General features: G+C 38.1%; 2 protein-coding genes across 2 annotated transcripts; one reads left to right on the top strand and one right to left on the bottom strand.

Moving 5' to 3' along the window:
* Positions 1–18,015: 18,015 nt before the first annotated feature.
* CHMP2B (charged multivesicular body protein 2B) lies at positions 18,016–44,374 on the top strand. Its single transcript, XM_046648177.1, has 6 exons — positions 18,016–18,437; positions 31,248–31,339; positions 36,063–36,257; positions 39,726–39,828; positions 42,375–42,481; positions 42,673–44,374. Exons 1-6 carry the CDS (start codon positions 18,404–18,406, stop codon positions 42,781–42,783), a joined length of 642 nt encoding a protein of 213 aa, XP_046504133.1. The 5' UTR covers positions 18,016–18,403; the 3' UTR covers positions 42,784–44,374.
* A 4,201-nt stretch (positions 44,375–48,575) lies between these two features.
* On the bottom strand, positions 48,576–63,461 carry POU1F1 (POU class 1 homeobox 1). The gene is made up of 6 exons (XM_046647965.1): positions 63,320–63,461; positions 60,393–60,542; positions 52,728–52,952; positions 50,463–50,627; positions 49,647–49,707; positions 48,576–48,786 (listed from the first exon to the last, which is right to left on the bottom strand). The coding sequence occupies exons 1-6, from the start codon at positions 63,459–63,461 to the stop codon at positions 48,576–48,578; spliced, it is 954 nt and encodes a 317-aa protein (XP_046503921.1).
* Positions 63,462–72,089: the final 8,628 nt, after the last annotated feature.

Genomic DNA, 72,089 nt, shown 5'->3' with positions numbered 1-72,089 from the left:
TCCATACTGTTTTCCATAGTGGCTGCACCAATTTACAATCCCACCAACAGTGTACAAGGGTCCTCTTTTCTCCTCATCCTCTATAACACTGTTATTTCTTGTCTTTTTGATAGGTGAGTTAGCTTTGAATAAAATATGTAATTACAAGTTAGCTGATTATATACAGATTTTAGTTTTCAGGCAGTTTCTATATTCTTTTTCTTTTTTCCCTGTTTTTTCCTCCCCAAATCCCCCCAGTACATAGTTGTATATTTTAGTTGTGGGTCCTTCTAGTTGTGGCATGGGGGATGCCACCTCAACATGGCTTAATGAGCGGTGCCATGTCTGTGCCCAGGATCTGAATCCTGGGCTGCCGAAGTGGAGTGTGCGGACTTAACCACTTGGCCACAGGGCCGGCCCCAGCTATATTCTTGATTAAGACAAGAAAAGTGAACCAGGTGCAACTGAGAAATCCCTTGCCTTATAACCCAGAACTTTATCTAAAATAGTAATAGGAAGTATGGATACTTGTTTGTTTGTTTATTTTACTCAGGTCATATTCGTTTATAACACTGTGTAATTTCAGGTGTACATTATTATATATCACTTTCTGTATAGATTGCATCTTGCTCACCCCCAATAGTCTAATTTTTATCTGTCACCATACATATGTGCCCCCTTACCCCTTTCACACTCTCCCCCCACCTCCTTACCACTCTAATCCACTTCTGCCCATAACCTCATCCCCAACAATCCTATGGAAATACGTTTTCTAGAGTCACAAGTGACCTGGCAGTTGTCAAATCCAATGAACTATTTTAAAAGCTTTATCCTGTTTGAGTATTCACATTTGATGCTGTTAGATGCTCTTGCCATTTGAAATACTTTTCTTATCTGATATTTACAATGTCTGCCTCTCAGTTCTCTCTGCTATTTCTTTATGGTGTCCTTTATCGACGCCTTGTTCTTAGTGAGTTCTTAAATGCTGAGTGTCATCAGAGATCCATCCTGAATTCAATTTTCTTCACTTTCTTGCTTCTTAGAGTTCACTTCAGCAAGGCTGATGACTCTAACTCCACGTCTTCCCTGACGTCTGAACTATATTTCCGATTGTGTACTGGAGGGCTTCCCACAGATGTCGCATATACATATCACACAGAATATGTCTACAGTGGAACTCACTGGTGTTCCCCTCAAATAATCCTCCTCCTGCAAACTTTGTCTTAATTGTCTCCATTCACTAGTCTCCAATTCTAATTTTGGTCAGATCATATCTCAATCGAAATACTCACTGTTTATCTAGTGGCTTGGCAGGCCAGTTTATCCACCACAAAATTATCTTCCCAAAAATCAACTTTTGGCTCCACAACATGAATATACTTAAGATTACTGAGTTGTACACTTAGAAAATAGTTAAAATGGTAAATTTTATGTCATGAATGTTGTACTACAATAAAAAGAAATTTAAAAGTTTAATGCATCAAATTCTGGGAAAAACTCTTTAGTGATTCTCATTACTACAATCTCCTCACCATCACAAACAAGATATGTTAAAATCCGGTTCCAATTTACCTCCGTCATTTCCTCTGCTACGATGTGTTTCTGTCACCCTGATCTTCACGCTAGTTGTTGAATATTCTAGGACCTTCACCACTACTGCCCCTTTGCATTTGCTGTTCCCTCTGCTCAAAATATGCTCTTTTCTTTGTCTAATGAACTCTTATTCATGATTTACTCTCTAATCTCTCTTCTGTTAAGTTTTCTCAAAATCTCCCAGGCAGAGCTAGTCACTTCCTCATAGGCACTCCAGGAATAGCGGTTGTGTATATACCTTCACTATAGAGCTGATCACCTTATATTATAATTATTTATTTCTATTTTTCTCCCTTGCTGAACCGTGAACACATTAATCACAAGACTATGCCTCGTTATCCTTATCCTCTTTATCCCTGACTTTTAATGGAATTTCTAGAACAAAGTTGCTACTTATTACGGCTTGCACGAATGGATGAACGAGAGCGCATAGACAGAGAAGGGGCGAATAACATCATGAAAGCTCCTGTGACAGCACTTTATTTAATCTAAGATGCCATCAACTCACAAAAGTACCATTTTTGTGTGTGTGCAATTGAGAAGACAAAAATGCTGCCAATTAAACTATGACATAATGCTTTCCTAAAACTTACATATTTTTTTTTTGTGAGGAAGATTGTCCGTGAGTTAACATCTGTAGTGATCTTCCTCTATTTTATGTGGGATGCCTCCGCAGCACGGCTTGACGAGCAGTGCTAAGTCTGGGCCTGGGGTCCAAACACGCGAACCTGGGCCATCAAAGCTGAGCACGGGAACTTAACCACTACACCATGGGGCTGGCCCTCTTAAAACTTAAATTTTTTAAAATTTTATATTTATTCAAAGAGCTCTTTTAGATGTATTTAGTTGTGTAGAAGTTTTTAAATGTACTTTTAGCATATATACAAAGGAAAATATTAGCAGACTGTACCACTTTGGGCAGGTTACGTAACTGTTCTAAGTCTTAATTTCAATTGTTTATGGAATTCCTAAAATATATTCACTTTCAGAGCCCACTCTTTTGAATCTCTTTTTGACACATTCATCGGTGATCATGTTTTCATACCAATTACCATCCTCTATGCTGCTAAGTATGTTGTTGATGCACAGTTATTTCTTACATCATCACTGTTTATGTTTTTCATCTGGACTCTTGACTCCCATTCAGCAGTTTCTGATATCTGACACTTTATCAGTCTTACTAGCAGGTGTCAACAGATAGTTTCCTTTCAACAGGGACTCATGCCCTTGTTCAAACGGTGCTTAAATGATTCGTTGATTTAAAAATCATGAGGATGCAGTTGTCCACTCACACTGGCAGCAACAACAACTAAGTCGTTAGGGTTTTTGGTAAGCTTATTTTTAAACTAGTCCAGAGCATGACCACTAACTAACTAAAATCAAGAAGGAAAATATTGACGCTTGTGAAGGAAGGCTCCTAGGTGTTGCTTTCAGAAAACATGTATCCAGTTTATCACTTCAGCCATTCCTCCACCGTCTATGTACACACAGGCACGTGTACCCATGCCCGTACGTACAAATACAGAGTAACATTTTTGAGGCTATATTGTTCAGAAATATTTTGAAGTTAAAATTCAATATAGAGGAAACATTTGGCCACTGGCAGTTACGCATAGCTCATGGTGAGACATCGCCTTTCTGCATCCCTTCTCATGATCTTCCTCCTTGCAGCGCTTTGGTATTGACGGTATAATTTTGTGGCATGTCAAAGAGCTCCAGTATTCATCAGCTGATCCTATTTGACTAAACCTATATTTATTCATTTTTCTTCAACTGAATCACGTGTTGCTGGAAGTGAAAGTGCTACTCTTCAAGGAGCAGGAAGTTTCTGACCAATTGATGTCAAACTCCTTAAAGATTATCCTGTGCTACAATTGAATTGGTCACACCAATTTCTCATTGGTTTGAAAGTTCATTCATCTATTCTGAGGTATATGGCAACTTTCCTTTTCTTCAGTTGTATTACTTGGTGTGTGATAGCCAATCTTTCTACAAACATCTCAGTAAAACATATAAGTATATCTTATATTCTTAGACCTCATTAAGCTTTTAGTTGCTCTTTTCAAGAAATTATAGAATTGTGTTTATTCCCCCACTGATGAATATGTGCTTCATTAATATCAAATTCATGCCCCACTGCTCTGTTTCCATGCCTTTCTGAGTACAAAATAACTTCCTGTTTCAATGCTGAATAACAGAGTAATCTTTTTGATGACATTTTCAGCAATGCATGTAACTCAATTTAAGTGACAATATGAATAGCCATGACCGAGTTCCCATAAGTGCTGGAAATAGCAGTTACGTCAAGACTGAACAAGCAGTGATCTTAAGTTGCCATCAACTATTAAATGTTGGGAAAAAAATGTGCCTTATCAACAACAAAATATTGTTGATTCCTAGGGAATTCAGCACAGTGACCGCTACAAAACTTCTCTATTTTTTGTCCATTCACAATCCCACCCATTTACTTCGTTCCCAATAGTGACTTCACTTCCTAAATTACTCAGAGAATCAAGGTAAGTAATAAATAAGTTATTTGTGTGCTTGCTTGTCCACTTTTCCACAAAGCTCATCCAACCCCTTTTCCTTTGCTTAAATCTCAGAGGCAAAGACACTCCTTTTCCTTTCTAAGCATAAACTCTCTTTTGCCCTTTGACCTATGTCTTCTGCTCGGCTCTTAAGTACCCCAGGTGATTGTGATGTAGGTAGTCTTCAGACCAGTTTGATAAATAATGGTGCCACCATCTTTCATCTCCAATTCTCCACTAGGAGCTCTCAGGTTGTTATAAATGTACTCACGGGGGAATGTAAGTTTCCCCGTTCCTTTTGGCACGCCACGCCCTTCCTTTAAGGTAGTCTATACTAATAGAGAAATGTTTACCTTTTAGATATTACATGCAAAAGAAGCCAGGTGCTCTAAACTCTTCCAAACTGAGGATGAGATGAACCCCAAAACAAAAATATTAGTTGCCTTGACTGCAAGTTATGCTATTGACCTTGGTCCTTTGAGGGTGAGGAGAATGAGAAGGGTGAAAAAGAGAAAAGTGATGATGTACTTGGGGGCATCCATTCAAGGCTGATAGAGCATGGACCGCAGGGAGCCCCGTACAGAACATGAAGACCATTCTCACCTTTTTTTTAAGCATGTTTGAGTTCACTAGTTAAAACTTTCCCTGGGCCTACACACGCACCACCAGATCTCGTGAGGTTATGTTTCAAGTATCTCGAAAATAAACTACTTCCATTTAACTCTCAATATTTTCAGTATATTCTATACTTGCTGACTCTACTTTTCTCACCATCACTTGCTCTTTACCTCAAACTATTTTTTTTTTTTAAAGATTTTATTTTTTCCTTTTTCTCCCCAAAGCCCCCCCGGTACATAGTTGTATATTCTTCGTTGTGGGTCCTTCTAGCTGTGGCATGTGGGACGCCGCCCCAGCGTGGCTTGATGAGCAGTGCCATGTCCGCGCCCAGGATCCGAACCAACGAAACACTGGGCCGCCTGCAGCGGAGCGCGCGAACTTAACCACTCGGCCACGGGGCCAGCCCCTACCTCAAACTATTTTGAGCTTCTGCCCCTACACTAATGAAAATGCATTTCTGAAGGTCACCAGTGACAATCACAAAATAAAATGGCCTTTCTCTCTGCCCCATAATTCTCATCCACCGTGCATGATTTTAACAATTTTGATTACCCATCCTTGAAATTCTCTTTCCTCTGACTTTCCAAATGCTAAACCAGGGCTCTTCAACTTATTTATATGTATTGTTTATTTCATTTTTCTTGTTAGAAGCTCAAATTTCACAAAAGGAAGAAGACACAAAAGTTTGCTGGGTATTTTACCTGTGTCGTGTTAGTAAATGTCAATGCCTGGAGCAAAAACGCATTCCTTCAGCGCCTAACAGTTGCCCTACTCCCTGCTCCTCAGAAAAAGTATAGTGTTCAATCCTCCAATTAAAGGTTTAATTTAATATTAAATACTGCGTGGACTTAGAGCGAGAATCTGCCATTAGCTGACCCCTCAGGTAAGAGACACAGAAAAAATTCAGGGAGCCAGCCCTGACGGTCTAGCCTTAAAAGGTGAGTGCTCTCACCGCTTCAGCGGCCGGGCTCGCTTCCCGGGTGGGGCACCACACCACCCGTCTGTCAGTCGCTGTGCTGTGGCGGCTCACATAGAAGAACTAGAAGGCCTTACAGCTAGAGTGTACAGCTACGCACTGGGGCTTTGGGGAGGGAAAAGAAAAAAAGAGGAAGATTGGCAACAGATGTCAACTCAGGGTAATTCTTCCCCTGCAAACAAAACCAAAACACTGTAGGGTAAGGATGGCTTTTCTCCTTTGCTGTCCCTCACAGACTTTGGAATACAATTCTGAAGTCCAAATCATGCCTGTTTTGCAGATAAAATTAAGTCACATGAAAATTGTTTTTATCAGATTAAATGTGTTTCTCAGTTTTATGAGAAAGTTCAGTCCATTTGCTTTGTGTCTCTTAACCATTTGTTTTCCTTACTGTCTGAGCCCCAAGGATGGTTGTACGTTCGGTTACTTTTTATTGTCTGTTCTTTACAACACACCTGTGAGTTAGCAAAATATGATTGCTCGTGCTGTACAGATGGTGGGATGAAGGTAGAATGCCGTCTAAAAGCTGGAGAGCAGGGTCTGAAACAGAATTTATGGTTCCCCGAACCGCATGTGGAGCAGTGTTTCCTGCGCTATCCCTGCCCTTCCTTAATGTTGGTGAACAAAAGGCTGCGTATAATCGCAATCTTTCGTCAAAATGCCAATGACTTCTTCTGAATGGATTTGGTTCTTTCACTTAATGGAAATCTATAGTGTATTAAAACATAGATGACGGTTATCAGGAGTACCCAGGCATCTTACCTGGTATAGATGTTTCATTTTTCTAAGCTTGGTCATAAACATAGTGTCAATTCATTTTCATACCATCTTAGTTTTTTTTTTTTAATTTGTTATTTGCCTTCTGTAAAAAGTTTGTCAGAAACGTAAATTTTAGCTGATTTTGGAAAACATTATCTTCTGTGATATGCGCAAGTTTAATTCCTTCCTCGTTCAGGGTATGCTTATTAAAACAAGTAGTAACCTCTGGTGGGAAAAATGTGTTGTTGAAAACATCATGGAGCTAAGCATTTAACCCTATGTGCCAGGTTTGGAAAACTGCCAGCTTAGTCCCTGAGGGAAAATCACATTTTGTGCCAAGAAATATAAAAATTCAGATTAAACTTATTTTATTACTGGAACGTAAAGAAAGGAAGGACAGAGAGAGAAAAGTAATTTGGACTGATGCACTTTTGTTCTTACTTATAAAGCAGCTATACACCAATAAAAAGGGTTTTTTTCCCTCTAAAACTAAGTACAGGAACAAAAGATATTAGCCTAACCTAGTACATATTTTTCCCATTCCTTTTCTTCTAGGCCAATTTTGAAATAACTGTATTAGCTGAACATATGGGATAATATCACAATTGATTTTCCATAAGCAGAAATCAAAGTAAACCTTTGCTATATTTGTCATCTAGATAATATCCAAATGAAGATTTCTTAAAGGGTCTTCAAAGTTTAGCTCAGCATCCGTTTCACTCAGACTTGTTTCTGTCAGTTAATGAAGCGCACAGGCTGGCCTGGTTCATGTGCTTCCCATCTGTCATCGATGCAGCAGTGATGAAGCCCAAAATGAAACTGCATTCTTCATTTAATTCCTGCAGCTTGATATTAGGCAGGTAATCAAGCACGACTCCCGAGGCCTTGTGTTTCAGATGAGGAAACTAAGGTCAAGTGACTTGCCCTGGGTCACACAGCAAGACATCGTGAGAACAGGGAAAAGGTGCAGTAGCCTTGGCTCTCTCAGCCGTTAGCAAGACCGCTGAACCATACTGCCTTCTCAGGTAATTGCCTCCTCTGATATCAAGTGGGTCACATTTTATTACCTCTTTTTGCCTTTTTAAACAGAATCCTGGTTTTTCCTCTCTCTCTTTCTTTCTTCTTCTTTTAAACAGGCATTTAGAAACGCTGTTCTCCTCTTAGCGTTTCTGGTAATTATCTTCAAGGAAACCAGAATACAAATTTAAAATACTCATTAACATGCTGATTAGAAATTTCTCTCAAAGACTCAAAAGGATGGAAGAGACCCCCAGAGATCATCTGATCCAGCCCTTGACTTCAGGCGTGTTTCACCTAAACAGTTTCCAGCAGATGGAAAACTATATTTACGACCCCCAAGGAGAGAGTCCCCCACCTCCCTTGGTAGCTCAACTCTGTGCTTAGACCTGCTTTACTATGTAAAGGGTTCTGGGCAAAATGTAGAAAAAGAAACTGCCCTCCCTTGTCATGTCAGGCATTGCTAAAATGACTAAGATTAACCATAATTTATATCTGTATTCATATAACTTACCTGACCAATATTTCTGATTCTATTTTGGAAAAATCTTCCTTACCATGAGGCACTGTTTTGACATAAAACCTGTTGTAATTTATTTTTCAGTTGAAAAACATACCTTAGAAGATACTGAATCTTTGCAATTTTAATTTAATTAAAATGTCTTCCCTTTTTATTTTTACGCTTTTTGCTTCTGCACTGCAGAATGTGTCCCATAGAATACAGTGCTTTCTCTCAATCCCTACCCCACCACCCCAACCAGGATCAGCTCAGGCTGGGTTTGAGGGAACTCTGAGAATTAAGAGCTGTTTCTGATGGCTTAGAAAGTCAGTGATGCTCTGGGTGCATGTGTACATCCTGACTTGTTCATGGCAATTGCTTTCATCACTTTCTAATTTCCTGAGCTAATTGTGGACAGGGCTTCAAGAAATCCTGTCGCCATAATCCCAATCCCAATCCCATTTTGGCGCCATCCCTTTCAGAGACTGATCTCAGCACTGCCCATTTATGCTTCTGACCTAAAATAATCTTCTTTCCTCATTAAAATCAAAATTTATTTATAAAAATATTGAGTCTTCTACTGAATCTCCATATTGAATGGCAGAAATCACTTGTTGAAAGAAAAATTTCCTTGCTCAAATGTACCTAAAAGAAGGAGAAGTTAGCCCAAAGGGCTGGCCTCTCATATTTACACAACCAACCTCAATAAATGATGTGAGCTACATCATGGGCGCTGAAGGTGGAGGGAACACCCGGCCTTCCTTCATGAGCCAAAACGTTTACATGTGTCAACAACCACTGCAGAGTTCTCTACTGCCTTCTAGATATTTTCTCTTCTTCTTTAACCTCTGTTTCTTTATTAAGACAGATCTAGAGGACTTGTCAAGCTTTGGCTTGAGAGTTGGGTCATCTGGGTTCCTAGTTTAAGACCTTTCACTGACCGACAGTGAGGTTCAGCAGTTCTTCATTATGGGTCCCGATATACCTATTTGTAAAACGAAAAGCTTGTAATAGATGAACTATAAGATCTTTTTCACCCTTTTTTTTTTATTTTATTTTTTTTGAGGAAGATTAGCCCTGAGCTGACATCCATACCCATCCTTCTCTACTTTATATGTGGGACGCCTGCCACAGCATGGCTTGCCAAGCAGTGCATAGGTCTGCACCCGGGATCCGAACCGGCAAACCCCAGGCCATCGAAGCGGAATGTGTGAATTTAACCGCTATGCCACCGGGCCAGCCCCTAGTTTGTCTTTCTTGACAATACAATTGAGTGGTATTATTCAAATATGCATTTTTGAAATGCATTTAAATTATAAGCTAAATGTTGATTGAATATTGTTGACTTAATATAACAAATACTTATGGGGCCCTTATGTGCCAGATATACGTGGAAGATAAAAGAAAAAGGCTGTCAGTTATTTAAACATTTAGCTATATTGATGGCCAATACTAGGAATGCAGCTTGAGTCCAAATTAAATATCAGTTCAATATAATTTTGATTAAATACTAATGCACTATATTCATAGGGCAGAATTTGGAACAAAATATTAAACCAAGTCTGTTTCAATAAAAAATTCCATGTCAGGATTTGTCCATGTATCATTTACTCTCTTTCCTAGAAATCTGTTAGGGCTGATGTGAGAAAGCTTCAAGAATCCTCCTGCCAAATGAAGGCTAGATAGGTGAACATTCTGAACACATCTAACCACAGTGGACAACGGAAGCGAAGAACAGCATAGTCATGACAGTAAGGGCAATAGTATTTTTTATAACCATAACATATATGTTAGGTACCATAGGGAAAACAATCTAAGACAGGAGTAGCCCAAAGAATGTTAGGCAGAGCCAATGCAATACTTTATTTAAAAACTTAGTTTCACCTGTGATAAGCAGAATGCTATTCCTCAAAGATATCCGCATCCCAATGCCTGGAGCCTGTGATTATGTTATGTCACAGGACAAAGAGGAATTAAGATTACAGATGGAATTAAGGTTGCTAATCAGTTGATTTCAAAATAAGGAGGTAATCTTGGAATATCTGGATGGGCCCAATGTAATCACAAGTGACCTTAAATGTGGAAGAAGGGCAGAAGAACCAGAGACAAAGACAGATGTGAAGATGCTACACTACTGGCTTTCAAGATGGAGGAAGGGGCAAGGGGCCAAAGAATTCAGGCAGCCTCTAGAAACTGGAAAGGTGGGAAGCACATTCTCCCTTCAGCTTGCAGAGGAACACAGCCCTGATGGAACCTAGTCCAATGAGACTCTGTTAGAGTTCTGGCCTCCATAACTGTAAAAGGATGCATTTGCGTTGTTTTAAGGCACTAAGTTTGTGCTAGTTTGTTACAGCAGCAATAGGAAACTCATAGAGCATCCTCTGGTCGTAAAACCAGGGGCAAACATCCAAGAATGAGATCGGGAGAAAACTCTTCTGAGTAGGCTCCCTTATAATCAATATCCTGTGCCAAGTAATCTCAGAATTGTTCTTGAGACTCTCCATGTCTCCAAAGGCAGCAGCTGTTGTCATTAAAAACAGTTTTAACCTGTAAAGTCTATTCTGACATGACAAATATACTTGCTATTCTGAACTACAAATTTAACCCTCTTAATAAAAGTTAATTTGCTTGTGGAGTTAGCTGTCATCACCCAAAACAGATTATTCTTAATTAGGCAGAGACCCTATCTTAATACTTCAGTGTATCTCTTTATGCCATACGTAGAATACCCCATTATTAAATACGATTATTGATTGTGTTATGGTAAGAACCTTATAAAAGCTAGTCTCAGGTAGACAGTAAGGTTAAAATTTTAATTTTTCTATTTTCTATTTTGAATTGGTGGCTTGTATCCTAAATTGTAATTCTCACAAATAAAGTAGCAATAGAGAGAATGAAGATAAGCAATTCTCATATTAAACTGTGAAAATATGATGTAGTATTTTCCCAGAATCTGAACCATACATCCATTTAGACGTTACTTATCATTACTATTGTATCTATCAGTAAGTTCAGGCCTATGCCTTTTAGATGTCCTTATCTTTCTTTGCATCAAAAATATCTAAAATTATTTTCATGGCTGTTTTAAGTTTTCATCTGCTCTTAGGCATTTTTGAGCTTCTGAATCACTTCCTTGCATTTAAGAGAAACAAATTTAAGAGAAGACATTTTAAAAGACAAGTATATATTTTTAATATCATACTTTAAGTATAGTCCAAGTCTCTGAAAGATTTCCAAACATCAAATTTACAGTCATAAATTCAATGAATTATGTAGTGTTGTTAGTGGCCCCAAGTTTCACAGCCTTTTCACTTAATTCTTAATGTACCTCCAACATCCTTACTGGACTTTTACCTTCTTTAGAACAAAATCCATGTCTAGTTCATTTTTAATCCCTTAGAGTTACTTACTAGCATCACATATTTCATACAGTAGGTGTGCTGTAAGTATTTGTTACACGACTGAACAAATCAATGAAGAGAAGACCACTTAAACGTAGCTTGAAATGGGTATCATTGCGAAAAGGCCACCTATTTGTATAGAAAATGCACTGCCATTGTTTTAGTAAATTATTCATACTTACTAATTTACCAAGATCTAACATCCAGAGCTTCTCTTAATTTCTATTCATTTGAAATAGAAAGTGAGATAGCTATTAAGGTTTATTTTATTGAAGAACCGAATCCATTACGCCTACATTGAAGTTCATTTCTATTTTGTGTGGTAGTAGTTCTGCACTCAGAGTCCTTATTGGGTTGAAGAGCAAATATGTACATATGCTCTGTTGTGCCAGGGGGCACAAATTCTGTCTTGATTTACTCATGTGCAACTACTATTAACACTGTAGGAATTCAGGGCAAAGTTTAGTTTATTTTTCAAAAAGGATCATGTTGTTATGTATTCCAAATAACACATGAACTCTTTTAGACTATAAAACCAATGATGTGCAACCACACACATTTAGTACTCATTTAGCTTTCTCATTGACTAAATGTCTGACTAGTCTGACTCATTCTTTATGGCATATATTTTTAAAAGCAAGAATTGACAAAGAGAGAAATGAGGTGAATTTCTGGAACTATGAAAGCATGAAATGCAGAAATTATAGAAAAAAATTCCAAATTTTAACGCTAAAACATGGTGAATGTGCTGAAACGTGGGAAAATGTTGCATAAAATATTTGACTGGAAATGTACAAAAATTATCCATGTGTTTGAGATAATCTCATTTGAGAGTTGCCCTTTGGTCACATAGAATAAGTGCTGCCTGTCTGCTCTGATTTGGAGGAGTTGAGAGAGGTGGATCTGTGTGTAGATGATGAGCACTGAGAAGAGCTGGAAGCCCGGGAGGGAAGGAACGACAGGAGATCCTTTCTAGCTTACCTTCCCTGAAATCAAACCACGTATTCCTCTGGGAGTGAATGTTGGAAGGATCACCTTACACAGTCCACACTCTTCGCTACCCTGCCTTCTGAGCACATACAACCTACCCAGTCAGGGTCCCAAGGTGATTGACAAACAGAGTCTAACTGGCTGGCTATGAAGTGTAAACACGTGAAAGGGGTCTGTCCTCACATATTCCAGCTCAACACCTTACTAGCTATAGGACTTCGAGAACCTGTTTCATTTCTCTTTTGATTGTTTAATTCTTATAAGAAATAAGAGATTTTTAGACTTTGCTAATGATTCTTTCCGTCCTAAGCTTATGTCTCTAAAATGTTTTAAATGCTATATGTCAACAAATTAGTCATAATTTTTTATAAATAGTCATATTTTGTACTGTAGCATTATTAAATATCAAGCAGATTATAGTGTAAGGTAGTTGGTGAAATAGCAAAATATCTTGAGTATGCCCAAATTTAAACCAAAGTATAACAGGAAACACAAAAGGGGATATCCACACTAAATCCTTACCTAGAGCTAAGAAAGAATTATTTATTGACTCTGAACCAGGCTTTCTAGACCTAAATTGTTTATAGAGATGCATAATGTTAGGTGCCCTTCAGATATAGGAGATTTGAAATAGAGTATGTCAAGTCATTGCAAATGTACCAAATATATTTTTTTGTGATTAAAAATATTAAAACATAAGTAATATAAAGATGCCATTGCACTGTGACATTTTAAATAAATATATTTAAATAAATATAGGGAAATGATTGAAGACTATGACAAGGTATTCTCTCTGAACCCAAGGGGCTTAGGATCCAATGCTGGGGAGAGGAAACCAACACAAGGAAACATACTGAATCCTTCTAAAAAATAAATACCAATGTTAGACTTTAACAAGTCAATTCCTATAAAAATAGTAGAATCAAGGGCCAGAAAATCAGATTTTTTTTTAATTAAAGAGAAAGAAATGGACTAATGGGGGTGTAGCTAGGATGGAGTGAATTTCAAAGTGAAGAGATCACTCTTGACAAAACATAAAAAGGTAAGTTCGCTGGGAGCAATAATACAGATAGATAATATCTTGTCAGTTCGCATCACATCAGGAACTACTCTGGGAGTTTGACATATATTAGCTCATTTAATTCTTTCAACAGCCATGTGAAGGTAGTACTAACATTGTCCCTATTTTACATGCAATGAAATGGACATGGAGAAGTGGGTTCAGTGACTGGCCCAAGATCTAAGAGCTAGAAGGTGGCAGAGTTGGTTATGACCCAGGCAGTCTTTGTCCAGAGTGAACACCTGCCTGAGCCAATGGAGTAGAAGAGGGGTTCCCTTCAAATTATAGCTTAAGATACAAAAGACTGAAGAATGGCAAATATTCTGGTTTTCAAAGAGGAGGAAACCATTTTATGAAATACTCTGGAAAACAATCTTAAACAGATTATTAAACTATGTTTTATTAATGCTTGGAAAAGAAATTGTTGATCATGTGGAGTGAATATTGTTTCCTCAGGAATGAATTATGCCAAATTCAATTCATCTCTTATAAAAGGTGAGTTGAATATTCCATTTCTTTATGATTCCTATAAATGATAAAATATGAATATAAGGTAGGCATAATGTACCTTGATTTCAGCAGAGAAGTCTTTCTGTCTTATTAAAGATTACAAAAATCTTCAAAATGGTCTTAAAAATGAAAGTTAAATAAAGTCTTGATCATTTAGTGTGAATGGATTCATAGCTACAATGCCTCGCAAGTGCTTATAAGTGAGTCAATGCAAAGATGAATGGATGTCTCTAGTGATGCACAAAAAGTTCTGTATTTAGGTTAAAATTATCCATCAATCAAGTACTGGATGGGACTGAGTAGGAATTTATATTTAAAAAATTATGCTAAAAGTTCACTTGACTAAAAGTTTGAGGCGATTCAAAGCCTATGATAGTAAAAAATGCCAGTACAATCAAAGAGAGTGCTACCAGAAATACAGTGTATGGACAAGGGAGGTGATAGATGGCAGACTGCTAAGATCTCATTGAAACAGTCATGTTCCACCTGAGTGACACATAATGAAGGGAAATAATTAGGAAGGCAACCTGGATGGTAAAAATTTGGACATTTAATGGATGAACAACAGAAGTTTAATCTGTAGAACAGATGTGTGTGTGTGTGTGTGCATGCGCGTGCACGTGTGTGTGGTCCAGACATAAGTATTGAGAATACACTGTATTTGATCTCTTTGAGAAACAGAATAGCCTGATCTGATTTATGCTTCAACAAGACCACGCTGTCTGCTCTGTTGAGATAAGAGTGGAGGGAGGGAAGAAGGAAGCAGGGAAATAAGAGAGGTGGTAAAGACCCAGAGGATCAATGAAGGTTACCTGAATCAGAATGATTCAAAGTGGGGAAATGTTATATCTTTTTGGCTTTACTGTGTGTTTCAAGGTGAAGCCAACAAGGTCTGGTAGTGTTATCTGCAGGATGTGAAACAGCATAACCAAGGTATTTGGCCTGATCTTTTTATTCATAATAAAAGTCCGGATTTTAAAGGAACCTCGGAAACCTTCTAAACAAGCCTTTGATCCTTTAAAGGAGTCCTGCCTACAACAAGCTGCTCCTGCTTGAGCACTTCCTTGACGAGGACCTCACTGTCTCCCACAGCACTCACCCCACTTTAGGAGAGCTCTGGTTTGAAGAGCTCTTTTTCTTATACTGAGCCAAAGCCTGCTTCTGTGTGATGGACAAGAGTGATATTGTGATTTATAAGAAATATATATTTGGTCTTTGTCCCTGTTTCTGGCACAGAACTCCTAAAACCCTTGGAATTTCCTAAGTGGTAAGAGCCATTCAGGTGTCTTAAAATTCATAACAAACCCCTTTCAAGCACACCTGAGTTTACGTTAATGAGGTGACTTTTGGAAAGCATCTGATGGTGGGGGCTGGATACCAATCATGTGATTAGAAGGCTGGAACTTTCAGTTTCATCCCCCCAACCTCTATGGAGGGGACAGGGGTTGGGGATCAAGTTCAGTCACCACTGGCCAATGATGTAATCAATCATGCCAACGAAATGAAGCCTCCACAAAACCCCCAAATGATGGGGCTCGGGGAGCTCCCGGTGGGTGAACTAGAACGCATCCACGGGCTGCCATGCCTGGACCCCAAACTCCAAGGGAACAGAAGTTCCTGCATTCAGAACCTTGCCCTATGTATCTCTTCTTCTGGCTGTTGATTTTTATTTTTTAATATCTTTTGTAATAAACCAATCTAGTGAAGCAATCTAGTGAGTAAACAGATTTCCTGAGCTCTGTGAGTCCATCTAACAAATGAATTAAACCCAAAGAGGAGGCTGGGGGAACCTCTGATTTATAGCTGGTCAGTCAGAAGCACAGGTGATGCCCTGGACCTGCGACTGGCATCTGCATTGGGGGCGGCCTTGTGACACTGAGCCTTGGATCCCTGAGCCTTGTGACCTGTGGATCTGACACTATCTCCACGTAATACTGTCAGACTTGAGTTGAATTCTAGAACACCCAGCTGGTGTCTGAGAATTGCTTGGTGTGGGAGAAAAAACCCAGACATTTGAATTGGTGTCCGGATTGTAACAAGTGAATGAGAAAAGATGACAAACCTGGGAGGAGGGTGGATAAGAGGAAAGGGGGGAGGAACTGTATGTGTTTCTTCACTGGTACCTCCCCAGCACAGAGCGCAGTATGTGTCATTAGGTATGTAATAAATATTTTTCACTGTCTGAGCAATTTGGCAAAAGAGCATTGGGTCATAATGATGTGACCAGAGGATAGTAGTTCATTATTTCTTAATGAGATTTAAAAAAGAATAAAATTAAAATGTTTTCTCTATCCAGTATGCTTTTATGTTTTGTTGATTCAGCGAGTTTGTACATGATGACGGTGGTTTTAAACAAATGAATACCATTGTATTCTAATTTTGGGCTTCTGTGTGTCCTAAATCTCAGCTACATTTAAGTTTTCATACCCTTCAAATAAGGAGGGCTATGCAAAATATGCAGTGGTACAGTTTGGCCACCAACTAATCAGAAAGGATGCTAGCTAGTCTGGTGACTATCAGCCTGTTTCCAACTATGGGAGAATCAAGCTATGAAGAGAGCTGAGTTGAAATACTACATATTTCTATTTTGTCTGTATTGTAGTGAACAGGCCCTGTCTTTAGCTCCTGCTGTGCACTTTTGAAGGGTCTTCCATATGGTTGCTGCTAAGTATTTTGGCATTTTCCCAACTGTTCCAATTGGGTCAGTGGGGGGGCTTGTGTAGGAGTAATAAAACAAGGGTGACTGCGGCAGGCAGGACTAGATTACCACACACATAACAGCTCATCGCCTCTCAGGCACTCAAGCACAGCTCAGTACCATTCCTGACAACAGGCAGCCTAGGCAAACGGTCCTTCTGCTGCAGACTTTACTCCAGGGAAGGCCGGGCGTGGGGGCAGAGACCAGGTCTCCTCGTTTACATTTTTTCCTGTTTCTTTACTTGTTCACCTTTCCATAACATCTAGAATAACTTGAGGAGGGTAAGACAATGATGGCTTGCACATTCCTATGTCATTCTGAGAAAGCTTCCATGAGCAGACTCAGCTAGATGTGAGCAGCAGCAGGCTTATCAGTGGCCCTGAGGGCTTTGATACCTTATGAGGGGACAAAAATGGGAAAGGGAAGTCTGACTGCCACAAATGCTTAAAAATCCTTGAGACATGATTCCTAAAGGCAGAGATGACTGATAATATTGACACTAGTATTGGAGTGTCTTTCCTATCAGAAATCACATCTATGAAAAAAACGCCTCCCATTCTTTTTATCCTGCAGAAGGCAGTGTTGCTTAAAGCACTAATAAGGGAGGGAAAAGTTCAAAGCAAAATTAAGATTCTAAATATCGAAATAATGTAAACTGAGATATGTGTGTACGTACACACACACACACACACACACACACACTGAAGTAAAACGATGAACTTAAGATCTTGATCCAAAGATTGTATTTTCCATATTTATGCTTACACACAGGATTCTTTAAATAATTCATTGTGCTTTTCCTTTAACATGATACGGGGCTTTTTCTTCACATTAAACACCAATAGACAGCTATGTAGCATTCTAACAGGGTCACAGTATAGCCATCCATTTTTCTTGAGCCATTACAAGAAATTGAGATTTTAAAGAAATAGATTTGGAGACACTTAAACCGGCATACAAATCTGCGTGGATTTTTTTTCACGTTTCCTGCCAAGAAGAATAAATAGTGCTGCATTAAAGAAGTTGCTCCCCTTCCTCCTCCGCCATCCCCGAGCCCAGAAGCCCATCCCGAGGCCCGCGGCGGTGGTCGCAGCCCGGCCCGGCAGCGCGGCGGGGCGCCGGGGAGGTGCCGGATCCAGACAAGCGGGAGGGGCGTGACCTCCGGGACAGCCCCGGGGCTGGACCCCAGTAGGAAAGGCCTGCAGGAGGGGGCGTGACCTCCGGGGCAGCCCCGGGGCTGGACCCCAGCAGGACCCGCCTGCACCTAGGGAAGTACCGACACTGACAGCAACCAGGTGGTCGCATGAATCAACTGGTTCCGGGACCCACGCTCGTCCTAGGACTCCGGGGACCCCTCCTGCCAGCCTCCCCTGGGCAAGGAGGAAAGCGTTACACGCGGCTCGGGTCTGTCACAGTCAGCACGGAGCCCGCCCCAGAAGACCCCGCCCGGGGGACGTCCCCGCAGCGCGACCCCGGCCGAGCGCGGGCGGCCACGCCGGCTTCAGGCGCTGCACTGCGCAGGCGCGCGCACGGTGCGCAGGCGCCGCCCAGAAGTGACTTCTCCAAAAAGTGTCTTAGTTGGCGGTCACCTGAGCTCCGGGCGCCCGGCTCCCGTAAGCTGCGCGGCCGCCGCCTCCGCGGGTCGTGCGCGGGGCCTCGCCCTACTCTCGCGCCCGTCGCTGCCTCGCCCCCGGCCCTCCAAGGGCGCGTTCTCCCCTCTGTCCTTTGCGGGCGGGCCGGGCCGAGCCGGGCCGAGCCGCCGGTGCCGTCCGACCATGGCGTCCCTCTTCAAGAAGAAAACCGTGGACGGTGAGTGCCAGGCCGCGCCAGGGCCAGTCCGCGCCTCCCCGGTGTCCTCGGGGCTTCGGCCGCGACCCTGCCGCGGGCCCGGGGGCGGGGCTGGAGCGCTGGCCCCACAGGTGACCGCCCTCGCGCGTCGCTTCCCCTCTTCCGCCGCTGCCGACGCGCCCGCCCCGCCGCCTCACCTGCGCGCCCAGGCCTCCCGCCCGAGCCCCCGCGCCCCTTCTTTCCTGAGCGAGATCTTGGGCATTTCCAGGACGCAGGATGCTGCTGCCCCTGCGCGTCGTTGGGTGAACTCCCTGTTGGTTTCGTGGGCCGGGTCTGCTGCCCCTTCGGTTCGGAGCTGCCCTGCTTCCAGGCGTCCGAGCCCTAACCTGGGTGGAGGTGGGGAGGGTCTCGGTGAGCCTGGGTCTGCGTGCGTCCTGCCCTCGGAACACCCCGTCTATAGAGGGAGACAGATGCTTCTTGACTGGGTCCAGTAGAAAAGTAAAAGAAACCCAAGGGAAATGCCTGCGTGTAGTTTTCATGATGGATTTTCCTCCCTTATGATTATCTCCGCTGTCTGTAGTAAGAGACGTGGTGTGTTATCTGCCTAGAAGTTTACATTTTAGGATACTTGCATTATTTCAGCTGTTTAGCTCAAGGCTATCTTAAGATGAAATAAGTGAATGTACAGGAATATACAAATTGGTGTTTATAACTGTGCCTGTAATGTCTGTTTATAGAACGTCGGTTAATTAGTCTTGATATTTTCATTGACAACTACCAGGAATCGGATTCATTCAAGTTATTTAAAAATCGTGTTTCCCATGGCATGTTGAGTCTAGGTTGCTGCTGGTTCAACCAAAGAATCGCTTCTTTGTGAGGGTCTGACAGCCGCAGGAGGAGCAGTGGTGGCGAGCCGGTGGTTGGTACCACAGGGAGCTCTTCAGTCCAGACCTGGCCAACTCCTTCCTTCCTTCCTTCCTGTTGACTCTCTCAGAGCCAGCAGAATTATTTTGGGGAGGATAACAAAAACATCATCTTTACCGCTGTCCCCTTCACCTGAGCACATAATGTCGTATTACTGCTAATTTATCACACAGCCTAACACATTTTTGCTTACCCTGAGTGGGTGAAAAATTTTTCTTTTAATTTATTGATTTTATTAGCCATTTACAATACCTAGAATAACTACCGAGTTGGTTTAGGATGTGATGCAATTATGTGAAATGGGTTTTATGTGTGTTTTTTCCTGAGAATGCCGTTTAATCTTTAATGTGGCACTTTATTTTTTCAGTGTTTCAGTGCTAATATTGTGATTTTCAGTTATTGCATGGTACTCTGGGGGAAAAGAAAGGTTTATTTTTTGGTTTCAGTTTTAGATAGAAGTTACTGAACAGAAGAAAAGGGTTGCATCTTTCTTACTGTGTTATTACAAATTAAATTAAAAAATTTTTAGCGTTTAAGGCAAGCATCTAGCTTAAATTGCTTATCATCTGTCAGATATTTTCAGAGACATAATTGTCGGTTTTACACTCTCATGGCTGTACTTCCTGGCGCTTTTGGCAATCTAGTGACTGTTGGACTTGAGGTATAGAGCAAAATAAGAAAAAAAGACAATGAGGATGTGCAGGCAGGGCGTTTAACTGTATGCTCATTTGCAGTTGGGTTAATTCATCCAAGAAATTACCTTTTTTTTTTTTGCTATATAGACTTATTTGTGAAAAAAAAGTTTTAAGGACTTTTGCTAGGAACTGTGCTACTAATTTAAAGATCTGGGTATGAAATTTCTGAATGTAAATTTGGCTACCATGTACATTTATTATAACCACCCAACTGGGTACCTGATGTTTTCTGAAATTGTCATGTCAATTCAAATCACTTAATGACATCTGTTACAGATCTATACTTTCATTAGTTTGACATAGAGCTTTACTGATGTTTTTACTCTGTTTTATTAAAAAGAAGGTGTTTTGTTTAAAAGGTGACAGCATTCTTCTTAGCAGTAATGAGGCTATATATTATGCAGTGTAATGTATTTTTATGCATTTCTGACAGATCCTTGGACTGGTTGATTATTGATCATAAGATCTTTTACTGTATGCTGTCTTTTTATCTGTTTCAGCAGTAATGAAATTCTGATATATAAGGGAAGTATGTAACTGCTTACAGATCTGGAGAATAATTGAATCTTTTTGTCTCTTTGGATTGGCTGGAAGAGTTGCATACTATATCATTAAAGACTACGGCACATGTAAATTAAAAAGGGAGACAACATTACAGCACTGATTACTATTCAGAGTTATGTTTAATTCATTTTTGACACAAAGATGAACAAGTCTCTGCAGTGTATACTTTGTTACAGAAAATTAATGAGAACTGTACCTCAGTGCCATAGAAGAGAAAGATTCTTTTGAATTTGAAATTGCAGTTGAGTACTTGGTTTTCTTTTTACTGATTTAGAAGATGTATACATATATATAGGGTAATGTGTTCATCCGCAGTGTTTTTTCCCCTAAGTTCACTAATGGTGACCTATTTATTGAAGCTAGTTATGAACTTTTGTAAATCAGGATGCCATGAGGACTTGTCATAAATGCACAACTAAATATGCCTCTTAAAAAGTGAAATTCTTTAAGCACTGTATAATTTTTTTCTGTTATCCTTAGTATAGGTATATTTGAGGTCCTACTCTAAGCCAGCCCTGTGTTAGCATTTTGTATGCAGTATCTTGTTTCATTCTCCCAAACCTGTGAGGTTAGTACTCTTATTACAGGCACTTTACAGATGAGGAAATTGAGAGGCAGTAACTTGCCCAAGATCACACAGCCACTAAGTGGCAGAGCCAGGACCTCCTCCCTTTGGGTATTATCATTGTTCTTTTTTTCGTATTAGAGAGCCTATGCATTGGTTCAGTTTTGCTGTTCTCGCTAAGCACGTGAGATTCTCAACTTTCGGTGGGTACCGTGTAATGTTAACCTTTTGTCTGTGAACCAGACTCTTCTCTGACTTAGTGGTAGAACTTCACTTTCTCCTGGTGGCAGAACTGGAAACAATCCTCCTTTTCCTGACTCTCCCTTGACTCAGCACTTCTTAGGAAATATTGTCTAGTCTCTTTTTGCTCTTCTTCTAAACCTCTTGAAGGAGTGGTGCTGTCTCGTGTCTCCACTTTGCTTCTCGGATGCACCCATTCTGTAGCACTTGGCTTTACATCTCATGTGATGAGGTCTTGCTGAGATCATCAGTGACTTCTAGATTGTCAAATCCAATGGCCGTTTTTTAGTGATCATCTCTGGGACCTATGTGTTTGCATTTGATCCTGGTAATAATTTCTTCCTTGGAACTCTCTTTTAGCTTCCCTGATATAACACTCTTAATTTTCCTCAAGTTCCTCTGACCACTCTTGTTCTTTCTCCTTTCAGGTTATTCTCTTCTTTTTTCCTTACTCCCACTCTCCCTCCCTCCCTTTCTCCCTTTGTCTCTTCCTTTGTTTTTTGTCTTTTTTTTTAACCTACCCTTTAAATGTTAGTGTTCTTCTTGGTTCCATCTTGGCCCCCACTATTCTAACTGTACATTCTCTCCTTGCATGATCTTAGCCAAATTCTCATTATTTTAGTTATAACCTGAGTGCTGATGGATCCCACATTTGTATCTCCAGATATATTTGTTTGAGTTTCAGACCAGTGTACTCAATAGTTTGCCGAATGCCTCTACGTAAATGTCCCAAGGTACCTCACATTAAAGAGATCCCAAACAGAATTCATCAGCATTTCCTCTGAGTGAGTTCCTTTCCTGAGTTCTCCTCGTCCAGGGTTGGCAGTTCTTGCTTTTGCCCTCTACCTTCAATTCAGTACCAAGTCCTGCTCCTTTTGTCTCTTAAGTATTTGACACATGTGATCTTCCTCTGCTTGCCTTCAAGTCGTTGCTCTAGTTCAGATCCCATTTGTCTTGTGCTTTACTACATCGCTTTTCTGCTTTTCTTTCGTTCATCTACATGGTCGCCTGTGTGATTGATAGACCTGAAACCCAAGTCTTACTATGCTGCTCTTCAGTGTAAACCCCTTTATTGAATCTCTAGTACCAATAGGATCAGGTTGGGGCTCTTTAATAAGGCACATATGGCCCTCCTGGGTCTGGGCCTCGTCCTTCTTTCTGGCCGTGTCTCTGGACATTTTACTGTGCAGCAGCACTGTTCTCATATTCATTCGTATTTACCATACTCTTTCTCACTGTAATGTGTTTTTGCTCATGATGCCCTTATGCATAGAATTCTCTTTTTCTCTTCCTCTGGCTAACCTGAACGATCTCAGTTTTTTTACCTCTCTAGGATTCTTCTTTGATGCCACCTCAAACTATGTTAAATACCTCACTCCTTGTGTTTGTTTGTTTGTTTTTAGCATCTGCTTCCTAAATTGCATTCACTGGAACAACTTCCAAAGGTGGATTATGCTTATTCTAAGTTTTTCCTGTATTCCATGTTTGTAAGTTGCAGAGTCTTCATCATACATGGAAATATCTTTGCAGTACTTTATAATTTAGAGACTAAATTCCAAAATAATAGTATTTACTAACCCAAAGTAGTGTTTCCAGTATTTAGAGCTTACTGCAGTCTACATATTATCACCACCCACCTTGAATCTTAGTACAAGTTTAGAGATAACTTGAGGAATGCTGCTGACCGAAGAGGAACAAAGCTTCTTGAGTTTTGCTTCATTGGTGTAGTATCCATGTATGCTTAATTGTCCAGAGTTCAGAATCTGTGAGGTTTTGACTAAATTGGGTTAAATCTCCTGTTGAGAGGTAAGTTGTGATGCTACATTTCCATTATCTTAAGAGGGATTAAAATCCACCATCTATATAAACCAAATCCCCTCCAGAAACATTTTTGCTTTTTTCTGAATAAAGTACAACATTCTCCTGGTGCTGCCTACAGTACCCGGATCTTTCCTAGGATGCCGTGTGTTCTCTTAGTGCTTAGGATTCTGAATAGTTACAAACTCAAATGTTACTTTCTCTTTGGCCCCTTCATTCTTAGCACACCAAAGAAAAATCATTGAATGTGGGGTTCAGGAGCTCATTGCTCTCTTCTGAGTGTTTTTCTGAGCAAAGGTTCTCTATACTTTTAGGACAGATATCTCTGTAGGAAAATTTCTTCCCCCTGCATTTCTCCATCCCTAGCATGACACCAGAGATTGGTATTTCCTTTCATGCTGCCATTTCCTACTTTCCTGTCTGTGTGTCTGTGAGTCTGTCCTTCAGAGGAGCTTTCTGTCTCACTCCCTTGCTTATCTAAGCTGTGAAAGTCTTGACGGTTTTCTGAACTGAAGGTGTTACTGATGATGGCACCAAAGCCTGTATCTTTGAGGAACAAGTAAGAACCAAGAATCTGCTGACAGGTGGCCCATCCCCAAACTTTCCTTCAGCTCTTGAAAACACTGATACTTTAATAATAATGAATTCATTTCAATGAATTCCTGAGGGCTTGAGTGATTTTTTGAGGCTGTACTGGTAGGGATAAAAAAGCATTCCTTTTTACTTCCTTTTGTGCTACCATAGGGCTCCTGTTTGCTCTTTAGTATGCTGCCTGTTCCTTCCAGGCAAATCCTGGTGAGGGTTTCGGCTTCATCCTAGTTCTTGCCTTGGTCCTTGGCTGCCTGAGCCACATGTTGCGTAAAAATGTCAGCGTGATCCTTCACTCCCCTTTCTCTTTCACTTTCTGTTCTTTCTTGTTTGTTTTTGTTTTAATGTTTTCCTTACCATGTATCAAAACTGGTTAATCAAGCTGATCCTGTCCCTCCCTGATTTCTGATAGACCATTTCCAAAGCCTGAGAAACAGATGTGCTTTACTTAGCAAATTCTCATTCCTCCTCCTTGTCGTTTGCCTTCTGACCCTGAGTAAATTTGGTTCCCAGAGCCAGCATTTTCTAGGTATTCACCTTTAATGTTTCCTTCTTACCCCTTAACCTTTGAGTTTGTAGCAGTTTTTTCTCCTGATCTACCCAAGAAGATGGCGCCTCCTCACACAGCTGTGACCTCTTTCTGCTTTATTCTTCCTGGGTGAGCTCCACCCCCCTGCTTTAGCCGAACCCACAGGCGGGGCTCTTCTCTTCACAGTCATGATTAGGCTTTATCTAATACCGGTTCTTATCCCACTCGACCAGTGCCTTATTTATTTTTGGGGGGAAGATTAGCCCTGAGCTAACATCTGCTGCCAATCCTCCTCTTTTCGCTGAGGAAGACTGGCCCTGGGCTAAGATCGTGCCCGTCTTCCTGTACTTTTTGTGTGGGATGCCTGCCACAGCATGGCTTGCCACGCGGTGCCATGTCCACACCTGGGATCCAAACCGGTGAACCCCAGGCTGCCGAAGTGGAACATGTGCACTTAACTGCTGCACCACTGGGCCAGTCCCTGTCTGTATCTTCTTAAGTCCCAAATTTAAATCTGTGATCGGGGGCTGGCCCCGTGGCCAAGTCGCTAAGTTCGTGCGCTCCGCTGCAGGCGGCCCGTTGTTTCGTTGGTTCGAATCCTGGGCGCGGACATGGCACTGCTTGTCAAGCCACGCTGAAGCTGCATCCCACATGCCACAACTAGAGGGACCCACAACGAAGAATACAAAACTATGTACCTGGGGCCTTTGGGGAGAAAAAGGAAAAAAATGAAATCTTTAAAAAAAATAAAAAATGAATAAATAAATCTGTGATCGGATCACTGTTATGCACGCAGGTGTGATTTTGTTCAGTAAGAAGAGCCTAAGAGGCTTGAGACAGGCTTTTAATGCCCAGGGGGGAGCAGGCCTTCTCTTCTCTCAAATGTTGTGCTGAGTATGGGTGAGGAGAGGTGGGTGGGGCAGCCTCCAGACCCTTTTACCTCACTGGAGGGTAACAGAGAGAGCATGCTGTAGGCACATCAAAGTACCTTTGACATTTTCACAGTTCGAAAGTTTCTGTTACCACCTATTAGGAAGTGCTTCACAATGACCCCAGAAGGTAGATGAAATGCTGGAGTATAAAAGTTCAGGGCATGCCTTTTTTGCCTAGAGAATGAAGCAGAGGGTGGAAGGGAAACAGAAGATGGACAGGAGCCAAGCGCTCGACCTCTCGTAAATGTGAGCAATACCCTGTACATATTTCTGTCATTGTCTTAATTCAGAATAAGAAACAGGGGAAAGCAGAAAATTACAAGGGAAATATCTGATTATTTTAAGGCTCCGTTTTTCCATTGTAGAAAGATATTTATCAGTTCAGATTTTACTGTTAAATTATCAACCATCTTTTTTTATAACCAATAGATTTTATTATACTTTTAAAGAAGTGTGTTAATTATGCCCATAAGTATATCCTTTTACATTTCAGTGTATATGTTTGTACTCCTATAGATCACTGCTAAATGTACTATATTGGGATAGTTGTTGGCATAAAGTAAGCTGGAAATACCAAATAGATAAATAAAATACATGTATTCCTTGCTCTTAAAGAGTTTATAATCTTGGGAAGAAATCAGACCTACTAAGAAATAAATATAATGGAAAATAAACTTGGCCTTAAAACATTAAAAGTCTCTCAGAACCATTCTCATGTTATTTGTTCTGAATTACCTGGAAGACCAAATCATTAAATGTGGGTTTAGTATGGGAATTGTTTAAAAAAAATTGAAGAGTAATTTGTTTGTTTTATGGGATATGCCTATCATCTCATATGAAAAAATATTTTACTATCTTTTCCTACTTAGCATAATATGTTTTAAAGTGTTATGACTGTGTTTTAGTATGTAACAATAGATACTCTCAGTTTATAGCTTAGAACTGTTTAAATATTAATAGGTCTATTAACAATTATGAGGCTGTGGAATATGCAGTAGTTAATTTTCTTTATTTTTCCTTCTCTAATATACAGTGACATGGTACATATAATTACATGAAATTAAGAAAAGTGAAATAAAACTATTTTGATTAAATTTTGTTTTGTTAAAATTTCATGTCCTACTACTTGTTTTTCAACAAAGACCACTGTATCTGCTTTCTGCTCTGATTCTCCGGTACCACCTGGATGTCTCCAGCAATTCCGTCGTCCTAACGATAACTGTGTGGAGTTAGCGCAGACCTTGCAGGTGAAGGGCCCAGTGCCACAGGACTGTCCTCACTTCAGATGCCAGTCACCAGTCCCAGGTTGTCACCAGGACTTCTAACAGACAAGCTGTACATTCTGGGGTCCCCACAACTTCCTCCTCAGGTTTGATAATTTGTCGAACAACTCTTAGAACTCAGGAAAATGCCTTACTATTACCAGTTTATTTTGAGGATACAGCTCAGGAAGAGCCAAATGAAAGCAAGGTATTGGGGTGCGTGGCACAGAGCTCCCTGGCCCGCTCTGGGAACACCGCCTTCCCAGCCTCTGGGTGGCCACCCGCCTGGCAGCTCTCCTGATCTCTTTGTCAAGAGTTGTTATCACCCAGTCTCCAGCCTCCCTACCCTCCTCTGAGGTCCAGGGATGAAGCTGAAAGTTCCCACCTTCTAGTCATTTGGTCTCGCTCCCTCTAAGTGTTTGGTCCTTCTGGGAACCAGCCCCATCCTGAAGCCATCTAGAGGTTCCCCTCCCTGAATCAAAAGACACTTCTGCCACTCAGGAAATTCCAAGGCTTTTAGGAGCTCTGTGCCGGGGACTCAGGACAAAGACCCAATACGTATTTTTCATTGTACCACCTTAGTAAGGAAAGATGTACATTGATAGAATTCCAGATCTTGTGAGTCAAGGCCTTCAGCAGTTGCTGTGCACCTGTGTCAGTTATCTGGCCACAGTTTGTCTTACCCATGTGGTGGCTTCTCCTTCAGCTCAGTGCTCTTGCAGCTTTAGAGGACCTTCATCGCTGTCTGAAAACGACTTCATTTTATGCTAGTTGAGTTAGGGTGTTTTTAGTACATAAAGGGTTTATACTCCAAAAGTTCATTTGTAATTTCTTAGTTTTAAATTTAGAACATATTTTCTATTGAAATAGTAGGTAAGTGGTGAATGTTTTCACACCAATCCATTGGCTTTGGCAAGACACGAAACTTAGTCCAAAAGAAAAAAATTGGAAGTGTTTGAGGATAGATGATGAAGAGGGTGATGATTGCTTTGAAAGGTAGGGTAATGAAAGCTCTGCTGTTTGTTTAGTGTCCGTCTGTAGATGTCAGGAAAGATACCATGTGTTGTGGACTGAATTGAGTTCCCCCCAAATTCATGTGTTAAAGCCCTGCCCCCTAATGTGGCTGTAATTGGAGATAGGGTCTTTAAAGAGGTGGTTGAGGTTAAATGAGGTCATGAGAGCGTGGCCCTAATCCGGTAGGACTGGTGTCCTTGTAAGAAGAAGAGACACCAGGGATGTGCACACAGAGAGCAAAGGCCATGTGAGGACACAGCAAGAAGGTGGCGGTCTGCAAGGCAATGAGAGAGACCCGGGAGAAGTCAACCCTGCCAACACCTAAGTCTTGGAGTTCTAGGCTCCACAACTGTGAGAACAGGCATTTCTGTGGTTTAAGCCCCAGTCTGTGGTATTTGTTATGGCAGCCCTGGCAGACTAATAGGATCCCAATCAGTGCCCCAGGAAACATTAGTATCTAGAAAATGTTAATGGAGATTTCTTAAAAGGGATCCTTGGGAAATAATCCATGATATATTCTCCCCTTAAGGGTTGACAGTGCATATTCATATATTAAATGTTCTTAGAAGCCTTGAAGCAAAGAAATGTTTAATTTTTTCAACTTCTACATTTCCCAGATATATTTGTCTATGGAACATCTCCTTCCCCTTTTTTCTTGTTTGCCTGAAAAGCTTTAGAGCATAATGTAATAGTTAAAATCAGAGGCCTTGGAATCAGTCCACCTAGATATGAATCCTAGCACTATTTTCCTCTTGGGCAGATTACTTTGCCAAATATCAGTTCCTTCCTCTGAAAAAAATGAGATAATATTATTTACCTTTTGGAGTTGTTGTATAACACTTAGTATAGCGCCTGTTTCTCAGTATAATTAGTTATTTTTATTCTGAGTAAATTTACATTATACACAGAAATGTATAAAGTTGTGGTGCTCTATCACTAAACGGGTAATGGATACTGGCTTTGTTGTTTTAATTGAGGTGAAATTTCACATAACATTAACCATTTTAAAGTGAACAGTTCTGTGGCGTTACTACATTCACAATGGTGTATAACCAACATGTCTAGATGCAAACATTTTCATCACCTCAAAGTAAAACCCTGTACCCATTAAGCAGTGACTCACCGTTCCCTCCCCCACTCCTCCACCCCTGCCAACTGCCAGTCAGCTTTCTGTCTTAACGGATTTACCTATTCTGGATATTTCATATGAATGTAATCATAAAATGTGACCGTGTGTCTGGCTTCTTTCACTTAGCATAATATTTTTGAGGTTTATCTATGTTGTAGTATGTCTCAGTATTTCATTTCTTTCCATTATATGTATATATCACAATTTGTTTATGTTTGTTCATAGACATTTGGGTGGTTTCTACCTTTTGGCTATTGTAAATAGTGCTGCTATGAACTTTTGTGTAGATGTATTTGTTTGAGTATGTTTTAGTCCTTTTGGGTGTAGACCTAGGAGTGGAATTGCTGGGTCACATGGTAATTTTATGTTTAACTTTTTGAGGAACCACCACACTGTTATCCACAGCGACTGAAACGATTTACATTACTGCCAGCAATATACAGGGTACCAATCTCCACATTCTCATTGACACTTGTTTTCCTTTTTTGTTTTTGATTGTAGCCATTCTGGTGGATGTGAAGTGATATCTCCTTTCCCTAATGACTATGTTGAGTATCTTTTCCATGTGTTTATCAGCCATTTATATGCAGTCATGTGTGGATTAACAATAGGGCTACGTTTTGAGAAACGCGATGTTAGGCAATTTCATTAAAGTGCAAACATCATAGAGTGTATTTGCACAGATCTGCATGGTATAGCCTGCTACACACCTAGACTATATGGTGCTAATCTTGTGGGACCACCATTGTATGTGCAGTCTGTCATTGACCAAAATGTCGTTATGTAGCACATGACTGTATTTTCTTGGGAGAAATGTCTGTTCAAGTCCTTCACCCATTTTTTAATTGGGTTACATGTTTCTGTTTTTGAGTTTTAAGAGTTCTTTATATGTTTTGGATACTAGACTCTTATCATATATATAATTTGCATATATTTTCTCCCATTCTGTAGGTTGTCTTCTTTTCACTTGATAATGTCCTTTGATGCACAGTTGTTAATTTTCACGGTCCAATTTATCTATTCTTCTCTTTAGTTGCTCTTGCTTTTAGTGTCATATCTAAGAATTTATTGCTAAATCCCAGGTCATGCAGATTTACTTATGTGGTCTTCTAAAAATTTTATGATTTTAGCTCTTATATTTGGGTCATTAATCTGTTTTGAGTTAATTTTTATAATGCAGTGTGAGGTAGGGGTCCAGTTTCCTTCTTTTTATGTGGATGTCCCCTTGTCCCAGTGCCATTTGGTGAAGAGATTATTCTTTCTGTTGCTGCTGTTTTTTTAAATCATCCCTTAGTAAAAAAAAATAATAATCTAGCGAAATGCTTAAGATTCAGGAGACAGAATGCTTGGATCTAAATCTGGCATTACTGCTTACTACCTTGTGACCTTGGGCAAGTTACTGAAACTTCCCGGCACTCTATTTTCTTATATGTAAAATAATTGAAAAATCCACTCCATAACATTATTATGAAAATTATATTGTATAATGTATGTAAAGCACTCATTTGTGTCAGATATAAAGCACTTGACAATGAGAGATCAGTTTTGGCAAGAATTACCATTCATGTCTGTGATTTTTTTATTTTGAGGAAGATTAGCCCTGAGCTAACATCTGTGCCCATCTTCCTGTACTTTATATGTGGGACGCCTGCCACAGCATGGCTTGACAAGTGGTGTGTAGGTCCACACCCAGGATCTGAACCAGCAAACCCTGCAGTGCCGAAGCGGAACGTGCAAGCTTAACCGCTGCACTACCAGGCCGGCCTCCATGTCTGTGATGTTTTGAAGAAATCATTATTTAGTGACAACTAACCCAACTTACAGTCCATCAGACCTAGACTAATACTTTAACTCTTCAAAAGGTAGGACTGATGGATCCAAATGAATTGAGATAAATTAGATATTAGGATAGAGTGGACATTTAACAGGATATCAGGGCATTGTGGAGGGTATTTACTCCTTCACAACAACCCTATTTTATGAAGAAGAAACCTGAGGTTAGAGTGTTAAGTAACTCTTCCAAGATACCATCAGATAATGATCCAGTGGCCGAGGTGGGATTCAAACCCACATCTGCTTCACTGGGAGGTCTGCTGCTTCATTCTGCTATGATGGCTTAGTAGAGGGAAAAAAAGATTGAATGAACACATGATCTGTCTTCCTTCCCGGAATTTCACATAATACTGGAGTAAGGAGAGATGAAGAGGGGGGTGTGTGTGTGTGTGTGTGTGTGTGTGTGTGTGTGAGAGACATATATATGTGCCACATAAAACATTGTATACTATCAATTCTCTAAGGGAATATTTTATTGTGATTTATATACTTTTGGCTAAACCTCAGACTATGGCATATTTGCTCTCATCTTCTGTAATTCTTTATATAATCAATATTTATAATCCAAGTTTTAATGTTTGATTAATTTTTTAGTATATTGAATTGAAAGAAAAAATGTTAACTTCTGGTAAATGTAGGGGGTTTTCTTCTGTTGAGGTTTCTGAGTCCAATATTTTAAATGATATTGAAGAAAATTTTACAATCCATACATTTAGGTTTCTTTTGTGGTTCTCTTAGATGTAATAAAGGAGCAGAATCGAGAGTTACGAGGGACACAGAGAGCTATAATCAGAGATCGAGCAGCTTTAGAGAAACAGGAAAAACAGCTGGTAAGTAGAACATTACATTTCAGTTTAACTTTTCGTACAGATTTGGAAATTAATGTTGGAATAATTAACTAACTGGGAAAAAGACACATGGCAGGTGGTAAGTGATTTACTTTACTAGGACATGGCATTTAACGCTTTCTGCATTTCCTGCTTACCTTTGTTTATTGTGTCATTCTGCCGACTTTATCAGGATTCTGTGTATTCTGCTGGTTATAAAATCAGATTATCCTTCAGTTTCTGGAAGTGATGAATGCCTAGAAAGAAATATTGTTCAAAGCAGAGCCACCTTCTTCTCAGTTAACAACAAAGGTGAAATAGTCCTGGAAAACAAGGCTGAGTTCCAGAACATAATGATGTTAACTCGTAGTTGGCTTACTTGATATTTTAACAGTTGTGTCTGTGATATGAATGTGCTTTTTTTAATAGACTATCTTGCTCATCTTTAAATATTTTTATGCTCTGTTTTTAAATGTATGTTGCCTACAGTCTTTTGAAGAAAAGCGTGATTGAGGTATAATTGATATGCAATAAACTGTACATATTTAAAGTATACAGTTTGATAGATTTTGACGTACGTATAAGCTCACAAACCTAGGTGGGATAGCCTGCCACATTACTACTTTACAGTCGAGAAACCGTTTCTGCAGTCGTGGTAATGAGCACACCCATCATCTGGAAAGGTTTCCTTATTCCCTTCATAATCCCCCCTCCCCAGTTAGGCAAACACTGGTCTGTCACTGTAGATTAGTTTACATTTTCTAGAATTTTATATAAATGGAATCTCGTAATATGAACTCTTTTTATAGGGGTACTTTCATTCATCACAATTAGAGATTAGTCAGTGTTGTTACGTGTATCAGTATTAATTCCTTTTTATTAATGAATATTACTCCATCGTATGGATGTTCCACAGTTTGTTTATTTACCAGCCATTGGACATTTGGGCTATTTCTAGGTTTTGGCTATTTTGAATAAAGTTGCTATAAACATTCAATTGAAGTCCTTGTGTAAACATCTGTTTTCATTTCTCTTGGTTATATTCCCAGAAGTGGGATTTCTAGGTCAAAGGGTGAATGTGTTTTTAACTGTATATGAAACTGCTAAACAATTTTGCCAAGTGGCTGTTAGTTTTCTTTTCTCACCAGCTATATATGAAAGTAAAGTTGTTCCACATCCTGACCAATATTCGGAGTTGACAGTCTTTTTAAACCTTTTAGCCGTTCTAGTGGGTGTGTAGTAGATTGTCATTTTAAAATTGTGTTTTCCTAATTGCTAAATCATTCAGCATCTTTTCATGTGCCTCTTTGCCACTTAGATATCTGCTTTGCCAGTGTCTATTGAAATATTTTACTCATTTTTCATCGTTATTTTCTTTTTATTTATTTCTAAGAGTTCTTTATATATTTTAGATACAAGTACTTTACTAAATGTATGTTTTGCAAATATTCTCTCCAGTTCTTGGTTTTGTCTTTTATTTTCCTGGTAGTGTCTTTGGAATAGAGTTTTACTTTGATCAAGTGTAATTTATGATTTTCTTCTATGATTAGTACTCTTAGTGTCATATCTAAGAAATCCTTACCTAACCCAAAGTCACTAATATCTTCTCTTATTTTTTCTTCTAGAAATATTATAGTTTTAGTTCTCACATTTAGGACTGTGAATGATATTGAATTATTTCACTGTATTGCCAATTGGAGATAGAGGTTCACTTTCTACATATGGAAATTCAGTTGTTCCAACATCATTTGTTGGTGACATTTTCCCCCAGCTCTTCCTTTGGACTATATGACTGTTCTTAAGCCATTACCACACTGTTTTTATTACCATAACTTTATCGTAAGTCTTAAAGTTATATGGTGCTAACCCTTCAACCTTGTACTTCCTTTTTTCAAAGTTGTTTTGGCTATTTTAGGTACTCTGCATTTCTTTATGAACTTTATAATAAACTTGTCAATTTTTACAAAAAGGATCAGATTTTGATTGTGATGACATTGACTATCTAAACCAATTTGGGAAGAATTGACATCTTAATATTAAGTCTGACAATCCATGAACACACTGTATGTCTCCATTTATTTAGATCTTTAATTTTTTCTCAGCAGTGTTTATTCTTGTAATCGTATACAGGTCCTGCACTTTTTTTTTGGTCACATTTATCCCTGACTATTTTATGTTTTGATGCTAGATGATATTTTAAAAACAAATTTGACTTCTGATATTTTTCTTGCTGGTATATAGAAATATATTGCATTTTTGTATATTGATCTTGAATCCTGTAATCTTCTTAAACTCACTTATTCTAGTAGCCTTTTTGTAGATTCTGTTAGATTTCTACATCGACATTCATGTCATCTGTGAATAAATAAAACTTTTCATCTTTCTTTCCAATCTTGATGCCTTTTTTTTCTTTTTCTTACCTTATTTCACTGGCTAGAACATCTAATGTTAAATAGAAGTGGTGATAGCAGACATCTTCATCTTTTTACTGATCTTTGGGGAAAAGATTCAGTCTTTTACTGTTAAGTATGATATTAACTGTAGCTTTTTGTAGATGCCCTTTCTCAGGTTGAGGAAGTTCCTTTTTATCTAGTTTTCTAAGAGTTTTTATCAGGAATAAATTTTGTCAAATATTTATTTTTGCATCTATTAAGATGATCATGTAGCTTTTCTTCTTTAGTCTGTTAATGTAGTAAATTACATTGATTTTCCAAAGTTGAATCAAGCTTTTGCTCCTGGGATACACTCTGTTGGTAATGATGTATTTTTTTTTTTATATTTTTGTTTTAATATGCTGAAATTTTGTTAAGAATATTTGCATCTCTGTTCGTGAAAGATATTGATTTGTAGTTATCTTTTTGTGTGGGGTCTTTATTTGGTTTTAATGTCAAGTAATGCTGACCTTAAAGCATGATTTGGCAAGTGTCCCTTACTCTTTCCTTTACTGGATGGGTTTATGTATTTCTTTTCATAGGATTCATCTGTAAAGCCATTGGGAGTGAAGTTTTCTTTGTGGATAGGTTTTTAAACTACAAGTTCACTAAAAAAAATGCATGTAAATGGATCAGGTTATCTGCCTTGTTGAGTGAGCTTTGGTGGTTAGCATCTGCCAAGTAATTTTTCCATTTCTACTAAGTTTTAAAATATAATGACCTGTTATTGTTCATAATATTCCCTTATTCTTCTTTAAAAACCTTTAGGATATGAAATGATGCCACACTTGGCATTCTCAGTATTTTTAGTTTGTGTGTTCTATCTGTCTGTCTGTCTGGGTTTTTTCCCTCATCTGTCTGGCTGATGGTTTATCAGTTTGATCAATCTCTTGTAAAAAACCAGCTTTTGATTTCATTAACTTTTTGTATTGTTTTTTCTTTCCTACTTTATAGATTTCTTGTTTGTATTATTTTCTTCCTTTTGTTTACTTTGGGTTTTATTTGCTTTTCTTTTTTCTACTTTATTTGAAGCTTATGAGATGCTCATTTTTTAAATACAAGCTTTAATGCTATAAATTTCCCTCTAAGAACTGTTTTAACTGCAGCCCACACATTTTGATATGTTACCTTTTCATTTTATTAAGTTCCAAATATTATCTGATTTCTCCTGGGAATTTTTTTTCTTTAACCCATGACTTATTTAGAACTATGTTGTTTAATTTCTGTTTAGTCGTGATTTTCCTTCCTTTACTGATTTCTAGTTTAATTTCGTTGTGATTAGAGAACATGCTTTGTATAATTTCAGTCGTCTTAAATTTATTGAGCCTTGTTTTCTGATACAGAATATGGTATATTTTGGTGTGTTTTTTGGTTATTTTTTGGTATGCACTTGTAAAGAATGAGTATTCTGCTGTTAGTGATGGAGTTTTTTTATAAGTGTTGGTTAGGTCAAGTTGGTGATTATGTTTTTTGTCAATCTGTGTCATAGATTTCGTGTCTACTTGTTCTAACAATTATAGCAGTATACTTGAGAGAGGAGTTGATAGCACTCATGCTAATTGTGAATTTATCTGTTTTTCCTTTGAGTTCTCTCTGTTGTGATTCGTATGTTTTGATGCACTGTTACCAGGTGCATACACATTCAGGATTGTTTCAGCATCTTCGTGTATTGATGCCTTTATTATTATGAAATGCCCCTGTTTATTTCTGATAATATTTCTGTTCTCAAGTTTTTTAATCTGATGTTAATGTAGCCACTCCAGCTTTCCAGATTTTAATAAGTATTTATGCAGAATATATTTTCTGTCCTTTTGCTTAGCTTCGTTTCTGGAGATAGAATAGTTTCTTGAGTTTATGTTCTTCTCCAGTCTGACTGCCTGCCTTTCATTGAGGTATAAAGTGGACCTTTTCACCTAATATGATTGCCCAGATTATTAGCTTTAAATCCACCTCTGTGCTCCATTTTTATGTCCCACCAACTCTTTGTTTTTCCCTTCTTTCTACCTACTTTTGGGTCGAGTTTTTTTATTTTCTTCCGGGCTTTATGTGAGTGCTGTTTTGTAGATTTGCTTTGTATTTGTGGATAAAGTTCCTGGTTCTCTCTTTCCTGTGTACACGTGGGAGAAATTGCCCTCTCCAGTTACCGTTTTTCTCTCTGACTTTATGTCACACTCTTCCTCTATCGTGATCGGGAGAAAGGATTTACTAGGTATGTTCGATCCGTTCCTCTGAAATAAGTTATTGAGGACTACCTCTCAATGATTTTATTTCCCTGTTTTTATTTCCTTTCTTAGGAATTAGAAATTAAGAAAATGGCCAAGATTGGTAATAAAGAAGCTTGCAGAGTTTTAGCCAAACAGCTTGTACATCTACGGAAACAGAAAACAAGAACTTTTGCTGTAAGTTCAAAAGTCACTTCTATGTCCACACAAACAAAAGTGATGAATTCCCAGATGAAGATGGCCGGAGCAATGTCTACTACAGCAAAAGTAAGTGGGAGCCTTGATTTCCCTGGATTTATAATTTTATCTAAGATGTTCAAATGTCAGTGTTCAAGGTGGATTTAAAAGCACCTCCTAAATATAGGTGATACAGAATCTGTGTAATATTTAGTAAAATGAGTTATACTACTAGATAATTCAGATAACTACTTCTAGATTCTTTATTGATTTCTTTTAATATAAAATTTATTGTTTTAGGACATTTTGATTGTTCCAGGGTCACATGTAGCATCTGAATTATTTAATTTGAGCTAAAACAGTGTTTGCTTTTTTCCTTAAACTTTCAGAAGATTTTTGAGCTTCGTATTTCATTAAGCTCTAAGTTTTGATTACTTTTGAGTAATTATTTCCTTTTGATTCATTTTCATATATATATCAGAAGGACACATGAATACTGTGAGAAGAATTCATCAGTTAATTTTATTAGGAACTATGTTTCGCTTAGTCTTTATATAAGAATTAAATGTTTTTACTATAGAGTTTAAAAAACTCTAAGTCTTTTGATCTTTTAATATCAAATGAGCTCCTTGATGTATATGAAGTACCATGAGCTGTAAGCAGTTTGAGACGAAGGCTCTCCTCTCGTAGTTCGTATAATTTCCTTGGGCGGGGGGTAGCTTAAGATATGTCTGAAAGGGAAGCTCCCCACACACGTGAGGCTGTGCGAGCCTTGGTGAACTGCACGGATCTTCGAGTAGAATGATCTGAGAGACTTGGCAGAAGACCTACGTGTTAAAAATATCACTAAGTGTTAAACATAGGGAAAGAGGAGTGTGAACGTGAAGAGCAAAAGGAAACAAAGCCACAGAGCAGAGAAAGTACAAGGTTTATTTTAGGAAGATGGTGTATACGGTCAGTTCTGGTTGTTTGCAGTAGTTAATGTTCTGTCAAGTTGAGAATGCTGTCAGTGAATATCGAACCATTGCTCCCAGGGGAGATGCAGGGTCGGGCTTAGGTTCCTCTGAGCCTCTGCTCACAACATTTGTTGACTGATCTGTCCCTAACTTTGTTTTATGTGCATTTCTGTTGAAAGACTCCGTATTTAATATATGCCGGTGATGTGTTAACATTGAACTCATGGTCAGCAGACTGTGACTTCTGCCTGAGCAGAGCTCATCTAACAGGTGTGTTTTCTTCATGAGCGCATCACAGCCTTCTTGCACTCAGGACACTAGACAACACTTTAGTGCCATGCTCCGGGGCCGTTTTCACTAGCAAAATCACCAATAAAGGCACAAAAACGTGGCACTAAATAGACCGTGGGAAGGACGCTTGTTTACAGTATGGGAGCCGAGGCAAGAAGGCAGAGTGTGGCCTCGCTTGATCTCAGCTGGACATGTGTACGTGGGGTGACATGAACTCTTGGCTGCTCTGCGCCTGAGCCCGAATGAGCAGGAGCACTGCAGGAGCACTGCGGGAGCACTGCAGGAGCTGATGGAGGGTGCAGATAAGCCAGGGAGTGGGCAGATTCACGGAGAGGGAGTCCAAAACAGTGAGAGCAGTTCTACTTGTTTCTTAGACCATAGGTCACGGGAAAATAGAATTTGTCCATCTTAGGTACAGTAAGAAGAGTGACATGTTATGTTCTTTAAAAAAACAGAGACAGTTTCAATATAAGTTTTATTCTGTCAGTTAGCTTAGCCTTAATGGATCTGAGTGGAAAATACATAGTTAAGGGAAAAACCTTTTGTTTTCCTTTTTTGTTTTATATATGGACAGAAATAAACCTTTATCTAATTTGGGGAAAAGATCTTGTGTTTTGATCACACACCTGGGTTGGATAACCTTTCAGTTCTGCTGAGAGAGGAGACTACTCATTTTGCAGTTTTCTGCAAGTTGTCGGCTAGGAAAAGGCCTAATGTGGTCCTCCATATAGAGATAGCTGAATTGGAATTTTCACTTAAATTTCTTAGAACTGTGTTAATTCAGCAAATATTTGTTTAGATCCTAAAGGTAGGAACTATAAGTGATGGGGATGAAGTGGAAAGCAAAACCAGGCAAGGGCTTAACCTGTAGTAGATTATAGTCTATTTAAAAAGCAGCCCGTTTGAGAGGGAGTGGTCTGCACTGATTAGGAAAGTAAGTTCTGGAGCCAGACCACTTGGGTTCACATCTCACTCCACTTAGTAGCTGTGTGACCTTTGACAAGTTATTTCATGTTTCTGTGCCTTCATTCTCCATTTGTAATATAGGGAAAATGGTAGTATCTACCACATGAAGATTGGTCAGATTTAAATGTCATTTAACTTTATTATATATAAAGTGCTTAGAACAGTGTCTGACATGCAGTGAGGTTATGGAGGCACTAACTGTTCTTTTATTATCATTGTCATCATCATTGTTGTTAGCCTTATTTACAGTAATAATATAAGTTGCAAGTAAAGTGATATAATTTACACCAATAAATACGAAATTTCATCTATAGTGAGTAGGACAATAATAATAGGGGTACCTGATCTAATCTGGAGTGTCAGGGACTCCGCTTCCCTAAGAAAGTGTTATATAAACTGAAATCTGAAGTGCTGATAGTGAAAGCAAATGGAGAAGAGCATTACAGGTGAGGGCCAGCATATGCAAAGGTCCTGGTACCGGAGAAAGCATGGCACATTGAAGGAAATGAAAGGGCAGTGTGGCTAGAGTGCAGTGGTGCAAAATGAGACCAGCTTGTTAAGCAGAGTTCAGTTGATGTTTGGTCTCATGGGCCAATTATGGAATTTGGCTTTTAATGCTAAGGGCAATGGAAATCCACTGGAGAGAGAGGTATGTGTGAGCTCGTGGGGATTGGGGGGAGTGTAGTGTCATACTGAAAAGACTGGTTACAGCATTGCATACGGGTTATCTGAGAAAAGACTGTGTTTGCTTCATAGCTTTGAAACCCATATGTTTTATATTGTATAGTGTCTTTTACTACTGAACTTTTATAATACATATATTTATTTTATATATATAAAATGTTTTGGCCATACTAGATAGCATTAATCTCTTATAATGAAATAAGTTGTGAATATAAAATGTAAGACAATTCTTTTCACGTTTTTGTAAGTGTGTATGCTAGGGTATCCTTTTTAGTTTAGACATTAAATGTTTAATGAAAAATTTTGTAAAAATTAAATTAAAATTCCTTTTAATTTAGACAGTTTTGCCACATAATAGGCAGATGTAGTTTTTCCATTTGAATAGCAGTGGGTTTTATGTTGGCACTGTTTTTTATTGCATAATTTTTTGCCTACTGTTCAGATGAGGTTTTTCACACAGGTCTTTATTATATAGATGTTAAGCAGATGGTTTCCAAACGAGTATGTCTTTTCCTCCCAGAATACTTAGCACTCTTAGTTTGCTTATGGCAGGATGTATGTCTTTAAAAGCCCGTCTCTATTTGATATGCTCCCTTTGGACTGATGCCATAGTAAAACTCGCGTAGTCTCTAGCTAACATGAATCTTTCATATGTTTCAAGACAATGCAGGCAGTTAACAAGAAGGTGGACCCGCAAAAGACGTTACAGACAATGCAGAATTTCCAGAAGGAGAACATGAAAATGGAGATGACTGAGGAAATGAGTAAGTTTAGTAGCTTGTAATGATATTTACAACTTTCTCATCTTTGAATTAGCCAAGTTTATTTACCAGCAACCTCATATCCTCATCCGTGAAAGCACAAATGTTGAAAAAAGAAATGGTATGTCAGCCTTCTAGACAGAGAGTCTATATTGTAACTCCAGTGTGTTTTTAAACTGGCAATGTATTTAAAATTCTATTTATGTTTAATTGGAGGAAAAATGTAAAATATATTATGCTGTATTTCTCTGCCCTGTTGGCCCCAGCAGTTGTACTTTATTGAGTAGTGGACCCACACCAGCTTGTGAGTACAATGAGTCTTGCTGGGATGGATTAGGCAGTTTCAGAGTTGTGTTGATTCTTTTGTTCTGTGGAAGATCTCTTTGTATTGGAGGTAGAGACATAGTGGAGCTCTTTCATTCTTGTTTGTTTTTCCCTCCCAAAGTTATTTAATATTTAGTTTTCTTCTTTTTGAGTGTAAACTGATTGCATGCTGTGGTGGAATATGGAGAATAGAAAGGAACAAAGCATATTAAAAAAATCTATCATCACACCACTCAGGTATAATTACTGTTAATGTTGTATGTTTCTTTCCTCTATTTTCCCTTATCTTAAAATAGTTAGATCGTATTACATGTACAATTTTGAGCCTCATGCTGCTTTTAAAAAGCATAATAGTATAACATAAGCATGTACTCATGACCTAAAATGTTCTCTGAAGTTTGTTTTTTTTTTGGTGAGGAAAATTGTCCCTGAGCTGACATCTCTTGCCAATCTTCCTCTTTCTGCTTGAGGAAGATCGTCCCTGAACTAACATCTGTTTTCTTTCCCCAGAAGTTGTGTAGGTGCCAAATGGCAGAATGAGACTCTAATCGAAGGCTCAACATTCACTTTATTTCTTCAGAGATGCTATTCCATTTTTTTGTTCTTAAGCTCTTGTCTTTTCTATATTTATTTTATACTATCAAGCTCACACAAAAAATCACATTGTCAAATCATGCTCATACAAACCAGAGACCAAGTTTTATTAATAATGTCAAAGCTACAAGCAGTTAAGATGTACATGCAAAACAGAGAGAGGGCTGGGACATCCCAAATGACTCCCCCAAACTTTTCTTCCCTTATCAGAAACAGCTCTTTGATCCAGATTAATAGACAATGTGTCCAATGAGATTTGCTCATCCTCTCATGTGGAAGGGGGCCTTTAGGTTATGAAACACCTTAAATTTCTACCTCAGATGTAGATTTCTACATCTACCTAAGGTAACATTTTCTAGGGAGTCATGGCTCATAAACGCATAGATTGTAGGTTCGTTTGCTATGGCAGTCCTAAACCAAGGACATCCTGCTGAGAGCATCCCATAGACTAGGACTCTTTCGCTGGCAAATATTGATCTGTTTATCAGGAGCACGATTAGTAGCGTGCTTATGAGGAGATCAGAGTGAGTTACCTGTCTTTCTTGCTTTGGGGGCGTCCCCCAGCAATCAGGAGAATGATCACAGGCCACCTGCCTAATGCTTTCCCTCCCAGCCATTTTCCATCCACACACCTTAAATAATGACCACACAGAACTTAGTCTTCCTTGTATGTGGCCCTGTTGCCTTTCACCATGTCTTTGCTCATTCTCTTCCTTCTGCCTCTGTTTGGTCAAATCCTGTGCGTCCTTCAAGGGCTACCTCACATGTTGGATGTAATCTCTTCCCTGTGAAGCTTTATAATCATTTATCTTTTCATTTACCACAATCTGTTAATTTTTTTCTTCTCTACTTAATTGTAAACTACCTAAGGTCTTCATCGTCTCCATGTATCCATCAGTTCTCTTGCTACTGTGGGCCAAGCACTTAGTTTCAAAGACAAATAAGACACAATTCCAGGCCTTCAGAAATTCCTCCCACAGCTCCAAAAATGCTGCCTTGTATCCAGAAGGCTTTCTCTACACATTTTGGGAAGAAGGAGGGGGGGGGGGGGGGGGGGAGGGCTGTAGCAGTAATAATCATTGCAGGGTTAAATTGGACATCATTCTTGGGACAAGTTTAGTAAAATATTGAACCCTAGACTTTGTTAGAATGTTTTCCCTGCATCTTGAGTGTAAAGTAAGGAAGCTGCAATACAGTGCACAAAGGATAAGTTGTCTCCCAGCCGCGTCCAGGGTGTTGATTCTGTACGTTCTTCCAGGCTCTGCTTTACAGCCACCAGCTCCATGGATGCAGTTTGTGGAAGCCTATTTAAAAACTTGAAGCCTGGAGCTGTGAATATCATAGAGTTCTTGTTTATTAAAGAGAGAATTTTCTAAAAATCTAGAGCTGACTTGTTTTATTATAGGATAATTTGTGTTGAAATGAAAATTATTCCAGATTTAGTGCCTCAAAAATGTGTTTGACATTGAACTTCACTGACATTTGAGTGACTTGTAGTTTGTTGGTTCACCTGAGTTTACCCTTGTGTCATGTGCAAAATGTGTACACGTAGTCGGGCTGCCTGCTAAAAATGCAGATGTGACCTGAAGTCTGTTTGAGAGTAACTGCTGTGTTTCTCCCTGTGCCCCAAGTCAATGACACACTTGATGACATCTTCGATGGTTCTGATGAGGAGGAAGAAAGCCAAGATATTGTGAATCAAGTTCTCGATGAAATTGGAATTGAAATCTCTGGAAAGGTATAAACGTCTTCTTTGCTCAGTTGAAAATAGTTTCTACCACTTTTGTCACTTTAAGTTGTCCTTTATTGTGAGGTGCGTGTTTTTATATTTTTTGAAAGGTAAAGGAAACCTCTTTGCAGCTCATCTTTTATGTCCTAGGCCAAATGTTTAATAGTGCACATTTTTCTCTTCCCCTCTCTGTACTGTAGATGGCCAAAGCTCCATCAGCTGCCCGAAGCCTACCGTCCGCCTCGACGTCGAAGGCCACAATCTCCGATGAAGAGATTGAACGGCAGCTCAAAGCTTTAGGAGTAGATTAGTCAAAAGAGCCACAGTATTTTGCTTACGTATAATTTAGTATAAACCAGGCACAGTGCAAATTCCTTTGACAAAACACATTTATTTTGTAAAAATGAAGACCATGAATAGACAGTCGTTTCCTAACCCATGGCTATTTTGAATCTTTTGCCAAAGAATGACAATGATCCAAAAATGAGAACAGTTTGGATGTTAATTAGAATTATTTAGGAGTGATGATGTGTAAAGGTTGACTTCTTTTCTGCATGGCATAGAGAAATTATATTCATTACTTCGTGTAGTTTATGTTCTAAATCTTTTTACAGTGAATACAAAATCTTGTTAAAGCCGCTAGGCACCAACTTAAAGAGACTTGTAAAAATATTAAAAGTGTATCATTAATTCTGTATCTGTTGCTTGTCCTTTGTAAGCGATATGTGTTATGACCATAGGTGGTTCAGCTGCCAAATTAATTTTAAATGATCTTGAGGAAGAGTGCTACTTAAACATCTGTCTTAACATGAAAACTGTCACCAGCTTTTCTTCTTTTTTTTTCCTTTGGGGGAACATTCTAGCTGGTAAGTTTATTTCCTTCCAAAATGTACTTGGCACCTGCCTTAAACAGCACAAGCATATTGTCCACATCTTTGAATTATTTTAACTGACAGAAAAGAATTAAATTTTAAACTAAAATTGAGTGCTCTGACAAAAATTATCCAGGCTCTCTTTTGTAAAGCTTATAAGAGTAAGTTGGATATAATTAGTAAAAACACTGAATTGATAACATTTGATAGTAATAAAACAATATATTTTGGTCTTTCTTCTAAGAACTAAGGGAATTTCTCTATATGTGCTATAATTTTAATCTCCATTTAATTTTGAGCTGTGTTAATGTGCACATTGAACACTCTAAATTGAAGCCATCATTCTCAACTGAGTAACACTACCATAACAATACTTGAGACCTAAGTTTTAAAATAAAAGTTAGCATTTTTTTTGGTAAATGAAAATCAACTGTGTCAGAAATTACTGCTTAAATGTGTATTAATGTGTTAGTATTTTTTAAGGTAAAGTTGCTATGGTATTTAATGTATGTATAGAAAGTGAGAAGAAACGAAGTGGCAGATTAGTTAGAGATAGGATTTAGAGTTAGGTTAGTTTTGAAAAATGATGCTGTAATATATGGGTTCTAGGACATCCCAGCATAAACACTCCAGAGGAGATCAGATAGGTGTAACCGGGTTAATTTAGGATGGTGGGCATTTTGGACTAATATTGACAATGCAAATCCATTTCAGTGTAAATCCACATGTACATGTGACAAATGGATTGGTGGGAAGGAGAAGTTAAACTATATAGTTTGTAATCCATAAACCATTTTATAATGTTCAAAGATGAGGTTCCATTACTGATACTCCTAAACACAGTTACCCTGGACATTGATGGGTCAAAACATTTTACTGGATTATGGAATGTTAACCCAGAACTTGTTTTGATTCTTGGATGTACATAATAATGCCAGCTAACTTTGTTTACTTTCTTGTTTACATGTGGGGGCTTTTGGTTTTAAAAATTATTTTGTTAAAAAAATTCAATAAAGAGTTATTGCTGTTATGCTTTTCTTTTCCTTTTCTCTTTGACTCTATTTTTGACTTCTGCTAAAGTTAAAATTTTTATGCATATCTAGAAATTTTTCAAAAGAATTATTTTTATTATTTTCTTGGAAGGGAAATTAGGTAACTCTGCTACTTACATTTTAACAAAAATTGTCCTTTAAAAATTAGTAATTTCTTGGGCCGGCCCGTGGCCTGGTGGTTAAGTTCAGCACGCTCCACTTCAGCAGCCCAGGCTCGGTTCCTGGCACGCACCTGCACCACGTGTCAGTGGCCATGCTGCGGCTGTGACCCACACAAAATAGAGGATGACTGGCACAGGTGTTCGCTCAGGACGAATCTTCCTCAGCAAAGATAAATAAATAAACTAGTAATTGGTACAGGACTGATGTTTGTGAATGGAGTAAGCCTATGACTTGGTGGTTTCACGTGAAACTGATCCGATAATTCTTCTCCTAGAACTTCCATGGGATAAACATTTTTAAATATTTTTGAACAGATAAGTCTTAGTGATTTCTTTCATTTCAGTCGAACGCGGATGCCACAGAGGACTTTGGGACCCAGAGGAGAGAGGAGTCATTCTGATTTGGCTACATTTATAAAATGCTGTGGTGGCAGTTTTCACAATCACTATAAATTTGTAATGTTATGCTGTCCTTTGCTAAAAATAAGACTTCCTTTTGGACCGTTAAGATTAGGAAACAAGGATTCTTACACATTGAGTTTAATGAAAATATTGGGTTTTTTTAAACTTGCTTTCCCTAACTTCCCATTTTTGGCAAAAGGATTTCTGTAGCAACTATATTCAAACAAGAGGTTGCCAATAGAAAGCAGAAGAATAAAGCAATTTCTCTGTTACCGAAAAGGATGCAGCCCAACATCGTATTCTGTACTGGATGTAAAAGTTGTGGATGGAAGAGGCTTCAGAGAAGCAGAATGTGGTACAAAGATGTCGATGCTAGCAGTGATAACACCTGGTCTTAGAAAACACAAAGTGGCCATCTGTCAGGTGCTGATGCGGTGCAGACTGTGCTCTGCTCTGAAGAGAGGGCCTAGTTAGGGCCGGGGCTAGTGGGCGGCCTCAAGCCTGACCCTGTAGACCGGAGCGGGGAATCTGGCAGCCTGTGAGCCTTGCACTATTTGACTGCACAGTGATGTGTATTTTATCATTTGCATTTAAATGCCTTTAGGAGAAGCCTGCACTCCCCCCTCAGCCACATGTACATTCCTTACTAGCCCAGTAGCCACGCTTGAATCTGATCTCTGTGTGTGTAATTTAAATATGTACTTCTCTTCATACACTTCTATGTTAAAACTGTGTCCAGGTCTGAAAAGAGACCTGTGGTGACCGTCTCCCTTGATGCCATTACTCTGCACAAATAGGTGTTTGCAGCTACAGACAAACAGATCAGCTTTCCAATTTCCCCTCCTATAAGCGAGTCTCATGAAGGGATTTAAGACCATTCTTTGAATCTTAGTTCCTTCCAGAGACAACTGGATTAAATCTGTCTTAGGGGAAGCCTGAGGATTGTGAAGGCTGACTTCAGGTACCCTACTGTTGGACATCACACATTTCACCCCCACTCCCCGCCATCCTCCCAGGAACTGGAAACATGGGAGCGGCCCGGTGGTGTGGTGGTTGGGTTGGTGCGTTCCACTTTGGTGGCCCAGGGTTTGCAGGTTCAGATCCTGGGCGTGGACCTAACACCATTCATCAAGCCACACTGTGGCAGCATCCTACATAAAATAGAGGAAGATTGGCACAGATGTTAGTTCAACAACAATCTTCCTCAAACAAAAAAAGTGGAAGATTGGCAATGGATGTTAGCTCAGGACCAATCTTCCTCACAAAAAAAACACCACACACATATGTACACCTCCCATCCCCAAACACTGAAAATATTTCTTTAGATGACTCTTACCACCATTAGAGATGGAAAGGTAAACTATGAAGTAGTTTCTCAACCACCTCTACCAGGTAAAATTAAATGTGCCAGTTGGTGTAAGCGACAACAGGTCTTTCCATTTTAATGGACAACTCTACTGAATTCCTGAAGATTGATCACGGAGGAGCTCACAAGACCATCACGATGGACGGCTGTATGGCTAAAGTCACCTTTTGATGTTTATTCCCAAAAGTATGAACATAGACACGGCACAGTAAGTTACATTTGTCATTTGTTTAAAATTCTAAACATTAACCATTTTCTGTTTTTAGAAAGGTCAATATCTATTGAAATATTAATCTCAATGTAGTTAGAAAATAGTCTCAAGAGTCATTAATACAAATGAGTTAATAGTAAATACCAGTGCATTTGCAACTAATTTGTGAATAAAAAATAGCAATAACTAAAGAACTGCTATGTCAAGTGTAAGTATTGATTCAAAATAATTCCTTTTAGGGAGAAACATGGGTTCCCAATGCTAGTTGTATCTAAACTTGAAAAGAATGACCTTAATGGATGAATGTCTGATAATATTTTGGTCTAAACATAAATTTGTGGTGGTGATGTGATATATACATGGCTGTTTTTGTTACAGAAAGTAAGGCAGATTAAACATCCCCAGCAGATTCATATTTAAAGTGCAAAAAAGTCACTATTCTAGATTTATATTGCATTACATTTTCCTTCTATTTGCAGGTTTCGAAGATGTGCATGTGTGTATTTGTGTGTAGATGGGTGTGTGCATCCTACCCTGCCTCTTGCAAACTAGAGAATCACTTCCCCAGTTAATGTGTGTGTCAAGCAGGGGAATTATCCAGAGAAGGCACTTATACACCCACGTTGCTGAATAATTTGGAATTTACTCTTGAATAAGAAAAGCCATTATAAGTATATTGTATTTAACACCTCCTGGGTGTTACACGTGTGCTTAAGCATGGATGATCAGGCCACTGAAAACTGTTTTTTTTGTTAATATGTCAGTTTCTAGCCATCCAGTTAATGGTGATTATGTGTGCACAAACATGTATGATCTACGGAGACTGTGGCCTGTATAATGCTTGGTCTTTATTAATATCACAAAAAGCAGGCGACTAGACAGTATAATTTATTTAGTGAACATTCTAAATCAACAATAAAATTTGGTCTAATTGTTCCCATTTTTGGTGTATAAAATAAGTTAGATAAACATTGCCAGCAGATTTACATTCAAAGTGCAAGATAAGGCCGGTTTTTGATATTGATATCACATTACGGTTTGCTTCTACCTGCGAGTTTCCAAGAAGTGCATTCTTATAAATTAGATCTCTCCCTTGAGATACGATTCCCTGAATTGAAAAGCTCAATATATGAGACTTTCCTGTTAATAATAACTCATATTCTAACCAATTCAACCAAAAGTGATAGTCTTTTTTCATAGGATCCTAGATGACTTTCTGGGTTGTGAGGTTTCAAAAATAAATTGCGTAATTAAATTAGGCACCCTTCAAGTTTGAGGCCACACACCTTCATTCATTTAACAAATGCTGCATGCCCTGTATGAGCAACTGCTTTCCAGACACTGGAGAAGCATCAACAAACTAGCCAGACAATTCCTGGCTCTGTCAGAGCTGACAGCGGAGCAGTGTGGGGCTCAAGAATTCATAACGGATATTTTCTATAGCTAAACATCAGAAAAGCCTCTTTTGAAACACTCTAGGCGCTATGCCCTAAATATTAGCTTCAAAGGTGTCACTTCTGATTAAGATCTATTCCTAAATGCAATAATACAATTCTAAGGTACCTCTGGCTCTTCAGTGCAAAAGTTTTACTTCAAACAAACCATTAGAGCTGATGGTAAGTAGGACCCTGGTGAAGGAATTTTCTAATTGGATCTTCTCTGGTGATATTTGTTAACTAGGTGACGTTAGTGACTGAAATATTAAAAAGCTAATATACAGCCTTTGAGAAATGAACCTTTAAACTAAAAGACCCATGTGCACACTCACATGTGTGTGTGGAGAGAGAGAGACAATCATTGTTTTATTCCTATGAGTAACTTTGGCTTAAAACGTACAATGTGGCTTCTGAGAATAATTATTTTAAAGAAAATAATTCATCAACATAATTTAAATTGTATTAAAGTAGAAAAGCAAGTCTTCTGCGAAAGTTATTGATATAAAATGAGTTTTGAAGGCAACCAAATAACTAATTTCTATTTTTGTTGGAGAAGAGAAAGGAATGAAAATGAATCAGTTGGCTATTACACAATAGGAGATCTTATCTGCATTCAAGATGCTCCTTAGAAATAGTGAATAAACTCTGGTTCAGACTTGTTTTCACCCGTTTTTCTCTTTGCCTTCGGTTGCAAAACCAAACTCTTACTACTTCTTTCTCCAGATTCAGTTCTTCAGCCATCCGCATGATCTCCTGAGAGGAAGGTTTATTCTGTTCTCCAAAGTGTCTCTCCAGAGCGTCTTTAGCAGCAATACTGGGAGGTGGGGCGAGAGGGGGAATAAAGAGTAAGAATATGTTTTGAGTGATGTTTTTGGCAGATCAAAATTAAGTTAGGTTGAATTTCCTAAACATTAACATGAAAAAGAAACTTAAAGACTCAAAACACTTTCAAAGCTCTTCAACAAAGATAAACGTAGAATCTATGGAACATTTCGATGCTTGTCTTGCGCAGGGTACTGTTTCCAGAGTCACAGGAACAAGTAGGGGAAACCAGGCCTTGTGTTTATCCACTTTGTGCCACAAGAGGGCACTGACATTCTGAGAAGGAATGGAACGCTTCTGCAGGCATTTCTAAATGTCCCCAGAAATCAAGTAGGGTGTTTACAATAGACGATATAGTTAGTGAACAACTAACCGACCAAAACAAAACCTCCAGTATTTTCGCGTTTCCTCTGTGAGCCTCACAGAAATTACAAAAAGACCAACGAACAGTCTCTCCGGTTTGAAATGCAAAGGGTCCCCTTGGACGTGCAGGGACTGAAGTACTGATCACTAGTGGTGTTATTCTTCATAACATGGACACCATGTTGCCAGAGCAAGACTTGTATCTAACGAGACTTGTATCTAACAGAAGAGCGGAAACAGTCGCTCTTCTCAGAAGTGGCTGCTCAGGCTCTGCTTTATCCCAAACTGTGCGGAGCAGAAGTATTCTTGAATCAAACGGTACATGCTTTACATTAAATGTTTAAAATTACTAGCCCTCCATTTCTCACGATTAAGTTATTAAATGATGCTTTTTCACCTGTTTTGTCAATGGACTGTTCACCTTACATTTACACGTCATGGTGCACCCATGCTCATTCCATCTGTAAATTATGTTCCTTGCTCTAGTACCTTATTGTTGTTCTCCGTTTCCTTTTCCTTTCGTTTACTCCCACTTTTTCATTGTACAAAGCTGCAATGGAGAAAAGAGGGATAATTACAAAAACAAAGTAGGCAGTTTTTTTTAAACTGTTAGATTTGGATTTCAAGTTTTCTTTATAAAACAATCTAAAATAAAATTACTACACGTTTTTGTTTCAAATTTTTGCAGTCTACGTCATTTTATATTACAAGCCCCAGAGAAAAATGTTAACGCAGAAATAAATATTAACTTTGCAAAGACAGTTGTCTATAAATTGTATCCTTACATTACTTTTATTGGAACACTTGCTCTAAATGCTCTCAGACCTACTCTTTATCCAGCCTTGACATTAGTAGGGCTAGATAACTTTATCACATTAAATTACTCATCTAGCTTATGTTATTTCACTAGGAAGAGTGGTGTATGAAATGCTCTGGTTACACTAAACTTAGGTTACAAGAGTAATTCATGTGCAATTACTACAGTGTAGCACAGAGGCAAAAAAATCGGGATGTATTTAAAAAAAAAAATCATCTCCCCACTTCACACCCATGCCACATTACCAAGAAGGCTCTCCTTCGATATCTTATTCTCTCTGTTCACCTTCTCCGTAAATTGATTTCTATGCTTGCATTGGCCTTCCTTTTTTATAGTGTGCTAAAATGAGATATTTATCTTTGATCTCAGAGAGAAAACCAAACCAAAACCAAACCCCAAAGCTCTCACTGTAGTGTCCTCCTCCCAGTTGAAGCCATCATCTTTTAGGTTAAAACATCACACAGCCCTCAGAAATAGCGCTTGGCTACCTCCTACTTGCTCAGCCTCCTCCAGCCATTTGGATAGGATTGCTTTCAGTTTGCACGCATTTTTAAAGCTGAGCTGCAGGTTTTCAAATCGGCAGATCGTTGTTTGGCTGAACTCAGAGCCGTGCACGGCCGCCAGCGCTTCCCCGACGTTCGTTTGGGTGTATCCTGGGAAAGGACAACAAAGACCGTCAGCTTCCGCTTTTCATGAAGCGTTCATTGTGGTCCATCATTGCACAAATCTGTGCATCTTCCTTTGTCAGCTATTGAATACTGCTTTTAAGAAATATATTTGTTGGCAATTTAAAGTTGTTTAGTAAGATTCAGTGTAAACTGTCCTGTACTTCAAAACGTATTCCTTCCAGTTAAATTATTTTTTTTCTAGAAGTCAAAAAATTCAGATAGGAACATCTGCCATTCATAACATTTAGTCATATTGGACAGATAAGTCATAAACACCTTATAAACACTTAAAAATTCTTGCCCTATTTATCATTCTTATTAAAAATATCTGATGATATATGCTCAAAAATCTATCGTGTATTAAATATAACGCATAAAATATATGATGATAGATCATAAATATTTTTATCTTAACTGTAAGAATGAAAAATTCAACTATATTTTTGAAAGGTACCAAATAAAACTGAGAATTGTTCTTACTTTCCCTAAAAGCATGTTTATTATGAGAGTATGCTCACACATTTTAGGTATACCTCTGAACACATTCATTATATTATTTGTTGATGCTTCTATCTCCAGGCAAAAGATATTCATTGATTGTCGCAAACGTTTTTAGAGTACAAGCTGATGTAAACCATCAATATAGAATTTGAAATATTCACAGCAAGAGAAATAGCAAACTGAAAATGAATGTTATAGAAATGCCTACTTCTGTGTTTATTGTGACTCCATATTAATTCAGGGCCTAAGGCTAGATGCCTGTATGTACAACGTGATTCCACATGGTGCCTATCAATAAGTATCATTACAAAATTACCTGGGGTTCATTCCACAAGTGCAGAGGTTTGAACTAACGTTATCAATCCATTAAAAAGAATACGCTATTTCATGAATTTAAATCAAAGTTAATTGTCATAGTTATTTTGTGTTAAAAACACCTTTCAATAGAAAATGAGCAAAGGCTACCCGAACAGACAGTTCACAGAAAAGGAACTGCAAATGACAGCCAAACACAGAAAGGACACATTTCAAACGTGACTCGTAAGAGAAATTGAAAACGAAACTACCAGGAGGTACCACTTTGACCTATCTGATTTTCAAAGATCCAAAAGATTAAAAGCACATTTTTCCTTCAACAGCTATTTATTTAGTCTATGTACCAGTCACTATTCTAAGTGCTGAAGATATAGCATTAAGGAGAAAACAAAAATGAATAAATAAATGAAAAACAAAACACTCCTGCCTTCATGGAGATTATGTTGTGAGGGGCAGCAAAAGAGACTCATGGTGGCAGTAAAATTTGGTACAACTTCTATGCAGACCCATTTGACAACATCTATCTAAATTACAAATACACAGACTCTTTAATCAAGCAATTTTGCTTTTAACACTTTTCCTATTCAGATATTTATATAGCTGCAAAATGACATCTAAGCAGTTAATCATTGTGGCTTTGTGGCATAAGATTGGAGACCCCCTAAATTTACCATCAGTAGAGGACTGGTTAAATAAATTGTAGTACATTTATACAATGGAATTTGACAGATCTCTTTTAAAAAAACAAAAAAGCTCTCTAAAACCTAATACTCTAAAAGCTCTCCAAAATAAATAGTTAAATAAAAAAAAATCTGTGTGAAGAAAGAGATATATTTCTTCGGGTATGCATAAGATATCTTTGGAAGGATACACAGGAAACTAGCAACACTGATCAACAGGAAAGACAAGCAAAAGGGATACATTGCCCTGGTGCTCTTTTATGCTTTTGAACCATACGAATCTATCATCTATTCAAAAGTTCAAATAAAATGTAGATTAAAATGGGCATTTCAAAACTTATCTTGAGGTGGGTAAGTTGAAAAAGAGTGCCATTAATTTAAAAATCTATGTATTCAGGCTGTTAAGAACTTCCAAGGAAATGGAAGTTTTGCAGATATTCATAATTGGACTAACTTAAGTCCACAGTAGAAACGTAGAATGAGAACTGGCTTGGATTCTGAGCAGAGAATAAGAGAGCGAACAGTCACAGAGCAAAGATTCACAGACCAAGCTGTGTACCCCATAAGAGCAATCTTAAAAAGCACATACCTAACTTAATTCTTCTCACTTTAAATTCATTGGCAAACTTTTCAAGTTCTCGGATTTCAGGAGAATCCATGTCTATGGGCTCTTCAACCAATTTACTTTTCCGCCTGAGTTCCTGCTTGAAGTCAGCAGCTGCGGGGTCCTCTGCCAGGAGAGGCTGGTGCATGGGAGGAAAGCCATGCCCCAAGGTGTGGTCAGGAAACTTATAAAGACAAGGGGTTAAGCTACCTGTGAAGAAGCAAAGACAAGGAAAAGGCCATTTAATTGTCTCCCATTTCTAACCAAGAGGGGTTTTGCCCAATAGAGCCCATTTTTCAGCTACAGCCAGTCTCGATTCTTAAAGGTTACCAGACATTCAGTCTTCTGAAGCAGAAGTCAGAGTAGCTTAGTATAAATGCGATTACTTATTTTTCACCTTCCCCAGAGCAGCAAAAACAAAGATAATGCCAAAGGAAACAAGCTGGGAATTGCAAATAATTAAAAATAGAAATTAAAAAAATCTCTTAGAAGTGTAAGTTTTTCCTCTTAAAAGACACCTATTCTCGGGAATCTGAGGTTCAACTCTAACCAGAATGTATGTTTTGATCATTGAACAAATAATCTGTGATGTTTGTTACAATCAAGGTGCAGGGCTAAGTATTATGCTGGGAAGTTTTCTTATGATCGGGAAATTGATTTTACAATATTAAAAGGCCTCACTGTTTTATCAGTACATACTTAATTGCACTGGGAAATAATCATATCTTTTTTTAATTTAACAAAGGCAGGTAAAAGAGAATTATGAGAACATAAAACAGGTTAATATGGTTAAATAGATTGAAAGAATGAACAGACATTAACAAAAGGTAACTTTAAAAGTTCTATTAAAAAGTCATCAAGAAGATTTCTTAAAAACTATACGATATAATGGAATCTTTTCTGATAAGTTTTTTTAGAAGCAAAAATAAATGGCATAGAGGGCCAGCCCCGTGGTGTAGTGGTTAAGTTTGGCGCGATCCACTTCGGCAGCCCAGGTTCACAGGTTCAGAACCTACACCTCTCATCAGCCATGCTCTGATGGGGACCCATACACAAAATACAGGAAAACTGGCACAGATGTCAGCTCAGGGCCAATCTGTCTCAGCAAAAATAATTTAAAAATAAATGGCAAAGAAGTGTTCAATTCTCGATATGATACGTCAGCACTCACAGTTGATGAAGCATTGAGTTTGATGAAGTGGGTTAAATGATAAATCACAAAAAAGCTAAAAGATCTAATCTTTTTAAATTGCTTCCAGATTTCATTCTTCATTAGGAAAGAAGAGTATATCTCAGTTGGGGAGTGAGGTGAGAGGATGGTACATAAGCCAGATTCCCCCCCATTTTGTTTCTGTTTTCTTCATCAATACATTAAAATGTTTATTGATAGAGATTTCACTTTAACTGATATTAAATGACACATGTATAACCAAGACATTTTGATATAAATGAAATATTGATTAATTAATCATTTTTCTTATGAGTATAAATAAATATTTAAACTAAAAATAAATTACTACATATGCACAGTAATCATTCTTGGAAACTTGCTGAAAAAACATCAAGAGTTTATGCTACTTATAATTTCTCCATAAATACATTCACAAATCAAAGACATTAGTAATAATGTATTTTGCCAAAATGTATAAATCTTACATTATATATCAATATGTAATGAGCAAACAATAGCATAAGTCAGCAAATTGTTGGCTTCTATTATTTATATGAGAATATGTAATTATAAAGTGTACCCTTATCCGACAAACTATATATATTATTTTTGTGAAGCAAAATAAACATGCAAGTGAAAGATTAAACAAAATGACATAAAATAAATTTGGTAGGCTCACAGCCAAAAATATATTTAAAGAGAAACTATTCCTGTTAGAGAATTCATGCTACTTCTGCAAACCAAAATTACTGTTTTCCTTTGTAAAAGTCAGTCAATCATCCACTTTTTACTTTAGTGTGTGGTATATTGGTCAGACCACACAAAATATTAAAAGAGCAATTTTATCAATTTTCAACTTATTGCAAGCTCATTTTTGAAGATGTTTATGGCTTTTGGTGTTCATTTTTTAGCTTGCTATTAATTTTAGACTTCTGCTAGTTGAAATAAAAGAAAAGACTAATATATGTAAAAAGAAAACTGATTACGTTGATTTCAGTATCTGCTTAATGTTTAGCTCAAGACTTTTCTTTCACTTATGCTTTCAGAGTTGGTTCTTATAGATATGGTAAAATCACTTCTTTCATCATTCAAGAATATCAAACATCACTTAATGCACTTAATGATGAAATAGTCTGAGAAACAATAAAAACAGAGAAGAAAATCAGACTGCTATTTGATTTTGCACATTTACTGTATTTTAAGAGACTTTAGACAACTCATTTAACCTCTGTCTAATTATTTTTATTTCATGTAAGTAATTCGTTGCATATCTTTCACGTGAGCATCCCATGAGGGCCGAATCCGTTCGCGATCTTGACCATGATTTTCGACTTTTCTTGCCGATCATAACCAGGCACTGCTATGAATCCTCCATATGATACTTTGCACTGTGTTCATTGCAATTTGTCATCTTCTGACCTTTACATAAACAAGTTCGGTAGCAAGGATATGTATTTTTTACCCATAGTTTAAAATTTAGGACATTTAAGTGAAAAGTTACATAACTTTCCTCGGGTGCCACAACGAATTAACCATATGGTGGAAACTAGAAGTGAAGTTCAACGAGCGCGGCGACAAACCACATCGAAACCACCGCCTCGTTCATTCCCAGGCGGGGTGTACTCAAGGAAACTGACTTTCCTTTAAAGGCTTTTCCTGCAGATTAAACACGTGTGGCTACATTAAACACATGCTTTCAGACAAAAATATCATTATTTATTGAAGTATTAGAAGTGTGCCATCCCTAGTTTTGGAAAATTTTAAAGGTAGTTTACACATTATAAATACTCTGGATAAATAAATATTTAGAAAATGAATTTGAACATAAGCCCATGAACAGCACACAGAATATACCATGTTCAAAGGTTGGGCATCCAGAGACAAAGAGGAAAATACATGACATGTGATGCGTTTTCATTTTTCATTAAGTGCAAGTATCCACAGTTACGGCGGGGACAGTTTCCCCGGAACTAACTTTAGACAGAAATGGACAAGGACAGTCACGGCCCAGCCAGACAAGCTGCAGTTTCCATCACATGGTCCTGGATTCGGAGGTGAGTGGAGAGTGACTGGTATGGTTAATATGGGAAGATATTTTCTAAATCTTTCTAAAGCCCGGATTATTAAAAAAGGGGGAAAGAAGGGAGGAAGATAAAAGATGTGGTGAGTCATGTGCAGCAGAAGCCTCCTAAACAATTTCCAAAACATTGATAAACCAAAATTGTCTATAGCTTAGACAAGCGTATGCCTAAGGAGCTTGAAGTTTGGCACACTTTTTTTTACAACCCACAGTGTATTTTTGCATGGCAGAGTAATCCACCACAGCCTTTCTGAATTGCTCGGTATGTATTTCTGCGTGGCAGAGCAGGAGAGGAACAGAGGGACATCTTTTACAGCAGGCAGTCGGGAGGCAGACGTCCAGCTTGCCTTGCAGGGCCCTGGCTCAGTCAACCACGGCGTGGGGCAAATTGCTCTTCCGCAGCACGTGGCTCTGCCAGATACTAACCGACAACATCTCTGAGGTTACTGGCTTGAAGCCTGAACGGAACAGGGAAACAGAGGAACACAGTAAAGTCCACCGCCCCGCTGTAGATATGCACAGGAACAAGTGTCGGAACATCTCCCTTTTCTTCTCCCTCGTGCACGACCATGTGAAGCTCATCATAGATTTGAATCTTGATCTTTTCTCCTTTGTGCACTGGTAAACCCTATCCATGTACAACAGGGGTCTTCTGCCTGGTGTGGTAAAGTAACTTTATTTGGAACACAGCCATGCCCACTTGTGTACGTATTGCCTGTGGCTGCTTTCCTGCGACCTTGACTGAGTGGAGTAGGTGAGACAGAGATTATAAAACTCAGGGAAAATATATCACGTTAATGCTGCTGAAAGGGCTTTCATGATCCAGAGGCAAAGGATCGTCAGAATTACTCCTTCCTTCAGAGTCGGCACAAGCAGAACAAGTTAGGGAAAAAGAATAAATAAAAGAGATGAAAAGAAAAGAAAGAAAAAGGAAGACAACTTAAGGATAAAGAGATGGACTCCAAAGCAGGCCTGTGCGTCAACTGTCAGCCTGGTTTCTGTAGCCGTTTGCGTTAGCCCAGCTGGAGAGGGTCCTCTCAGCCAGAATAGTCTTTTCTCTTACTGTCCGCTTCTCATAAAAGAGAACAGACCTTCATCTTCTTGGTTAACCTGCAAACATCAGCTATTTTGCTTTCTTCTTAAAATTAAGTTTTGAATAAGGACTCTTCTACCACATCTTGGGTGGCCACCATACCATCTAACTTGCTGGGTTCAACAGTCATGGCCGTGGGCTCATTTGCTCAGGTTCCACAGGATGGTGGAAGGGTGGACAGCCTGTCGAGCTTGCTCCTAAGCCTCACCCCGCTTTAGACACTGGAGGACAGAAATAGTCTCAGATATCCAGGACTCAGAGTGTCGAGAGGTTTTTGTTATTGTTTTGTTTTGTTTGTGTTTATCTAGAAGAGATTATGAATGGCATTTCTAATTCCCTGTTTCCTGTTACCCATACTGCAGACTGTTGAATTATCTAAATTCTCATGAGTGAAGGGGCAGAAGGAATTTAGCTGCAGCTGTATAGTAAAGAGAAGATCAGGGAGGAAGCCAGGTTGAGCTGGGACAAATTTGCCACAACTTTATAGAGCTGTGGTACCCACCTCCACTTGGATATAAAGAGATTGAAACTCAGAGACGTTAAGCGGCTTGAACCAAGTTCATAGTTAGTTCATGGTGTGGCTAATTCATTGCTCCCAATTAGTCCTTCTCTTTGGTATGCCCCCACCTGGACTATGAGGCACAGTGGGCTCATCTGAGGATTAAAGTCCCCCCACCAACCTTAACAAGACTTTAGCTGGAGCCCTTCCCTTCCAGAGCGTTATTAAGTTAATGAAATGCTCAAACAAATGTAAGCATCAGAGTATGGGTAATAGAATAACCACATAAAATAAAGCAATGTCACATCCTTCAGAACATAGTTCTTTGTGTTGCTTCTCTTTTCTATGGCAGACGTGACAATGAGCCTGTCTTTGTTGATGCTGCTAAGACGCTTCCCTGGGTTGTGTGGAAGTGGCTGATTTGATGAACGCCTTGAGATATCTCAGAAAATTCAAATGACATAACCAGGTTTCTCTTGTGTATTTTGTACCTTTGCTCTCTTATTTCTTAATTCATGTGTTTTATAACTCAATTTGTCTACCTTCTCTGGGGATGAAAGCAGGAGAATTCACATTCTCTGAGATTTAATCTTCCATGATGCAAATGCTAATACTTAATATATGTCAAAATGGTGACATTCTAACAGAGTGTAAAGCATATCACATTTTAATGATATCCCTCTCAAAAATATTCAAATATAATCTCTATGCTTTCCATGGTGGGTTTTTCTTTCAGTGACAAAGTATATTCAATTTACTTTCTAAGACGACAGTTATTCCTCCAAATCTTAGGATAACCACTTTGCTCCTGATGTCGCTAACCCAGGCTTTGAGTAATTTTAAGGGGCTTTTCCGGGGACCTCTCCTTTTTAACTGCGATGAGGAAGAGGGTTTGCGGAGTGCTTATTGGAGGAAGCACAATCTGAGGTGCCCGTGGACTCCCCGGGGGAACCTGGGCCTGTTCACGGCCATCCTGGAAGCTGGAAGGATGTCAGAATTCTCAAGCCAGTTGCGAACTCACTAGGCCAGCAGCTGTGGGCCTTGATCTGGGGGGAGGGAGGTGGTGCCAAACCCATCTTAAAGACTGGTCTGTCGCTGATTCCGTCTTGGTGCTAACTTCTCTCCATGGCTGCCTCTTGCTGCATTGAGCAGCTGTCTAAAGCTGCACCCGGGCTCATGGGAGTCACTGTGAGCGAATAGCAAGGCTGCTCCTTCAAGAGAGAGCAGCACGCGGCCATGTGCTTGTCATTCCTCTTCCGCAGTCAAAATGGGGCAGCGCCACACAAAGGATTCTGCCTGCACCTCCAGTGGCCAAATGCACATCATTTTACTACTTTACAATGAAAGTAGTTCATCATCAGGAGGGGCTGTTCTCATAACTGTGAATGCCGATTACGAACTCTATGAATCATGAATGATCAGTTTTCAAAGGGGAGGGAAAAAATACAGCTTTCCTTATTTCTTAATTATTAAAAAGAGATGTCAGGACTTACAGGTGATCATTAAGAACATCAGTTTTCCTTTTACCATAAAGGTGAGGATATGAGCTTATTCAGACTACCGCTTGATAGAATGTAAGAGAAGCTAATTTACTCTGGAATATTTTATTTTAAAGTTTTATTTCGTCTTAAACTGAAAAAAATTTCAGAAATTAAAGTTTGGTGAGCTAAATTCTTTGTTCAATTTTATTCAAATTTATAGGCATATGTCCATATTTGATTGTTTTATTACTTACTCTAGATGATGACAAAACACAAGAAAAGATTGCCCTAATATGTGATTCCTTTATGCAAAGTTTCGCTCCTGCATCACACAAGCATGCACACACACACATGCGCACACGCACACAGATGCACTCATGTTCTCACTGAGCCATAATATTTTTCTCCCTGCTACAGTAATAAATATAAAAGATCAAAGAATATCTAAAAAAGACAATCTGTTCAGAACAAAATTGTGCGCTTTATTAAACCATTAAAACCCTTTCTCTGGCCAGATCCTAAAATTAAGTCAGAAATTTTGTGATGAGTGGATCTCTTCAGCCGAATTTTCTTCTTAAGAAACGTGCTATTGATGCCTTCACACACACGTAAATGAATAAGAAGTTCATCCTGATTTCATGACGCTCTACTTATCCAAAGGAGAAACAGATGTAAGTTCACCTATTTCAATCTCATTTGAGACTCAGAGGCAGCTCACAGAGGGCTGCCACAGCCTCAAACAACCATCACTAAAGCCACTACAAACCACCCTTACCCTTCAATGACTTGCGAATCTTTATGGACCAAATGTCCAGAAGAAACGTTGGTTGAGGGACATGTTCTATAAAGCCGTGCTGTCTGCTTTGGTAGCCACATGAGCGCTTAAAATGTGGCCAGTGCCACTGAGGAACTAAATTTTAAATTTGACCTTATTTTAGCTAATTTACATTTAAATTTAAACAGCTACATGAGGCTAGTGGCTACCTTATTATTACTGGAGGCAAGCCCACCAATAGCCTCAACAAGTAACCATCAGCAGTTTGACAGTAGTGAATTAGAATGAAAATCGTACAAGACAAAGCACAGGAGTTGAGAAGCGCAACGGCTGAGGAGTGTGTGGAATAGGAACAAGCGAGCGTAACCACCATGGTCTCTGAAGGCATCACAGAGCAGGGAACGTTTCAATAAGTGGTGGTTTTACCAGCAATTTCCTAGGTTAGGAGATTAGAATTTCACAATACACTCTGGTCAAGATTCCCTCAGAACCAGGAAATCCATCGAAGTGTTCCCAAATTCAATTTCATATGTAAAGACAATTTTTCTTACCTGCCATCACGCCATAGGTTGATGACTGGTTTCCATAGTGACAGGAAGGAACAGAGTAATGAAGTCCTGTTGCTGTGTTTCCCAACGTTGTCACCGAGAAATACGTGCACAAACATTTAGGAGTTTGGATCAAAGACAAAATAGACGGGACTGGTAAGAAAATGTATGAGGATTCAAGACACATTCGTTTCATTTCAAGAATACACATTTATGCAATTCTTCAAGTTATATGCCAATAACTTTGCTTATTTGGGGAAATTCTCTGATGAGTAAGTTGAAACTAGGGGTCAATTTGTCTCAAGTAATGAGATCGTAAATCATCAAAGTGAACTATAGCCTTCATTAATTATCCTGTGCTCTATGAACAGCTGACTGACCAGTTTGGACCTTGGCTAATCGAAAGTTTCTGAATTATTGTAGATTCCATCTAATATAAACATTGCAACAAACCTACTAAAGAATAGCCTCTTAAAATTCTTGTATAACATAGTATTATAGAGTGGTCTTTCTGGAAGAATGAACAGAGAAATCTACTATTGAACATGCTTTACTTTTATTTTCCTAACAAATTTCTTCCATCAAAGGAGAAATGGCAGAGCAACTAGCCTCCTATTCGATACAATCACAAAAGTTCCACTAAATTCAGAGGTTTATGAAAAACTTGTGACAATGTATTTATGTTGAGGTCGAAACTATGAGGTTGTAGGTTTTCTGAATGCATGCAATCAATTCAACAATTCTAATGATAAAGCTGGTCAAAAAATAAATTCACTCATTATTGAGAGGCTTATGGTCTATAAAGATTGAATCTATTATATTAATATAAGCTCATTCTTGAATAGTTCTATGCCTTGTGGAATCAATGTGTATTTTGAAAGTAAATTTGAATTACTAAGCTTTCATCAAGCTTTAAACATGACTCACCAAGTTGACCAAAAGCATAGACTATTGGTAATAAAATCACCAGCCAATGTTTCCTTATGTGTTTTATTTTCTCATTTTTCCTTCATGTCCTGAATATAATGGTGAATTTTTAGGAATATAACATACTTATATCTTCTTGAATAAAAAGAAAAGATATAAAGTGTAGAATTAGGATCCTCTGAAAATACTGAGATATAATCTAGTGAATAAAGATGAAGTCTCTCCAGAATTTTCTCTAACTATAGATCAATCTTTAATATTTAAAAATATCTGCATGAATTTTTATGGAACAACTGACATGTAGGATGAACTGGAGCTATTTTACATTAGAATGTGACACATAAAAATCTTACTGTGCATTCCAAAATTAAAAAAACTTGAAGCACATTTAATACCCAAGTGCTTTTCCCATTATAACCAGTATTTCTAATTCCTTAGGCAATTAGATGTATATGATTATAGTTTGATGGAAAAATTATAAAATCAATGCTATTATCATTTAAAACATATTTAGGTCATTTTAACTGATTATTAATTGTTTTACTTCCAAGGTTTAAATACTTTTTGTTTCTCTGATTTGGGGGAAGTTGTATAAAGGGTAGGTTGATTTACTAAATGCATTATTAATTTATTTTTAAATAAATAAGTAGGATTTTGAGCCTAAACTTGTTAAATCATAACCTCAATTCTAAATGTTATTTTCATTCTGGCCAAATACTATTCATGCACAGTAGATTAAACAAGTAATGTATTGTTCTCCTCATCCCCAATCTGTAGAGAGACCTTTTATTTAAAATATACAGTTAGCTAAGTGATAATTGTTTAAATGTATTTATAGCACTTTTTTTGGTAAAAAAAACTTTATATCTTCCAAAAAATATGTTTGAGGATATTTTCATTATTATCTTTTTAATTAAATTATAAGAATCTTTGGTAGATGAAAAAAAATCTTCCCATTAGTGATTTTACCAAAGTCCAGGTACAAAATCTCAGATTCTTTAAAAGTCAGTTGAAGATTAATGTCAAATTTATATATATGTTTGGAAACTGCATAATAAAAGATAAAGCTCACATCCTCTAACTCAGAATATAAATGTATCAACTCAAATTTTGATTTTTAAACGTATAAGATTTAGTTCATATTTAAATTGTTTTTAAAACAAGTAGAAAGTGAATGGTATATTGTTATTTAGCGAAAGAAATTTACTCAATTCAAGACTGTGTCCATTTATAAATCTGCTTTAAAACGCTTTATTTGTTCCTGTATAGAGAAGGGATGCATTAGCAAACATACTTATTTGATTGATTGTGTTTAAGACAATATATTTAAATTCCCAAGTTTAATTTTTATTTAAGAAAGTTACATAAGAAAAAAATAAAACTTGGTTAGAGATTGAAGTCTCTTCAGAACTCAATCTTGAGAAAATTTAACTCAGTGGGCTCTAAATGTTATGTACTGCTTCCAACGTTGATTTTCGAGCTTTGAATTATGCTAAAAAGTTACGATTGTTAAAATTATTTAATTAATTTATTCTTTGAAATCCATTGTTGTTGGTATTGGGAATCATTTAGTTGTGTTTATATGACTTTTTTAGACATGGTAGCAAATGTAATCTAAAAACCAAATAAATCTTTAAGATAAAGAAGTAACGCCTTTTAAACCTTAAATTATTTTAGACTCTTTAGTTTTGTTCCTTATCTATAAAAATTTCCATTAAAATAGTTTTAAGATTAAAAAGAGCCAAAGTCACTGTTTACTTATGTAGAAAACAGATCATTATAATAAAACCAACAGTAATTTAAATTACTACACTTACTAACACTTCCTGAAAAATTTCTTAGGCATTTTGGCTTTTCAAACATCCTTAATATTTAACTCAAAACATATTTAAAATGAAGGAGAAAATAAAAGGAGCAAAGAGATTCTAAACTAACAAGCTTCCAAGCCTCCATTCTGCAGTCTTGAGGCCCGGCCTCGCGCGGACCGCGAGCGGAGTCGGTACCTGTGGACATCACGTTGGTGGCGTGGTTGGAGACCGGTAGGCACTCGGCAGCGCTGTGATGCATGATCAGGGGCAGAGCTGCTGAAGACTCGGAATTCAGAGGCATAAAGGTATCAGCCGAAGTAAAAGGTTGGCAACTCATTCCCACAAGAGAGTAGAAAAATGAGGAGAACTGCTGCTCCCCAAATCAGGGCGTTATTCTATTATCGTCTCCAAGGGCCGTTTCAAATCTCACTCCTGCATACATACATCAGGGAGGCTCTGGGGCGCGGGCGGGCGCGTGCTGGCGCTTATACTGCAGGGAAATCCCTTTATACATGTTAATCATCTGTTCCCAGGGGTATTGCCGTATCAATCTGAACCTTCTTCCTCTCAACCAAACGTAATTCATGCCCAAGAGGGAAGCTGGTTCTTGTACAGACTGAGGGGAAAGGAGAAATCTGAAACTTTATGTGACAACTTCAGTAATTCAGGTGTATTAGGAAGGAATGAAGAACTTCACTAAAGTGTCCCCCAAAGAAATCATGCTACGATGGATTGAAAAGTACTAGGTGTCTTTCTGCTACTAACACAATGACAAATTTATATATATGAGATTTCTTCCGGGAACTTCTCATTAAATCTGCAAAATAATGTCAAACAAGTACTCACTACATAATCTTAAGAAACTGTGAACTTCTACGTTGATTTCAGTTTACTCATCGAGAATGAACATTATTTAGTCAGCTCTCTCCAGCTGTCGACACTGTTCTAGGCGCTTCCTCCGGTTGTGTCAGCAATCTCAGACCAGCCCTGTGAGTTCCGTGCCATCCTCACTAAACTCGACTGTGCCAGAGCCTCTGATCTTAGCCGTTCCACTCCAGAGCCTGCACTGAGTGCAAATCTTCCACCGAAATACATTGACAATATGTGAGGATGAAAAAGATAATATACTACCAGCAATTGATTCAAAGGTAAATGTCAGTATCATGATTTTACAGTGATCAGGATGTCTGCATATGAGTGCACGAACGCAATACTGTCTTCAGAATGTGTCCTAGGGTAACGTAGCGAACAGAAATGGCCTGACAGCCACAGATATTACTGACATAAGCAAGGGCCTGCTTCAGTAGATATTTTGAAATTTTATGTGATAGAATGTTTCAAGATAACTTGGAATCGGCGCTTTGTGATAAATTTAATGTTAAAAATATTGATGAGAATAAATTTTCAAAAACTTGAACACTTTCTTTGTAACCAGTTGATATTTTGTAGAAAAAGATTTTATAAGGTTGCTGAAATCATTAGATATTGCCTGAAAAGTATTTATTCTAAAAATGACTTATTTTCCATTCTGAATTCTACATGTTTGAAGATCTATTAGTCTTCTCTAATGAGAGCAGAAGGTTATACGCAATTGAAAGTATTTATTTCACTTTTGGAGAATTCTTGTAATTTTCAGACTTATATACAAAAAAGTGGCCTTTCAATGTGTTTATAAAGAGAATTTGCTAGGAAAATTAAATAAAAAGTTTACTGGCATTGAATTTCTTAAACATGAAGCTAAATGATATTTAGAGACAATAGCACTTAAAAATTGCCCCTAAGAATTTTGCTATTGTTACTTGGAGTCACTGGAATGTGCTGGTAAAGTGTATCAGCCAAGTCACAGATCGTGAGCAATGCTGTAAAACTTGCCTTGAACAACAGAAAACTTTCCCAGGAGTTTGCCATGCTATCTAAAACTGCAATCTTAGATATAATTTCCTTAATAATGGTTTTAAAATTTTTAAATATGTGTGTTGTGAAATGTAAACGAAAATTTTACAGTTAAAATTGTGTAAGGCCAGGATATATATGTCCCTGTTATATATAGTCTTCTCACTTAGTACTGTAAACTATTCATTTATCAGTTTTTAAAATCAACTTTTTGTAAACAGTTTTAATTTTTCACAATATTGAATTATATAGCTCTATTACAATTTAACTATTTCTTTATTTTTGGGTGTTTGTATTGCTTTTTGCTTTTCTTTTTTATAAATAACAATGCAGTTAACCTTTTTGTCCAAAATGGGTTTTTTTACACCATGCATTTTTACAATTTATCCACAGGATTGTTTTGAATATCTCCCCTTAGGATAGATTCTTAGAAGTGAGATTATTGAGTTTGCCTTATGAGATCTTTAAAATTCTTGAAAACATTCCCAAATAGTTTTAAAAAGCAAAAGGCCTTTTTTAATAGCAGTTATAGGTGAACAGAAAAATAAAGCAGAGAGTACTGAGAGTTCCCATGTACACCCTCCTGCCACCCTGCCACAGCCACAGTCCTCCCCGCTGTCACTGTCCACCACAGTGGCTCATGTGTTACAGTTGATGAGCCTACAATGATACATCATTATCACCCAAAGTCCACAGTTTATGAGTTCACCCTTGAACATTCTACAGGTTTTGACAAATGTATAACGACTTGTATACATCGTGTCCTACAGAAGAGTTTCACTGTCCTAAAAATCCTCTGTGCTTTGCCTATTCATTCTTCCCTCCCTCCTAACTCCTGCGACCACTGCTCTTTTTACTGTCTCCATAGTTTTGCCTTTTCCAGAATGTCGTATAGTTGGAATCTTACTGTATGTAGCCTTTTCAGGTTGGCTCCTTTCACTTAGTAATATGTATTTAAGCTTCCTCTCTATCTCTTTATGGCTTGAGAGTTCCTTTCTTTTTAGCTCTGAATAATATTCCATTGTCTGGATGTACCACTGTGTATTAATTCATTCACCTACTGAAGGACATCTTCTTGTTTCCAAGTTTTGGCAATTATCAATAAGATTGCTATAAACATCCATGTGCAGGGTTTTGTGTAGACATAAGTTTTCAACTCCTTGGGGTAAACGCCAAGGTGCATGATTGCTGGATCATATGGTGAGAGTATGTTTAGTTTTGTAAGAAACTGCCAAACTGTCTTCCAAATGGCTGTGCCATTTTGCATTCACGTCAGCATTGCACGAGACTTGTCCCACATTCCGACCGGCATTTGATGCTGTCAGCATTTTGGATTTTAGCCATTCTAGTATGTGTGCAGTGGTATCTCATTGTTGTTTTAATTTGTTATGTTGAGCATCTTGTCATATGCTTGTTTGCTATGTGTATGCCTTCTTTAGAGAGGTGTCTGTTCATATCATTTGCCCATTTTTAAATTGGGTTGTTAGTTTTCTTATGGTTGAGTTTTAACAGTACTTTGTATATTTTGGATAACAATCCATTATCAGATATCTTTTGCAAATATTTTCTCCCAGTCTATGGCTTACCTTCCCAATTGCTTTTTCAAATAATTTGTTTCATTATGATTTGGTTTCAACTATAAGGAACAAGTTGAGAAAAAATAGTTGTTTATATTAGGAGACGGAGGGGTTTCTTGGAACTCATAGGATTGAAGGAAGTCAGGCCATAAGAAGCGACTAAATACGAGATGGAAAACCACATGCCCCCTCTCTCTGACTCCCCTATCTCCTTGTCTCTGTCTCTCTCACTTTCTCACTTTCACTCTCTACAACAGCCTAGGTTGATCCTCCATCTATGGCCGCCTCACAGATCTCCAGAGCAAGCCCTAAGCTTTTAGCCAGACAAAGAGGTTACCTTGCTGTTTCTCAGTCTACATTTATGAGAGAAACATTCTGATTGGCCATGGCTTTCGCTGTGTTCCAGAAGCACAGCACGGTTCCCCGTCTCCACACTTATGAATGGGGTGCTTTGCGCTGGAAGCGTTCAGGCATTTGTAGACAAGGAGGGAAAGATTGTTATCTGGGAAGACATGCTGAAGATGTGACTGATGCCATTCCACCATTTCACAATAACACCAGGAGAGTAAAACTGACATTTTTGTAGCATTCTCAGTGTTAGTACAGGTGTGCATCACTTAACAAAGGGGATACATTCTGAGAACCGTGTCGTTAGGTGATTTTGTCATTGTGCAAACATCGTGGAGTGTATTACACAAACCTAGATGGCATAGCCATGTGGGACCACCGTAGTATATGTGATTCGCTGTCGACAGAAACGTCGTCATGTGGCGCCTGACAGTAATAAGGCTTAAGTACTTAGCCTTTAATAGTCTGATACAACAATGGTATTGTATTAATTTTATTTGCATGTTTGATTGTTAATATGCTGACTATTTTTTCATATTTATATTAACTATTTGTATTTATTGTTTTGTTAAGATACTGTATTTTTCCCTTTTATTTAATGTCTTTCAGTTTTATCAATTTGTGTGTGTTTTTAAATGATGTTAAGAATATTAACTTTCATAGTTTTCTTTGTTTTATGATTAAAATTTTTCTAGTTTCTTGTTTGTCTTTTAAATTTATATTGGACACTGACATACATAATCCATTTTATGCATGAGCTAAATATGTCGATCTTTTCCTCTGGCATTTCTTAATTGTTTACAGTTTTAAAATTCTCTCTTATCCAGAGGTTTTGTTTTTGTTTCTGTTATTTTGCAGACTTAAAAAATTCCTCTTCACATTTTAAGCTGCCATGTGCATTGTGTTTCCTAAGTTCATTTATAATTGCTTAGAAACTAATGATAATTGTAGCGCAATTTGAAAACTATCTGATAAATAAGAAGAAAAATCCACTTCAAGTCAAAGTAATAAGGGAAATGTGGCAGAAGTCTCGGTCAGGCGTACTCGTTAGTCTGGCCCACTCACTGGGACTCCTCTTTAAGTAATCAAAGGGTTACTTTCTTTTGACACGCTGAGTTTTGACAGAATGATCACATTTTGACAAAAATATTTAAACCCAGAAAAAAGTGCTATTAAGAAATAATACTCAAATCTATTTATCTCCAGATAAGAGAATTAAAATTCTTTTTCTTTTTTTACATTTACGTTTTAAAATTTTTCTACATTTTTGCTTAAGTGGAGAAGTATAGGAATAGTTTAGCATGTGGATAGATTATGGAACCAAATTGTGTGGGCGTTACCTCAAGCTTCACACCTTACTAGCTACATGATGGTTGGCAAATAACTTCTCTTACTGTGCCTCAGTTTATCTTTCCTTTGAAATGGAGATAATGTTAATCCTCATTTCATTCAGGACAGTGCCTGACATGTAATAAGCTCTCAATAAATGTTAACAATGACAATTCAAGTGAATTTGTATAATAATAAATGTTGATGCTTAGTGAGTCCACATGCTTTATGGATTTTATTTCATTCAATCCTTACATTAATCCAGTGAGGTGGGCACCATTTCACAGATTGGGAAATTGAGGCTTAAAGATTTACTAAGAGCCAAATGGTCAGTAGTGGATCTGGACGAGGAATCCAAGTCATTCATTTAAAGCCTGAACAAGCCACATGACACTCTTTTATTGTATAAGGAAAAGGCGTGTTGAGATTTATCTAACTCTAGCCCCATGGTTCTATCTATGTATCTCTATGTGTAGACTTTTGTTTGTCACATGGCTTCAGGGAGAAAACATGGAAAAAATGTAATTCTCTCAAAGACAGTGTTCTCATCTTTTCAGCATCTGGATCTCTATGTAAACCTGAATTAGTACCCAGACATATTACATGAATAATAGAGATATTATTTCTTGTGGGGCAATAGACTGGCACTGCTGAACAATTTAATCCTATTCAATAGCATGTTCAATTGATGTTAATAATTCTTTCTTTACCAACTTGCAGTTAAAATCACCTTGATTAGAATTTGTGGATATTTTATATTATATGTATATATTATAATATATACATTTTATATTATATATGAATATAATATATAGGTAACACAATAGGTATGTAATATGTGTAATATAATATGTAATATAATTATATATGTAATTTATAATACATATATTAATGCATTATAATAATATATATGTAATATATAATATACACAGAGAGACAAAAGGAATTAAGAGAGGGGATTCTCATCAGGATATGAAAATGAATATAAATTAATTTATTCAGTTAGTCTAAGTGGCAATAAAATATAGTATTCCCACAACTCATAACTTTTGAAAAGATTCTAAATTTTATTAAAAGCAGTTCTTTAAGAAAAATGTTACACAGCCATATGGCTTGAAAAGGAACTCTCTTACACTAGACACACATCAGTCACGCATGTCGTTTTGGCTCTTTATTGTGAAAGCAGCAATGAATGTGTGCATTATGCAGTTCGCTTGCTTAACTTCTTTCAAATCCACAAATCAAGGTTCTTTATTGCCCAAGGAAGAGATAATGTCAATGACTTGCAACCTTGCTGAAGACAAATGCTCCCCTAATGCTGTCTAAAGGGTAAACTTGTTACTTATGGAAAATAAACGTCAAGGTGAGACATTGACTCTGCAGTGATGCTCGCCCAGAAGGGCCATATTCCTGTTGTACTGCAGTGTGTGGGCAGATTTATCATTTGCCTCACCTGCTTACAGAGAGTGAGTCTTGTCCAAACAATGGACTGCTGCGCCTGAACTAATTTCATTGGAAATCCTCTTTGCTCAGTTTCATTAGACAGCATTAATACGTGATGCAGAAAGGTTCATTGTGGAGTGTATAAATCTTTCACAAGAGATGTGTGCTATTTGAACCTGAATTAGAAGTTACATTTTTATTCCTTATACTCATGTTGTAAAAAAGAAAGGTTAGCTCCTTAGTAGTCTTATTGGGTGACACAAGGATATCATATGGTGTAACAAGAAATAAATACAGAACACAGCAAATTAATTGATATTGTGCCGAGGGAGTCTGCCTCCTTTTTTCATTTAGGCATCTCTGAAGATGAAAGAAGCAGAATGCTGTCCTTAGTTACTGCAGCGAGATTATTTAATTATAATCATCTGGCTACGGCTTAGTTCACCACACAAGATAATCTAATGTAGGGGCTGCAGGAGGCGGGCAAGGTGAACAGGGGTGCAGAATGCGAGAAAGGAAGGTGTTTCATTTCCTCTGACGGAGATCAAAGGCTGCGGTGGATGATTTGGGATTGCCGAAGAGTTTTGTGTGGATTTCAAAGGGGGCTGGAACACGTCAACTAAAAGAGTCAGCCATTTCTGTGTAAGTCACAATGTTTGCTAAAACAAATTTCGTAAAAGTGAAGGTGAGCGAGACTTGGCACAGATCACTGTGAAGAGTCAGAGGTCCACACTCCATGCCGCTTGCAGGCGACCTGACTTAAAATGTCATCTATACCATTTGCAGCCTCTTCTGCTTATCCATTTTTTTTTTTTACTACCATGTTTAAAAGCATAATTTATGCTGTTTTCATATTTCCTACTTATGCAGACATGTCATGAGCAGATGAAGTGGTTTTAAATTTCTGTGTGATCGCTGGAGGAAGACAAGATCTAATAACCTAAACTTTCATAAATCTGTACTATTCTGCATCACATGTGGCTCTTTCTCAATTAATGATCCAAATGGGGAAAAAATGAATGACTTGATGGATGTGGAAGAGTTAAGTAGCAGCATAACTAAATGTACTGAAAAATCCCAGCCACCGGGGGCTGTGATTTAAGCACAGTGCTGAGGCCTTGTTCTTGGCGTGCAGGCACACAGTGCTGTTCAATGCCAGTCATTAATGAAAAAAATTCTTTTTGTAAGTAAGACATTTCTTTCTAATTTGAATTCAGATTCAAAATTATTGTTTTTTGAACATCGACTCTGTGACCCATTGTGCTAAGTGCTTGTTCTTCCATCATATATTATTTAAATGAATGCAATTTTAGTGATCTCCAAGTGATTTTATGCTAATCTCCATGCTATATTTTCCCAACATTGTCGGATGGATTATTAAATGTAGATTTATTTATATTTCTTTGGCTGAAAATACTTCTTTTGCATTTCTTATTCTTTTACCATCACAGAAATATTCAAATGTTCTCACTTGTACTTTGAAAATCTTAATGTCTCCACATGTATTTTCCTCAAGTACTAGAATTCTTTCAGAGTAGCAATTGACCAAGTCTGTGGAGGTAAACTCAAGTTTAATTCTTTATTAAGTGTATTTATTCAGCAAATAGAATGTGTTTGTCTCCGCAGGGGAAATCGGAGAGAAGAGATTAAGACAATTTATAGGAGAGTCCTCCCTCGTGTCCTGAACAATAGCAATGAACCATATGTGTGTTGTGTGTGTGTATACATGGATATATTTATGAATAATTAGCTGTCTAGATCTTAGGTCTCTGAATAAGAACAAGTGTGATTACATTGCTCTTGACAAGAGCCTAGAAGTTTAATTAAGAAAAACTGAAAGATTCAATAAAGGGTAAATAAAATTAGAATTTCTCTCACTGAGACACCTGCCTTGCACGAGATTGATTCTGCAAATGAAAACCACTCTGCTGTACGCTGGAGAAAGGAGCTCTCTCTGAGGGGAACGCTGTTCTTCCCACGGTTCTCAGAGAACACGTAGGGTGTAAACAAAGTGTTTTGACAGAATTTTTGAAAACTAGATTAGCTAAAATTCTGAATTTTAAAGGATGATAAATAATCAATCTGAGTAAAACAATGACGTGATCTGGAAATGCTTATGACAAGAAGGTTGAATGCATAAAATAAATAAAACCAATGACATTGATATTTCTAGGGCATTATGGATAAACAAAAATTAAGGTGAGTTTTTTTTTTGAGGAAGATGGCCCTGAGCTAACTGCTACCAATCCTCTTTTTGCTGAGGAAGACAGGCCCTGAACTAACATCTGTGCCCATCTTCCTCTACTTTATATGTGGGATGCCTGCCACAGCATGGCTTGACAAGCGGTGCCATGTCCACACCTGGGATCCGAACT

Source organism: Equus quagga, chromosome 21 (genome assembly GCF_021613505.1).
Source record: "Equus quagga isolate Etosha38 chromosome 21, UCLA_HA_Equagga_1.0, whole genome shotgun sequence".
NCBI classification, from domain to species: domain Eukaryota; kingdom Metazoa; phylum Chordata; class Mammalia; order Perissodactyla; family Equidae; genus Equus; species Equus quagga.
Note: the sequence above shows the minus strand (reverse complement) of the source record. Positions and strands in the feature narration are given on the sequence as shown.

Bases quoted from the DNA above. Each gene is read 5' to 3' on its own strand.
- CHMP2B (XM_046648177.1), top strand. From the start codon at position 18,404: ATGGCGTCCCTCTTCAAGAAGAAAACCGTGGACG. The intron at 31,340-36,062 runs GTAAGTAGAACA...TTCCTTTCTTAG, and splicing joins AGAAACAGGAAAAACAGCTG to GAATTAGAAATTAAGAAAAT. The intron at 36,258-39,725 runs GTAAGTGGGAGC...ATATGTTTCAAG, and splicing joins CAATGTCTACTACAGCAAAA to ACAATGCAGGCAGTTAACAA.
- POU1F1 (XM_046647965.1), bottom strand. From the start codon at position 63,461: ATGAGTTGCCAACCTTTTACTTCGGCTGATACCTTTATGCCTCTGAAT. The intron at 60,543-63,319 runs GTACCGACTCCG...TTTTCTTACCAG, and splicing joins CACCAACGTGATGTCCACAG to TCCCGTCTATTTTGTCTTTG. The intron at 49,708-50,462 runs GTAGCCAAGCGC...TCTCCATTGCAG, and splicing joins GGAGGCTGAGCAAGTAGGAG to CTTTGTACAATGAAAAAGTG.